This window comes from Miscanthus floridulus, chromosome 15 (genome assembly GCF_019320115.1).
Source record: "Miscanthus floridulus cultivar M001 chromosome 15, ASM1932011v1, whole genome shotgun sequence".
In the NCBI taxonomy this organism is placed as follows: Eukaryota; Viridiplantae; Streptophyta; class Magnoliopsida; order Poales; family Poaceae; genus Miscanthus; species Miscanthus floridulus.
The window spans coordinates 67,081,890-67,142,837 of record NC_089594.1 but is presented as its reverse complement, the minus strand read 5'-3'; the positions used below and the strand labels follow the sequence as shown (position 1 = coordinate 67,142,837).

At 45.5% G+C, this 60,948-nt stretch overlaps 2 protein-coding genes and 1 long non-coding RNA gene across 3 annotated transcripts; 2 read left to right on the top strand and 1 right to left on the bottom strand.

Annotated features, from left to right (window-relative positions):
• Positions 1 to 19,688: 19,688 nt before the first annotated feature.
• LOC136507586 (BTB/POZ and MATH domain-containing protein 1-like) lies at positions 19,689 to 20,855 on the bottom strand. The gene has a single exon (XM_066502260.1). The coding sequence runs from the start codon at positions 20,853 to 20,855 to the stop codon at positions 19,689 to 19,691; it is 1,167 nt and encodes a 388-aa protein (XP_066358357.1).
• A 339-nt stretch (positions 20,856 to 21,194) lies between these two features.
• Positions 21,195 to 22,364, top strand: LOC136507585 (BTB/POZ and MATH domain-containing protein 3-like). The gene has a single exon (XM_066502259.1). The coding sequence runs from the start codon at positions 21,195 to 21,197 to the stop codon at positions 22,362 to 22,364; it is 1,170 nt and encodes a 389-aa protein (XP_066358356.1).
• An 18,076-nt stretch (positions 22,365 to 40,440) lies between these two features.
• Positions 40,441 to 41,435, top strand: LOC136509234 (uncharacterized). Its single transcript, XR_010772281.1, has 3 exons — positions 40,441 to 40,570; positions 40,834 to 40,921; positions 41,358 to 41,435. It is a non-coding gene; the product is annotated as an uncharacterized lncRNA (long non-coding RNA).
• The last annotated feature ends 19,513 nt before the right edge of the window (positions 41,436 to 60,948 follow it).

Sequence of the window (60,948 nt, the reverse complement as noted above, 5' to 3'; positions counted from 1 at the left end):
GCCAAGAGCAACTTCAAGCTATTATAGAGGATGTCCAAAAAAGGATGAATGAGGCCGTCAAGAAGGCCGTCATTGATGCATTCATTAAACTCAATATTGGCAACAGCATGGAGAGATTGGACAAATGAATTTCCACGCTAACCGACAAGGTTACTAAGTTGGAAACTTTGGTGGCGGTCAACAACAATGACGTCTCCGGTAGCAACATCGATAGTCTCTTGCTAGAAGACACGGTGCATGATGTCGTGGGGAACATAGATCGAGCAGCCTTCCGACAAGCAAGATTATGACGACGTCTTCGCCGCAACACGACAGGTATGGGTGGTGTCCACCACCATCAAGGTAATAATCACCGTGTACCCGATGATCCTTATGCTAAGATTAAGTTTACAATACCATCTTTTTTGGGTCATTATGATGTTGAGGGATATCTTGATTGGGAGATGACAGTAGAACAAAAGTTTAGCGCCCACCTTGTGCCTGAGCATCATAGAGTTCGACAAGCTACTAGTGAGTTTAAGAATTTTGCCATTATTTGGTGGAATGGGCTAGCTGCACAGGATGCTTTACCTGGTACATGGGAAGAACTTAAGGTAGCTATGCGTGATCGCTTTGTTTCTCCTTCTTATCATAGAGACTTGCGTAAGAAATTGATGCATTTAGAATAAGGAGATAAATCTATACAGGATTACTATGGTGAGCTCCAAAAGGGATTGATGCGCTGTAGTGTTGTGGAGGGAAACGAAGATGCCATTTGTCATTTTTAGCCGGGTTTGAGGCGTGAGATTCAGGACATTGTTGATTATAAAGAATTTAACATTGTCAACCAGTTGTTTCAGTTTGTTATGCTTGTAGAAAAAGAATTATAAGGGCGTGAACAGCAGAGCAAGAGCAAGGTCAGCACCACCACATACACGCCATGCTTGGCACCATCTTCGGGGCTGACCAAGCCAGCCACTTTTCGAGCGCCTCCACCAGCGAGCAAGCAACCAACAACCTCTAGAGTTTCAGCTACACCTAAGGCACCTCCCACATGACCTTCAGATTCAGGTAAAAATTCTTTGTAGGTGCCTATCAAGAGTGCCTCATCCATTGCATCGACGGGACACACTTTGGTCATTCAGTGCCACCGCTGCCATGGCATTGGCCATGTGTAGAAGGACTGCCCAAGTCAGCAGGCATATATTGCTACAGAGGATGGTTACATCAGCACCTCTAACATTGAGGATGAAGAAGACCAAGATGTAGATGAAGAGAATGGCGAAGTCCTTGGTGACGAGTCCACGACATCCTATAGGAGCATCATTGTACAACGGGTGCTCAGCTCACAAGTCCAGCAACCTGAGAAGCTAAAACGCCATAACTTGTTCTAGATTTTCTTTGTCATCAGCAACCATCGAGCACGTGTCATTATTGATAGAGGTAGCTACAACAATTTGGTGAGTTCTAATTTGGTCAAGAAGCTTGGCTTGACCACACGCCCACACCCACGTCCATACCATATTCAGTGGCTAAATGATTCTGGTAAAGCAAAGGTAACACAAACTTGTAGAGTTTCATTTTCCATTGGTTCTTATGCTGATTCTGTTGATTGTGATGTGGTACCTATGCAAGCTTGTTCACTTTTATTGGGTTGTCCTTGGAAACATGATAATGATGCTACACACCATGGTAGAAGTAATAAATACACTTTTGTGCATAAAGGAAAGAAAATTACTTTGGTACCTTTAACACCTTCTCAAATTGTACAAGCTGATAGAGAATGCACTGCTAGTCTGAATGATGTTCAATCTGAAAATCAGCAAGTTGCTAATTCTATTTTCCCACCTAAAAATGATAAGTCTACATCTATTTCTAAGGCTAAGGGAATTAAATTGAAGGGTGGTGTTATGCTTGCAACAAAATGTGACTTTGCTGAAATTTCTGATGATGATATTTGCTATGCTTTGGTATGCAAACGAGCTATGTTTTTGCTTGATGATATTGTTAGCTCGGTGCCTCCTGCTGTCACTAACCTTTTGTAGGAGTATGAGGACATTTTTCCAGCTGAGATACCCTCGGGGTTGCCACCTATGAGAGGAATAGAGCATCAAATTGATTTGATTCCGGGAGCAACCTTGCCCAATCGTGCTACCTATCGAACCAATCCCGAAGAGACTAAGGAAATTCAGTGACAAGTCCAAGACCTTTTGGACCATAGGCATGTACGTAAAAGCCTTAGTCCTTGTGCTGTTCCTATACTTTTGGTTCCTAAGAAAGATGGAACTTGGCGTATGTGTGTTGATTGTAGAGCCATCAATAATATTACTGTTCGGTATCATCATCCTATTCCTAGGCTAGACAACATGCTTGATGAGTTGTGTGGTTCTATAATTTTCACTAAGATTGACTTGCGAAGTGGCTACCACCATATTAGAATGAAACTTGGAGATGAATGGAAAACTGCGTTTAAAACCAAATTCAAGTTGTATGAGTGGTTAGTTATGCCTTTTGGTTTGACAAATGCACCTAGCACTTTCATGCGCTTAATGAATGAGGTTTTAAGTGCTTTTATTGGTCATTTTGTGGTAGTTTACTTTGATGATATATTAATTTACAGCAAGTCTTTTGATGAACATATGGATCACTTACGTGCTGTTTTTAATGCTTTACGAGATGCACGTTTATTTGGTAACCTTGAGAAGTGCATCTTTTGCACGGATCGAGTTTCTTTTCTTGGCTATGTTGTAACTCCATAGGGAATTGAGGTGGATGAGATGAAAATTGAAGCCATAAAGAGCTGGCCGATTCCCCAAACCGTCACACAGGTGAGGAGTTTTCTTGGTCTTGCAGGATTCTACCGTCATTTCATCAAAGATTTTAGCACCATTGCTGCCCCATTGCATGAGTTGATGAAGAAAGGGGTGGTGTTTCATTGGGGAAAGGCACAACAGAAGTCCTTTGACACTTTGAAGGACAAGCTTACACATGCACCATTGCTGTAACTTCCAAACTTTGATAAGACTTTTGAGCTAGAATGTGATGCTAGTGGAGTTGGCATTAGAGGTGTTTTGATGCAAGATGGTAAACCCATTGCTTACTTTAGTGAAAAATTGCATGGCTCTGTTCTTAATTATTCCATGTATGATAAGGAATTGTATGCACTTGTTCGTTCTTTAGAGACGTGGCATCATTATTTGTGGCCTAAAGAATTTGTTATTCATTCTGATCATGAATCGTGTAAGTATCTTCGTTCTCAAAATAATCTAAATCGTAGGCGTGCTAAATGGGTTGAATTTATTGAATCTTTTCCTTATATTATCAAACACAAGAAAGGGAAGGATAATGTGATTGCTGATGCTTTGTCTAGAAGATATACATTGATGTCCCAACTTGATTGTCGGATTTTTGGTCTTCAATCAACAAAAGAACAATATGTTGATCCTAATTTTAAGGACATGTTGCTTAATTATAGAGAGGGACGTTCATGGAATAAGTTTATGATCAATGATAGGTTTTTGTTTAGAGCTAACCGCCTATGCATTCCAGTTAGTTCCGTTCATCTTTTGTTGTTGCAGGAGGTACATGGAGGCAGATTGATGGAACATTTTGGTGCTAAGAAGACGGAGGAGGTGTTGTCCACACACTTCTTTTGGCCAAGGATAAGACAAGATGTAGAGCGGTACGTGGCTCGGTGTGCCACATGTCAAAAAGCTAAGTTGCGGTTGAACCCACATGGTTTGTATATGCCTCTTCCTGTTCCTTCTACTCCTTGGGCTGATATATCTATGGATTTTGTGTTGGGTTTGCCAAGGACTAAGAGGGGGAGGGATAGTATTTTTGTGGTGGTTGATCGTTTTTCTAAGATGGCATATTTTATTCCTTGTCATAAGAGCGATGATGTTGTTCATATTGCTGACCTTTTCTTTCAAGAAATCGTTCGCTTGCATGGTATGCCTTCTGCTATTGTTTCAGATCGCGACGCAAAATTCTTGAGTTATTTTTTGCGCACGTTGTGGAATAAATTGGGGACAAAGCTGCTGTTTTCTACAACATGTCATCCCCAAACTGATGGGCAAACTGAGGTTGTGAATCGAACATTGTCTACCATGTTGAGAGCAATTTTGAAGCACAATTTGAAGATGTGGGAAGAGTGTTTGCCGCATGTGGAGTTTGCATATAACAGGGCAGAACATTCCACCACCCAGGTAAGTCCTTTTTAGGTAGTGTATGGTTTTAACCCACGTGCTCCTATTGATCTTTTGCCTTTACCTACCACTGAGAGAATACATAGTGATGCTAAAGAGCATGCTGATTTTATTCATAAGTTGCACGAAACAACTAAAGCAAATATTGAAAGAATGAATGAAAAGTATAGAATTGCTGGTAGTAAAGGTAGAAAAGAGATTAAATTTGAACTGAGTGATTTGGTTTGGTTACATTTGAGAAAACATAGATTTCCTGAGCTACGTAAGTCTAAATTAATGCCAAGAGCAGCTGGTCCTTATAAGATAATTGAGAAAATAAATGATAATGCCTACAAACTTGAGTTGCCACCTGAGTTCGGGGTTAGTCCCACCTTTTAACGTTGCAGATTTGAAACCTTATTTGGGAGAAGAAGATGAGCTTGAGTCAAGGACGACTCCATTTCAAGAGGGGGAGGATGATGAGGATATCACTCCTTCGGAAGTACCCACTGATCCTCCAACCATCATGCAAGGTCCAATGACCCGGGCTCGAATGCGTCAACTCAATTTAGAGGTGAGCTCGTTCTTAAGCGATTCTTTTTATACTTTTGAGAATAGACACTACCTAATGATGTTATCTTGCTTAGGAACATTGGAGAGGGTCATGAAGGACTTAGAGGACGTGGTGGAGGCGAAGATGACCAGCAAGGATGTCAAACAGGAACCGGAGGCCCGGTCCAACATGATTTCGAGTCTGCCTCGGCCTCCAGGACCAGTCTGCCTTAAACTGGTCACCTAGGACGCATCCGGACTCCGTTTTCGATGATCCACATATGGATGGAAAGCTAATTTGATAAGGAAGACAATCCAAGTGGTTTCATGTCAAAAACTATTTGGAATCAACGGGAATCATGGTCACAAGTTAGCGTCCAGAATCTACCAGGGTGCTGCGACACCGTCTTTTGGCCCATTGGACCATGTATCGAGTTTGGGCCGATTAGGGGCATGTTCTGGGGTCTTGCACGACCCTAGAATATTCTTAAACAGCCACCGCCCCTCCATTAGGGTTTGGGTTTTGCTTAGATTATTCTGTCAAGTACAGTTTCGCCGTTCATCGGTTTGTGAGACCCCAACTTTGAGAGATTAATCATTCATCTGCAATTTGGTTGTATTCTTTCTTGTTCTTGCTTGTGTTCTTCGTTGCATAGGTAGGGATTAGCCTTCTCGGTGAGGTCAACCTAGTCCAAGACTCAGTTGATAACCAGAGGAGCTGTGGTGCTAAGATTGTAGGGTTCGATCTTTCGATCTGAAGCCAGATCGATGTGTCATTCTCTGCCACAACGATAGTTACCACCACCTGACGGAAGATCAGGATCACCGTTTCCATTATCTAGCTTGGCATTTTCATTTTTAATTTGGAGATCTATAAAAGGTAGCAAAAGTTTATTGTGCCAGAACCTCCTAAATTATAGGGCCCACATGCACCTGTCATTGTCCAATGACTTCTGATGACTATGCATATGTTCCCGGTAACTTAAGAAGCCTATCGGGTGTCCTTGGGAAACCCAAATCATCCCTATCTCTAGTAGCCTATGCTAACTCTGCTGAAAGCCTCTGTACCTTAGCCTGGGGATTAGGCCTCAAGCTGCTATTGCTAGCACCATCACTCCTAGGGGAAAGCTGGTGACGAGGAACTCCTCTAGGTCCAACGGACTTACGGGGCGTTACCTTAGTACGAACCATACTGTAGAAAGCAAGATTTAATAATAGTAAGACAATCTGAGAAAAGTCTAAAGAGTAGTAAGAATGGGACTTATACTACTCAACCCAAACTAAGAGGGAAAGTAATTAACAAGTAGATTAATCATGATGCATGAATCGTCCTTACGAAACTTAAGCATCAAAGCTCATAAGGTACATAAACAATAGTTCTTGTTATATAGGGCATAATTAGATTACCACTCCACCATATAAAGCCTTATTAATCAAACAAGGAATTGTGAGAATGAATTAATATAAGTTGGAAGCAATTTGTACCAAATTAATAGGTTAAATTTATTTGCCCCAAATCATTTTGAAGTTTTTGTAAAACAATACTACAAAAAACTTTGTAATGGTCGCTCTGATACCAGTCTGTGGTAGAACCTCCTAAATTATAGGGCCCACATGCATCTGTCATTGTCCAATGACTTCTGATGACTATGCATATGCTCTCAGTAACTTAAGAAGCCTATCGGGTGTCCTCGGGAAACCCAAATGATCCACGATTTCTTCCGAGCAGGATCCATTACAGAGTCATTGCAGTATTATAATAGTTTATTCATTAATTTACATCAGAGTAAAATAGCGGAAGTCTTACAATAACTTAGTTACAAAACAGTTGTTTCACAAACCAAGTACGATTATTATTACAAACCATGAAGACTCATCACATGATAACTAAGTGGAAAAACAATTTTCATAATTTTTGGATAATTATTTAAGCCTAGAAAAATCATGGAATCCCATTTATTAATTAACTTGAGCAATTTTTATCATATTCAACATGTACTGAAAAGTAATATTTAATATTTTTCCTAAATAGTTAACATCTCAGAGAGGTCACACAAAAATTTTTATAATTTTTGGAGCTCTATTTATTTCTACACAAAATAAACAAATCACAGCACTATTTAACCATTTCTACAAAATAGAGAGATTCATTTTCATTAAAACAGCCACTGACAGGGTGACCCCATCAGTCAGCCCGCGCTGACCACAGCGGCGAGACCCTCTGACCGGTGACTACTCGTCGATGGTGAGGTTTCCGATGGTAAGGATTGCACCAACATGACCCCCTTAGCGCTACGCTTCAATTGAGGGTACTGGTTGAGCATCTAGGCGGCTGTAGTGACCTCGCTGGCGACGATGGCGGCACGGCAGTGTCCCGCCAAGATGGCGACGGCGAACTACGGCCTCGCTGGCAAAACAAAAGTCTCTGCGCATACTCAGCACCTCCTAACGGACCTAACCGAGCAGTTAATTGAGCCAACCGAAATCCTTAACGCAAGCAATGACGCGCGCAGCAGCACGGCGGAGCAAAATTCGCCGGCGACCCGCGGTCCCATGGCTACGGCATGGTAGAAGTAAAATAGAGCACACATGCATGATTAGTGGCTCACCATGAAGCTGATGCGCGTGAGAACGACGGCTAAGTCGAAGCGGAGCTAGGTCGTCGGCGTTGGAGACGACAGCGGCGGTGCGAACTCACGGCAAAGCTCCGTTCTGAGGAAAGTAATTGACCAACTGATCAATGATGAAGCTCTTGAACATCATGAGAGAATGAAGATCAAGAAACAACAAAGGATGAAGCAAGAAGCCCACCCGAACTCCCTATCCACGGTGGAATGGATCACGGTGGCTCCTCGCCGAAGTTAGAGAAGACGAGGTTGCGCCGGGCAAACCAGAGGGAACGAAGCTACGCAAGTGGGTCATATGGAGGTGCTAGGTGATGGTGATCATGGTGACATGCTCGGCTGAGGCTGGGAGAGCTCTGTGACTCCGATGCAAGCTCGTCGGAGCTGGGCGGTGCTGATGGAAAACAGAGGGAAGGGAGAGAGCGACTAGACGGCGCTCCAGAGTTATCAGGCGAGCGGAGGGCTACGGGAGAAGGTGCACTCGACACGTTATGGCAATGTGGACACGTCGAAGCAGGAGGTGGCGCTTGCGAACGCACATGGAAGCCGGTGGAAGCTGGCCGGCGGCGAGAGCTGCCTGCTTGCACTGTTCAAGCAAATTACCAAATTGCCACACGCTTCATTTCTCAAATTACTCTCAAATTTGTATGGAAACTAAAAAATCTCCAAAAATAAAAGTTGCTCCAAATTCAAAGTTCTACAACTTTGCTTTAATAACCATACCCAAATTCTATCTAGATTTGAAAATGCAAGTTTGAAATCAAAAGGGGACACTTTAAGAATTTATCCCCTTTCAAATTACTTCAAATTTTATATAACAACTTCGAAAACTCTAAAAACCAACTTTGTACACATTAACAAGCTCTACACTTTTCCTTTTAGGCTCAACCCCAAAATGTGCTTAGATTTTGAATTAGGTTTTCCAGGGTAGAATTTAAATGCTGGAAATTAGGGCTTTGGAAATTCCAACTTAACACTCAAGTTATGAACTTGATTCATCCCATACAATTCAACACATATAATCATAAAAGTAAACTTGTTTTAGTGAATGCATATAAAAGTTTTCACTAACACAAGGATGATGTGCAATGCATATGATGACATGGCATATTTTAGTGTTTAAAACACCAGAGGTGTTACATTTATCCCTATGGATGTGCTGATAGAATATTACAGGATCACTAGTCATAGATCTAGCATACAAAACTGATATTTGATGAAGTGTAAACCCTAGAACATGTACTAGTATGGGATTAACAGATAAAGTGAGAGAGAGATAGGGGTTGAGGAGGTGCAAACCATCGGCCGCCTTCGTGGAAGACGAGCTGGCCATGGGGTTGCTTGACGGTGGCGCGGTGAAGACCGACGGTGAAGGCGCTGTTGCGGTGGCGGTGGTGCAGAGGTTGCGGTGTCCGATGGTGGTCTTCCCGTCGCTGGCAGCACCCCCTCTTAGATCGGTTAGGGTTTAGGGACTGTAGGTGGGGAGTCTAGTGGCTCAGGTGAACCTCGTGCCTTATGCCCCGACCCCCACCTTCCTTTTTATGGTGTTGTGCGATGGGGGGCACCAACCATGGAACAGTTGGGCGCCTCCGATCATGGCATGGATCCAAGGGCACAATTGGCCGTTGGACCAATTGGTGGAGATTATCTAATATTCTCCCCCTTGATCTCACCTTATGACTTAAACTCAACTTGCTTACTTTATCTCGTTGCCATTCCATCATAGATCAGTGCATGGAGCGTGTCTCATCATCACGGTTAGTTGCCATTAGATTAAACAGCTACAATGCATCTCTCTATTTTGAAATAGATTCTCAACTAGGCCCTTATTATCTAGGAATCATAGGTTTTCCCTTAAACCCATGCCGGCTAAGTGTTCTCTGAACACGCTGGGTGGTAAGCCTTTTGTAAGCAGATCCACGAGCATCTTTTTTGTTCTTATATGCTCAAGACTACTTATATGATCCCGGACTTTGTCTTTCACAACATAATACTTTATGTTACTGTGTTTGGTAGCACCACTTGACTTATTATTGTGAGCATAATATACTGTTGGATTATTATCGCAGTATAACTTGAGTGGTTCATGTATGTCGTCTACTACTTTCAACCCGAGCATGAATTTCTTCAGCCAATTCACCTACCCTGTGGCCTCATAACATGCTACAAACTCGACATACATTGTGGACGATGTAGTGATGGTTTGCTTTGAGCTTTTCCACGATATAACTCCTCCTGTGAGAGTGAATATATATCCTGACATAGACTTTCTGTCATCTCCCGCATAATCAAAATCGATATACCCCTCTATGTGCAGAGAATTAGATCTTCTGTATGTTAGCATGAGACCCTTCGTACCTTGGAGGTAACATAAAACTTTCTTTACTAATTTCCAGTGTTCTATTCCTAAATTACTCTGATACCTACCAAGTAACCCGGTAACAAATGCTAAGTCAGGGCGAGTACACACTTGAGCATACTGTAAACTTCCGACAGTTGAACTATATGGAACCACTTTCATTTGATCGATCTCATATTAGTTCCTGAGACATTGAAATTCCCCATATCTGTCGCCCTTGACTATGGGAGCAGGTGAAGACTTACAATTACGCATATTGTATTTATTTAGAACTTTTTCTATGTATGCCTTTTGTGATAATCCTAAAACCCCCTTTTCTCTATCTCGGTGAATCTCTATTCCTAGGACGAATGAAGCTTCACTGAGATCCTTCATATCAAACTTTGAGGACAAGAACTTCTTTATTTCTAGTAGTAGATTAACATCACTGCTAGCGAGCAAAATGTCATCCACATACAAGACTAGGAAAATGTATTTCACATTCTTGAACTTTGCATAAACGCAATTGTCCTCTACATTTTCTTGAAACCCAAACTTTCTTATTGTACTATCAAACTTCAAATACCACTGTCTTAAAGCTTGTTTTAATACGTAAATAGTTTTCTTCAGGCGGCATCCCATATGTTCTTTTCCTTCCACGACAAAACCTTTCGGTTGTGCCATGTAAACATTTTCCTCTAGATCCCCATTTAGGAACGTCGTCTTTACATCCATCTGATGTAATTCTAAATCATAATGTGCTACAAGAACCATTATGATTCTAAAAGAATCCTTACATGAGACTAGAGAAAATGTCTCATTGTAATCTATGCCTTCTCTTTGTGTGAAACCTTTCGCCACAAGTCATGCTTTAAACCTTTCTATATTCCCTTTTGAGTCATGTTTAGTTTTGTAGACCCATTTATAGCCTACTGTCTTGGCTCCTTTAGGAATTGTTTCTAAGTTTCAAACACCGTTGGTTTTCATTGATATCATTTTATCATCCATGGCTTCAAGCCACTTGGATGAGTGAACGCTTCTCATGGCTTCTTCAAATGAGGTGGGATCACCCTCTATTTGAAATTCCTCACATTCATAAACTTCATAGTCATCAGGAATGGCTGATCTCCTGACTCTTTGAGACCTTCTAGGGGACTTGTTAGATGACACTTGTTCTATATGATGCTGTTGTTGCTCTCCCTCATGTGTGACAACGGGTTCTAGGGGATCCTAAAGGATATGTTCCTCATGTTCATTCATTGTTGCCACAGGAGAACTAACAACATGTGCTGTTACTATAGTGTCTTGCACTATTGGTACAACAACAATAGGTAGCGTGAAGAATGGGTCCTGAACCATAGGAGTGGGCACATATACCTGCTTCTCTTCAAAACTAATTTCTCGCGCTACCATGCTCCCCCTGATCACATTATCCTCTAAGAAGACAGCATATCTTGTTTCTACAAACTTTGTTTGTCTGTCAGGATAGTAGAAGCGATAACCTTTTGAATTTTCTAGATAGCCAATGAAATGGCAACTGGCTGTCTTGGAGTCTAGCTTCTCTATGTTTGGGTTAAAAACTTTTGCCTCAGCTGGACAACCCACACACGTAAATAGTTAAGTGAGGGTTTCTTTCTTATCCACAACTCATACAATGTTTTGGGCACTGACTTGCTTGGCACTTGATTAAGAATATGAGTGGAGTTTTTAATGCCTCCATCCATAAACTTATCGATAAAGAAGAGTAACTTATCATGCTTCTCACCATATCTATTAAGGTACAGTTACATCTTTCAGCTACTCTATTCTGCTGAGGCTCACCCGGTGTAGAATACTGGGCTACTATGCCATTTTTTGTAAGAACCTTGCAAAGGGTCTAGGAACTTGGCCATATGGGGTGTGTTGACCATAGTACTCTCCCCCATGGTCGGACCTTACTACCTTAATCTTTAAGTTGTGCTGATTTTCTACTTTATCCTTAAATATCTTAAATTTATCCAATGCTTCCAATCTCTCCTTAATTGGATAAATATAACCAAAACAAGAATAATCATATGTGAATGTTATAAATGAATCATAACCATCCAAAATCTTCATAGGAAAAGGACCACAGATGTCTATATGAACTATTTCTAAAATTCCTATGCTTCATTTGGCATCTTTCTTTATTTTCTTAACGTACTTTCCTTTTATGCAATCTATGCATTGTTCTAAATCTAAAAATTCTAAAGGCGGAAGAATTGATTTCTTAATCAATCGCTCTATTCTCCCCCCTCAAAATATGGCCTAAATGACAGTGCCATAATTTTGAAGATACATCATGCACTCTCTTCTATTTATTTGTTGCATTCATAGATGAGGAAACATTGTCATTCTCAGTGCTCACATCATTCACATTCTCAGAAAGTGATAATAAATAAAGCTTGTCTTGTCAGATGGCAAGATCAACACACTTATTATTAATCATAATCCGACATTTGCCATTACCAAAATGGCAATCATATCCATCATCATCTAGTCATGAGACACTTATCAAGTTTCTATGCAAAGAGGGTACATAAAGGATATCTGAAAGCTATAGTCTAAAACCATCAACTAATTCCAGAGAGAGATCTCCAATGGCTTCAACTTTAGTTTCAACTCCATTTGCTACTTTAATCCTTCTTTCTCCTCTTTGCATGGTTCTCATCGTATGGAATCCCTGTAATGAATTTGCAACATGAACAGTTGCACCTGAATCAATCCACCAAGTAGATTTTGCATAACTTAAATACAAGGATTCATCTATGAATGTAATGAAATCCTCACCTCTCTTCAGAATGCTCTTCAGGAAGTCTGGACAGTCCCTCTAGTAATGTCCATGCTTCTTGCACTATATACACTAATCCTTCTCAACTTGAGCATTGTTGTTCTTCTGATGGTGGTCATTCTGAGGTGCTTTCCCTTGAGGTTTGACATTCTTATTGAAGTTCTTCTTCTTCTTGTCCTTCACAAGGTTAGCAGAGTCACCCTGTAAGGATTTTAGCCTCTTCTCTTCTTGAACACACATTGCGATGAGCTTCTCTATATCCCACTTATCGGGCTGCATGTTGTAATTAACAACAAAAGTTTCATATTCCTTTGGCAAGGAAGCAAAAAACAAATAAATCAGGAACTCATCCTTGAGCCCCAAATCCATTGGCTTTAGCTTCAAAGCTATGTTGCTCTCTTCAGTATGTGCTCTCTGATACCACCACCAATATATTTCTCATTGAACAATTTCTTGATCAAAGTACTGGAATAAGCCTTTGAAGAGCTAGTGAACTGACTCTCCACCTTCTTAAGATACTCTGTGGTGGTGTCACAATCTAGGATAGACCCTCTTATTGCATCTGAAATTATGGACTTATCCACCATCAAGCACTAGCAGTTTGAAATGTCTCATTTCTTGCGTTCGAGGTCATACTTCATCCGCACTTTTGCATGATCTCACTATCGAGCAGTGAAGTCAGCACCAGTCTCATTATCTTCCCTCACTGGATCCACTAGCTTAGTCGGACACGGGGAGGTAAGCGTTAGGTCATTTTCAGACAGCGCAAGTGCTACTTCATACTTCTCTCACCATACTCTGTAGTTGCCCCCTTCAAGAGGCGGTATGTGTGAGATAAAAGCCATTGGGTTGAGTCCTGAAAAACACCGTCAGAGATAGTGAGAAAATATGACATCATAATTACATGCTTTAATTTAACGTTGGTCAAAATTAAAACATACAACATTCTTATACACTAATTCTACATCACCTTTGGGTAAAAATATAATTAATGCATGGAAAACTTATGAATAAACGTTATAATATTGTTATCATCAACGTTGGTCAGAAAATAACAATACGATAATTTAACTTAAGCAAATATGACTACTCCAATTAAAATTTTTCTGTTGGTTCAAAAATTAATCAGAGGATAAACTGATCGTTGCAGCGGAAAACTCAAGCTTAATTGATGAATTTTACCCATAGGAAAATTCTATTTACTAATTTTATTTGAGCCATTAATCAAATACCAGGAAAAGAATAAATTCTCTGGAATTTAGAAAATGAAAAAAAGGCTCAAAGCATCACTGTTTACTCGGCCCAAACAGCAAAATGGCCTAGCCCTGCGTCTTGCACGCGCCCGCAGCTCCCTCCTAGGCCGCAACCTAGGCCTGGGCCGAGAAAGCGGCCTGCCGCTCGCACCCGCCTAGGCCAAAACTTGGCCCATTCGTTCTGCACTGTCCATCTCAGATCGATGGTTGAGTGCGCTCCTCGGTGGAACAAAAATGGCGCGCGGCGCCTCTCACCCAAACCCTAGGTTCATTCTGTCTCCCTCCCATTCCACTCTCAGCGCAGCGAGCAGCAGCCACCGAATGAGAGCCGAGAGGTGATGGCGCCGTCGCTGGCCCCCTCGTCGGCACGCACGCTACCCAGTGGGTGAGCGCGCCACCATCGAGCAGCCTAGCCACGGTGCCCTGGCTAGAGCTCGCGCAAGCACGACGAGCAGCAGCGGCTCGGCCTTCTTCTCGCACGCCGATGAGATAGCAGTGCGGTGCAGTGGCGAGGTAAGCCATCTCCCAAGCCCTTCCCCTTTCCCCTTCTTCTCTCTGAGTGATCTTGCTCTATTCTTCTTGGATCTTGTTCGATTGGGGTTTAGGGTTAGGGTTAGGTCGAGTTAGGGTTAGGGTTTGAGTACTGTTCTTCTTCCCTGAGCTGCCTACGCGGGTTAGGGTTAGGGTTCGAGTTCCTTTTCAAAACCAAGACCCTTTCTTCCTCTTTTCTTCACCTGATTTGGATTTAGGGTTCGATGAACCCTCTGCTTAGATCCGAATCGGATCTCTCGCCTCCTTCTAATTGCTGCTACTCAGTTTTCTACCCCGATAAGCTAGATCTACGCCTAGTTAGGTGACCGATACCATTGATAGAATATTACAGGATCACTAGCCATAGATCTAGCATACAAAATTGACATTTGATGAAGTGTAAATCCTAGAACATGTACTAGTACGGGATTAACTGATAGAGTGAGAGAGATAGGGGTTGAGGAGGTGCAAACCATCGGCCGCCTTCATGCAAGACGAGCTGGCCATGGGGTTGCTTGACGATGGCACAGTGAGGACCAACGGTGAACGCGCTATCATGGTGGCAACAGTTTCCGGTGGTGGTCTTCCTGTCACTGGCAGCACCCCCTCTTAGATCAGTTAGGGTTTAGGGATTGTATGTGGGGCATCTGGTGGCTTAGGTGAACCTCGTGCCTTGGGCCCCAGCCCCCACCTCCCTTTTTATGGCGCTGTGCAACGAGGGCCCACCAATCATGGAACAGTTGGTTGCCCCCGATCAGGGTGCGGATCCAAGGGCCCAATTGGCCGTTGGGCCAATTGGTGGAGATCATCTAACACTTGCATGTCTTGTAGCATGCACCTCTGGATCCCACTATCTGATCATGAGCAGTCTCCTTGTTGGAGAATGCTCCAGTTTGGCAACAAACATGGACAACATACTAGGTCATAGCTGATTATTAAAATACGTCAATCCATGAACATAAGCTCAAAATAACTAACCAAATCATCAGGAAATAACACTTGCTCATAATTAAAACACCATGCAGGAGACATATGCTTAGAAAAACTTACTAGATAATCAGGAAACAAAACTTGCTCATAGTGAAAACACCACGCAAGAGACATATGCTTAAAAAAAGAAACCAGATCATCAGGAAAGAATACTTGCTCACCATACAAAACACAACATCATTGGCAAGAGACATTGTTGACCCAGCATTGCATTTGTGTTTAGCATTAGTATAATGAGTATAATAATCATCAAAGTTCGTATTTTGGAAAACTAGTTTAGCAAAAAAAACACATACTAGGCTCTAATGTGTTCGAATAGATAGTTCGCCCACCACTAACGCACCATCCACCAGCACTTGCCTAGGTTGACGCAATCAAGCAATGACAGACAATACGTCATCACCCGATTGACAATCCATCAGGAGCACATCCATGCATGGATTTTGAGTTGTCCAGCTCTCCCTTGCCTTGGCCCCCACCTGTAAGTCTATTTGGCATAGTTCCACCACAACCACAACACTAGGAAGTCACTCTTCCCTCTCTTCCTCTCTTGTCTCTCATGACACACACATTCTCACCCCGCCCCCACCTTCACTCTCTAGTTCTTGAGCAAGAATGCAGCTAGAATACTCCAACAAACAAGGAGAAGGAAGGAAGGGGAGATCAAGGAAGCTAAGAAGACCCTAAGAACGACAACAACCATCCCGGTTGCTTGGGATTGAGCTAGGAGAGGTTAATATACCTTGCACAAGGGGGTTAGTTCAAGAAGGATATTTCAAGGAGGAGGTAAGATCGAGGATCAAGGAGGCAATCCAATCCCAAGACCAACGTACTTTCTTGTTCTATGATTTTTAGTTAGTTGAATCTCGACCACAATCTTTCTTTTGATAACTACATACCAATATAGATAGTTCACGGCTTTGAAATCACCTAAATATCCAAAATATTGAGATAGGATAGAATGGCACAATGTGCCATGATAGATACATTCTATGGCACACTTGAAACACCCCCACAAGGCTACATGCACATGCAAGAACCGCACAAGCACTTCGTGTCCATGGAATCACTTAGTGCATAGCTTCTTTACGTAGATGAATAGTTCATGGTGACCTCACAGACAATCCGTCAAGATTTTCCAGAGACAAAATCCTCCATAAGTCTCTTGTCATATCGATGAACAATCTGTTGAATCTCACACTTAGTCATTTTTCACTAGAAGTATAGTCACCTTGATAGATAGCCCATCCATCTATCAAACAGTCCATCAAACACTCTCTCTCTCTAGTCTAGAGAGGCATGTTTTGGTGCTCACCCCGATAGACAGTTCATTTGTTATCACATCTAGCACTTACATAGTTTGGTCATGACCTTACTAGTAGTCCATCATCACTTGACGAATAGTCCCTGGGTCCTAGTGGACACTCTATTGATTCATACTAGAATTCCACTAGGACTAGTCGACACACACTCTTCACCTAGCCTAAGTATAAGAACGCTATGACCCTAGACAAATGTTATATGATTATTATACATGATAATACATCTAGTTTGCATCCTACCTCTATCATAAGCATTGCATTTTCTCATTCATATCATTGCATCATATAGTAGTCAAAATAATCAAGGAGGTGAACCCTGAGAATGAAGTTGAACCCACGAGTGAGCATGAAGCAGTTGACCACCCCATTAAGTACCAAGGTAGGATCCTAAGTATCCTACTCTCATTTACAATTGCATTGAATTGACTTTGTTATCTAGTGCATTATGTTACAATATGACTAGTGACCCGCATTTCCTACTTGAGCTTTTGACCTTGAATTGTTTCCACCACGCTTTGTATTTTTAATTGTTTTACTTTTTAGAACATAATGCATGCTTACTTGCTTAGACAACTATGGATTCTCACAATTCACATCATTAAGGAATTGCTTGTCGACTAATCAACATTAAATTTGAGCAATGGTGTACAATTTGATCCACATGATGAATTTGACTCAAGGACCAACAAGAGGTTGGGCATGGCAAGATCCATGGGTGCTCTTGAATGACATAGCTCATTGGGGCCGATTAAGGACCTTGCATCCAATATAGGGAGTCTTTGAATATAACTTGTACAGACCACTTACCATGTGATGGGTATGGTAAGCCTAGTATGTTATTGTGACTAGATAACCCATGGATTCAGCACGTGGTAGGGCACAGGGTTGCTTGGGGTGCTAGTACCTCTGCTCACCATCACACCATTCATGGGAGACTTCATCGGACTCAAGAATGGTTGAGGCTCAAGTTACTGCTTAAGTAACAATGCGTGTCATTGGTTTTGATCGTGGTCTTTGGAGGGGAAAGTTGTAACCCTTTGCAGAGCTTTTGAATTATGTCTTTGTCGTTCATATCTTCTTGCTTCGGAGTAGAGTTTGTTGGAACGATTCACGGAAGATTGAGCTCAATTTGCTTATTGCTTATAACTTGTTAAACATACTATATACAAATGCATAGAGTATAAAGTACTTTACTCTTTTTGTATGCATGCCTTTATGGAAAACCAACTCTTATTCCTTCCTAATGCCAAAGGCATGATTTCTTGTTTATTATATTGGCTAAGTCCTATTAAGTACACTAGTGTACTCCTGATGCAAACTTTAAGTTTTGTAGGCAAGGACGCCATTGTTCATGGGTACTTCTACGCCCTTGACCCTCTGATAGATTGGGTGTACTAGGAGCCCATAGTTGTGGCTAGGGTTGGACGAAAGCTAACAGCTCGATAGCTCGCTCAACTTAGCTCGTTAGTGGCTTGATTCGACTTAACTCGTTTGTATTTTTTGACGAGCTGAGCTAGCATTTTATCTCATGTAGTTAATGAGCCAACGCGTGAGTTGACTCATGAGCCTAACGAGCCAAAGTTGTTGGCCTTAAATTTATATTAATTAGTTTTGTATGACTTGATGTCTCGCACTTTGCAACTAGTTGATAGTTGGACGTGGACCTTCAAAATGTGTACTTATTATGATGCTATCACTTTGTTTTGAATGGATATATGGATAGTCATTAATAGATGCATCATGCATGATATGGTATGAAGCATGAATCATGGATACATGGTATAGTACTTTACTGTATTGTTGTATTTGTATATGTTAGTATCTGTTAATCTATTTATTTGATTCAAGGCTTAGAGATGAGTTGCTTTTGCATTATTACTATTCCTAAGTTTTAGATAAATGTACAGATTATAATTTCCATAGTTTTTATTGTCTGGCTCAGCTAGCATGAGCTAGTGAACAAGACAAGCGGGCTGGCTAGTTCAGATAGAAGCCGAGCCAAGTTGGCTCGTTATCTGGCCCTAGTTGTGGCATGGACATGAGTTGTGCATCAAAACTATGTTAATACTTCCGCTATAGGACTTTGTTTTCCTGTGAGAATGATAGTGAACTAAGCTTGAAACAGATATAGTTCAGTTGTCTTGGACAGCTTCAAAAGACCAAAAAAGATATATATACACTATTGAGGCTTCTGGCCAGCTCAATCTGGTGCTTGTTGGTTAGTTGGAACAACTAGTACCCAATATATTCCCTTTTTCAAGCAAGCAAACAAATACTCGCTCAATTCCAAATTATCAGTCGCTTTTACTTTTTTGATAAATCCATTTTATTATTTATCTAAACATATATTATATGTAAATGCATAGCAAAATAAATGTACAAAATAAAGTTAAAACGACTTATAATTTGGAATGGAGGGAGTAGAATAGTTGAAACGAATAGACAAGTAGGACAGTGCTATCAGCTAGTTAACTTAGTTCATTCTTTACTTTTAGCTTGTAGTTTTGCTACCCAACCTCGCATTCAAAATTAGTACTTAATTTGGATAGCAGGTAAAGCAGGGACACCTTATATGGTAGTGAGCTTTGAATTGTTCTCTTCCTTAGAATGCCTATTGATTATTTACGAAACAGTAGGCTTGCCATGATTTTGGTTAGGCAAAAATTAAAACTTAACCAAGCAGGCCTTTGAAAACACTAAAATCTATTCGTTCTTAGAAATCATAAAAAAACATTTTAACTTATAAAAATATAAAACCAGTTTCACATTTTTACAAAGATCATGGTCTACGTTTCTGTTCCTGGCATCCTGGAGGGGGAAAAATCACCCAATTTTTTTCCTCGTGGAGCATATATATGTATCCCGGCATCCAGGAGCCTGGAGGTATATAAATTCGCAATCTGCAGAGTTCAATCTAAAGTGTACGGAGAACATAGATGACATCATGACAGTTTTCTCGACATGCAGCAAGAGAGTAAATAAAATGACATGAATTTAAATATCATTATTGGTGTCTGGCAGAAAACTTGATCCATTCATCAACATAAACCAAAACTTTTAGCTTAACAATAATTCAAAACTAACAATATCATAATGGAAGGTATTACGGTTGATGTATGGCCATTCGAGCTGCTACTTGCTTCATGATGAGGTCCAGCATAACAGCTGGGCAGTTGGCCTTTATCTTCTCAAACCCTTTCGTCTCCATGACGGCCTTGAGATTCCCAGGACGTGCCATGAATCCCAGGCACGCAGCCTTGAGAGCACGGCAACCGTGCTGCTCCGCCACCGTCAGGGTGCTCGCCGCCGTGTCCACGTCGATCCGCCTGCACAGTGTCTCCTCGCAAATGAGCTTGAGCCTCTGGAGCTCGTACCTGTGCGCCGCCGCGAGTAAGCCCTGGGACATGGCCACGGTCTCCTCCTGCTTCTCCATCTCCGGCAGCACGTCGGTGTACATGAAGTGAAGCATCGCCTTGAACACCCGTGGCTCCATGCCTTCCACCACCACGCGACGACGGGCGGCGCCACCGCCGCCAGGTGCTTTCTCCTTGGCCGCGGCGAGGAGCTCGGCCTCGAACACCGGTGACCGCGCCGCGAGAAGCCAGCCGTGGGCGTCGAAGGCCTCCCCGGCGACGTCGACCGTGACGTCCGCTCCTTGCTTCTTCCCCAGAAGATCGCCGAGGTGTTCGTGCAGGTTGGACGGCGGCACGGTCACCTGCCGCACCGGAGCCACAGCGTAGCCGCCGTCGCCATCGTTGTCGGCGGTCCAGTAATCTTGGAAGACGGTGATGTCGCAGCGGACGGTGAAGCGGTCGTCCTTGAGGCAGCCGGACCTCTCCAGATCTTTCCACCTGATGAAGTCGTTGAACCCCACGCGCCTGGACTCGGCGCTGAAGACGTGCGCCGCCATGGCGCGGCTGTACTGCGGCACGGGGTTCCCCGCCAGATCGAGCAAGGTGAACTTGAAGTCGACGGGATCGGTGGCTCGGTAGTAGGCGTTGGCGGCGGTGACGAGCTCGAGGTAGAGGGCCATGTAGCCGTGCCTCCAGAAGCAGCACTCGCCCTTGGGGTAGAACCTGATCCGCCAAATGTGGCCGGCCGCCACGAACGACTCCGATGTCGAGAACCAGGTCTTGGGGGTCTTCTTGAACGTCGTGCACCCGTCCATGGTGAGGCTGTGGCAGTCCATCACCTCGCGCCTGCCGATGGTGGACGCCGACCGCGTGCACCGGCGGGCGGCGGCGGACAGCATTGGCGTGGCCACCGCCATGGCTACCTTGCAGATTGGTCGAGGAGACCTGGAGGACGTATGGTATGGTGTGAATGTTTGTTGCATATATATGCAAAAAATGCCACGTCGTGGTTTCCGATATTTCGCAGATGAGATGGGAATCAGTACGTGAATATTCCCAATCTTTTTCAGTATAAATCTAAACAAAGCTTAACAAACTGTTAGCATATATCTGCACAAAATCCATACAAATCATTTGTGCAAACAGATACTCCTCTTTGCTGTTTTTTTGCCGTATATAAAAAAATGAACATATATAGAGCGGCGTCCTCCTCCTGGTCTCCCAGATCGATCTACTAGCTATCTGCTTCGCATGCCATGGCGACCGTCGCCGCTTTGCTGTCCGCCGCGGGGCGCTGCCTCTCGCGCTCGTCGGCCTCCACCATCATATGCCGCGAAGTGAGCGGGCGCCACAGGCTGACCATCGACGGGTGCGCGCCGTCGACGAAGCTGCCGAGGGACTGGTCGGCGACGTCCAAGGCCTTCGAGGCGGCGGGGTACACGTGGCAGATCACGTACGCGCCCTACGGCTACGGCAACAGCTGGAGGGACAAGTACATCTCCCTCCAGCTCGTCTACGGCGGCCACCAGCGGACGGACCCGCTCCACTTCAGCTTCAGCTTCAGCCTGCTGGACCCGGCCGGGGACCCCGTGCCGGCGTACACCCGCTCGGCGGAGGTGTGCTGGTTCAACGGCGAGTCGGCGCGCAAGCTGGGGTTCAGGGACTTCATCCGCTGGGAGGACCTGCAGTACTCCGGGTGCCTCAGGGACGACCGCTTCGTCGTCCAGTGCGACATCACCGTCATCAAAGACTGGGCCTTGAGCGCCGCCGACGACGACGTCGCCGCCGCCGCGGACGCTCCGGCGCGTGTCGCTGTGCCGCCGTCCGACCTGCGCGTGCACCTCGGCAGCCTCCTGTCGAAGAAACAGGGGGCGGACGTGGCGATAACCGTGGGCAGCGGCAGGGAGGCGACGACCTACGATGCGCACGCGTGGCTGCTGGCGGCGCGGTCGCCGGTGTTCGAGGCCGAGCTGCTCGCCACGTCTAAGGACAAATCGCCTGTCGGCGGCGGCGGCGGCGGCAGTGTCCGGCGTCGTCGCATGGAGATCCAGGGCGTGGAGCCCAAGGTGTTCGAGGCGATGCTCCACTTCGTGTACACCGACGCGCTGCCCGAGATGGCGGAACGCGACGTCGTCGCCATGGCCGAGAGCTTGCTCACCGCGGCGCACCGGTACGAGCTCGGGAGGCTGAAGCTCATGTGCGAGGAGATGCTGTGCAAGCGCATCGACGTCAACACCGTGGCCAGCACCTTGGTGGTGGCCGAGCAGCATGGTTGCCGTGCGCTCAAGGATGCGTGCTTGGCGTTCATGGCTGTTCCGGGGAATCTGAAGGCAGTCATGGACACCGAAGGGTATGAGAAGATCAAGGCCAACTTTCCCGCCGTGCTTCTGGAGTTTGCTATGGAAAGGATGCCCGTCACCGTGTGACCATTCATCATGAATAAATATTTATCATTTATTAGGACTACTTCTCTGGACATCGATTAAATTCAGTTTTAGAAGAATATTATGTGTTCGCTCAAAAGCGCAACAATTAATAAAACAAACTATGGTGGAATCTATCATCATTTTTTATTGAACAATCTGTTTGGGTTAAGCTATCAGTCAGTATTGTGATGTTGGTTTTATTTTCAGGGACAGCTGGTTTAATTTTTAGGAACAAGCTATTGGTCAGTATTGTGGTACTGGTTTAATTTTCAGGGACGGCTGGTTTCATTTTTCGCTAATGATACAATTAAGATGTCTGGACCAACAGACGCCTCCCTCCACTCACTCCCGCATGCGCCGATCGCTTAGCGACCCTATCCGCTCGTCCCGTCTGCGCGCCCAAATGCTCGCTGCGCCGTTTCCTCCTGCATTGCCGTGCCCATCCGCCCACCCCCACTTCGCCTCACCGCTGCCGGTCCCCCGCAGCGCGCGTGCCCCATCGCCTGCGGCCTCCTCCGCGCTGCCTCCTCCCACACCGCATTCCCCACCGGGCCCAGTCTACCTCGCCCGCCTCCACCGCACTGCCTCCTCACCGTGACCACCTACACCAAGCTGGCATGAGCCGCGGCCACCTCCACTGAGCCGGCAAGCCTCCACGATGGATGCTCCAGTAAGCAAGCGAGGAGGACTGACGTCGTGCCCGCCGACGAGTTGCCCGTGCCACTGCCACACAGCGAGCTCCATGCGCCATCGTTGACCTCCGCGTCGGCGTGCCTCTATTCGTCCAAGCAAAGCCCATATTGCAAGAATATGTTTCAAGTGTTACAGATGTTTCATCTTGATGTTGCAAAAGTAGATCGGAATGTTGCACATGTTGTTGTGGCTATACACATATGTTTCCAGTGTATGTTACAAATGTTTCATCTTGTTTTCCAGACGTATGTTTGCAAGTGTTTCATCTGGATGTTATATATGTTTTCACATATATGTTGAAAAGAGTTTTATCTGAATGTTGCATATGTTTGCAACTGGTTTTCGAGTGTTTTCATGTATTTTTTGCAAGTGTTTCATACGCATGTTTCGAGTATTTCAGTTGTTTGGTACGTATGTTGCAAGTGTTTCATCTGGATATTTCAAAAGTAGATCTGGTGTTGCAGCTAGTGTTTCAGATGCATGTTTCATGTGTTTCATCTGTCTTCAGACGTATGTTGCAAGTGTTGCATCCGGATGTTTCAAAAGTAGATTGGGTGTTGCATCTCTATCCTCGCTTTTCTGCTGCCTCACCTTCGCCTCGGTGTCTCCTCCTCCTCACGGCACCGGCTGGACATCCGCCGCCCCTCCTCCTCTTCTGGATGCTGGCGTAGCTACCTGCTGCAGTAACCTTGTTGGGTTCATAAACCCGGGGTCCCCAAAGAACCCATTTTCCTATAATACTTGGCCCAGCAGGTGGTGCAACGACAACGCACGTCTGGGTCGGCCCAAATACACAATGATAGGCTGAGTGATGAAGACATCACTTCTTCATCACATACAAGCCAAGGAGAGGAGGAGGATCAGCATGGGTATCCAATTCATCTTTCTCATGGTGGAGGCCCAGTCTAACTGAAGTTGGAGCCTATCTCGGGTTTTAGGACCAGTTTGCCTTAAACTAGTCACCTAGGACGCATCCGGACTCCGTTTTCGATGATCCACATATGGTTGGAAAGATAATTTGATAAGGAAGCCAGTCCAATTGGTCTCACATCAAAATACCTTCAGAATCAATGGGAATCGTTGAAACGAGTCAGCATCCAGAATCTACCAGGGTGCTACGCACCGTCTTTTGGTTCGTTGGACCGTGTATCGTGTTTGGGCCCATAAGGGGGCACGTCCAGGGGGGCGACGCCTAAGACTCTATAAATAGCAGTCGTCGCTCTCCTTAGGGTTTGGGTTTTGTTTAGTTCTTAATTTCCTTATGAAACAGATATCGTTTTACTGCAACTGTACCGCCAAGGCTGCTTGGTGTGAACTAGAGCCCCAGTTCTTGATCTTGTTCGCTTGTGGCGATTAGTCCTTTCGAATAAAGACTTGAACTCCTTCTCCTTATCATAAGCCTCATATTTATTTGCAATTTCAGATTGCGTTCATCTCATTCTTGCTTGTGTTCTTGATTCACTTGTAGAAAAGTCTTCTCGGCGAGGTCAATCGCGTTCGTGTGATTGATAACCAACGGAGCAGTGGTGTAACAGTTGCAGGGGTCCGAATCAGTCTTAGTTCGAAGCCTAGATCGTGAACATCAAGTCTCCATCAATCGACGCTATCATACCTATCGGAAGATAGGGCCTAGTCTACATCAAGTGGTATCAGAGCCCTTGTTGTCTGTTAGGTATAACTTTGTTTTTCCTTTTAAATTGTTAATATTTTTGCATTACCTATAGTTCACAAAAAGCTAAAAAAAATACACCGCCACATATTTCCTGTCCTATAGCCTCGTTGTGCCGTGCAATTTCGTCTGTGTGTCGCGTGGTTGAGTTTGTGCCCTAGGTCAAGCTCTGGTTGCTGGTTTTAGATCATTTTTAGTCCAGTTTATGTTTTTCCCTTTGTTTTTCATCATAATCCATGAACACCTTCAAGTCTTGCTGTGTTTCTTTTATATGCAATAAACCCTAGTCCGCGCCATCTAATTTGTTGTACTTGTCTTCACTGTTTCCATCAAATTCTTGCTGCCATGACTAATTTTGCGCGTATTGTTTCCGTTTTATCCTCTAATTCGGAGTCAGTTTGTAAAATTAGTCAGTTTTCGCAGACGAACTCGGATTTTGATGTTCCATATATCAAATTCGATCAGAATTTTTTTTTGATCCGTCCATCCCCGGTGTTGCCGGAGTCAAAGATTTTTATTTTGGTCAAAAACTAGTCACAAGATTCTCTTTTCGTGGCCATAAGTTTTTTGTCGATTTTGAGCACGTCTTCTGAAATTTCTACAGGCCATGCCTTTCACTGGTTTAAGCTCATATTTTCTGTGGTTACTTCTTTTGTGCTCCTAAGTGAAGAAAAAATATCAAAAAAATAAAAAGAAAAAGTCAAAGAATCCCAAAAAAACAACAACAGCCCAAAAATAGAGAAAAAAGAGAGGGGCAAAAGTGGAACAATATATAGAGGAGCACATAGAGAGCGCCATTTGAGTTGTGTTTGCGTGTGCTAATTTCTGCCTTGTTCCTAATCATATTCCTGCTGTTCACATCACTTGATACATTTGGTACTTAGAACGTGAGTATGCCAGCAACTAAGACAAGTACTTGGGATACTTATTCAGCTTTGCTATTCAGTTGTGAATTTTGCTATTCCTTGCTACTATATTATGCCTATCCAAGCTCCACTTTCTTCTAACCAAGTACATGTTCGTCTTGTAACTGTTACACTTAAGCTATAACGGTATCACAGTCACCGACCGATTGCACTGCCTGTTGCTTTGGTAAGAACACTTGTAATACCGTGATAAGACGCTTGAGAGTTAAGTGCCTTGTTTTTCCTTGTCCATAACCTAAGTAGTTGGTAGGGATAATACTATTTGTGTTGTCTTCTTCTTTCTACTAACCATGTCAGGAAAAACGGAAGGCAGCGACAAAGGAAATGGGGACACACCAATAGATTTCAATGACTGTGTTTCTAAGAATGAGCTTCGTGCCGTTCTTGATGACAAGTTCAATGAGATCCTTCAGAAAAACACCAACTTGGCCAAGAGGATTGAAGATGTTGAACAACGACATCCTGGACCACGTCCTGAAGATGATGATGATGATGATCTCTCTGAGGAGGATTATGGTGACGCAGAGGCTGAAGCCGAAGCTCAACGACGTGCTGAGGATGCACATAACCGTAATCGGTTGAACTTTTACCGATGCGGTATGGGAGGTAATAACCAAGGTAATAATGATTCTTTCTCTAAAACCAAGTTTAAGATACCTTCTTTTTCTGGTTCTGCTGATCCTGAAGCATATTTAGATTGGGAGATGGTTGTAGATCAAAAATTTAGCTCCCATCAAGTCCCTGAAGAATATTGAGTTAGACTTGCTACTAGTGAGTTTACTAGTTTTGCTCTTTTCTAGTGGAATGATATTTGCAATAATGTTAATGCTAATGCTAATGCTAATGCTAATGCTCAAATACCTCAAACCTAGACTGTACTTAAATGACGAATGAAATCGAGATTTGTTCCTCTATACAATCAGCATGATCTACGATTAAAACTGCAATATTTAAGTCAAGGTAGTAAGACTGTTGAGGAATATTATCAGGAGCTTTTAATTGGTCTAGCACATAGTAACATACAAGAGGATGAAATAGGATAAGTGTTCTAGATTTTTTGAGGTTTGTGTCATGAAATACAGGATGTTCTTGACTATAAAGAATGAACTAGATTTTTCCATTTATATCATTATGCTCTTAAAGCTGAAAGGGAAGTACAGGGACAGCAACCTAGGCATTCCACGACTCCGTCCAGTCCTTCACGTCCAACCGAGGTGAATAAATTTTCTGATGTGCAGACACCACCAGTGCTTGTAAAGAAGAGTTCTTCTATCACACCTTCTTCTAGTGGATCTGCCACACCTTTCTCTAGCAGCTCTTCTAAAATTATTTGCCACCGCTGCAAGGGCATGGGACATATTGCTAAAGAATGCCCTAGCAAACACGCATATATTGCTATTGATGATGGTGGGTATGCTAGTGCTAGTGATGAAGAGAATGAATTTGCACTTGCAACTGATCTTTATGCAGATAAATTTGTGGATAGTGTTGAAGATACTGATGAGGTAATTGATAGTGTGACATGCACTACAAACTACAAATCAATCCTTGTTCAGCGTGTTTGAAAGCATCTAGACCTCTAGTTGGGTTTCAGTGATTAATGATAATACAAGATTACTATGACTAACGTGTGTTTTGCAGAGGCAATTAAGTTAGGTTATGGTAATGGGGATCAATTGGGCAATCGAGGTGGTCATGCCCCTACGATGGAAATCATTTTGGTTTTCAAAGGATGGACGACAAGGTTAAGGATGACTAGTTCTAAGTGTCGATTGGAGTTGGAGTGACACTTAGAGTAGTTTAGGACTTTGTTTTTCCTTTGGCCGTACTATTAAGGGGGGTATGGATGGGTAGCTTGACCTAGATGAGTCTAGTGAGTTAGGTGTGGTGCACACTTGTTAAAACCAGTACTAGGTAGCTCCACAACAACCCTATGATCCTTTGGAGCAAACTTCATTCACATATGATCGAAAGTTGGAAGTGAATGGAGGGTCAAATACTGACCGAACGCTGGCTCCGGTGAGACTGGACGCTGGCCGTAGGGTCCAGTCAGTTCATTTGATCAAGGTGATTACGTCTAGCGTGATCGGACGCTAAGTGGTCAAGTGACCGGACGCTGAGAGGCAGCGTCCGGTCGACTCCAGTAAGGGTCCAGAAGAGTGAATCTGCAACCGGACGTGTCTGGTCAATACTGACTGTACCCTGAGGATCCAGCGTCCGGTCGAGTATAGTAAGGTTCCAGTGAGGGTTTAATGCGACCGGACGTGTCTAGTCAGTGGTGATCGAACCCTGCCTGCGTTCGGTCAACACTTACACTGGTGTGCAGGTTGAACTGATCGGAGCATCTGGTCAACATGACCAGATTATCCGGTCACCCCATAGAGGCACATAACGGTTCGTTTTTCAGGCAGCCTTATAAATAGAAGCTCCACTCGTGTGTGGAGTCACTTTTGCTCATTCCAACAGCTGAGAAACATATTTGTGAGTGCTAAGAAGAGCAAGGTCCTAGTGAGGTGATTGAGATTTGAGAATCCAAGAGAGTAGCCTCATTAGTGAATCAAGAGTAGCAAAGTGTGCATCCACCATTCTCATTAGGCTTCGCATGGTCAAGTGAGAGTTCGTGCTTGTTACTCTTAGTGATCGCCATCACCTAGACGGCTTGGTGGTGATTGGGAGCTTGGTGATCACCCGGCGGAGCTTGTGGGTGACCCAACTCAAGTTATGAGCAGTTGTGGGTGATTTACCGCGATGGAGTGTCGAAGAATCAACCCGTAGAGAGGACTTGATCCTTGCGCGGATCAAGGTGGAGCTACACCCTTGCGCGGGTGCTCCAACGAGGACTAGTGGGGAGTGGCGACTCTCCGATACCTTGGCAATACATCGCCGCGTTCCTCTCTCCCTATTTACTTTGAGCATTACTTTAAGCAATTCAATACTTGTTTTTACATCCATAGAATTGCCATGCTAGAGTAAGTTTGGAACATAGGTTGCAAGTCCTTTGTGCGTTAGATTGATAGAAATACTTTTCTAGGCACAAGGGGTTAATTGGGCTAGCCATAGGATTTAATTATTGCAAGAAAATTTAGAATTACCCGAATTCACCCCCCTCTTGGGCATCTTGATCCTTTCAGTATTTTGAGTACACAAGTTGAGCCAGTAGACAAGCTACAACATCACAATTTGTTTCAAATGTTTCTCATTGTCAATAATTTCCATGTTCATGCTATAATTGATGGAGGGAGCAGCAATAACTTGGTAAGTTCTAAGCTTGTCAAGACCCTTGGTTTATCTACACATGCTCTTCCACATTTATACCATGTTCAGTGGTTCAACAATAGTGGTAAGGCAAAGGTAACACAATCTGCTCGTGTGCATTTTTCTATCAGATCATACCATGATTATGCTGATTTTGATGACGTGCCTATGCAAGCTTATTCACTTTTGTTAGGCCACCCTTGGCAATATGATAATAATGCTCTACATCATGGTAGGCAAAATAGATATACTTTTATATTTAAGGGAAAGACCATTGCTTTACTTCCTTTAACTCCTGCTAAAATTGTGCAATATGAAAAGGAACTTGCTGAAAAGAAAAAGAAAGGCCATGATAAAGACTTTAGCAAACCAACAAATGAACCATCAAGTAACATGAAAGAAGTTTTATTTGCTCTTAAATCTGTTCTTGCTGATCATGATGAACCTTGTTATACTTTGACTTGTACATCGCCTATATGTCCACTTGGTCCTGCTTCTAGTGCTATGCCTCTTGTTGGTACTAACCATTTGCAGGAGGAGGATGAATTCCTAGCAGGGAAGCCACCATGGCAGCCGCCTTTGTGAAGGATTGGGCACCAAGATGAACGTCTTCTTCCAGAGCCATCATTGTTGTCATCCAATGGAGGAGACGATCTACTTCAGTCGAGGATGACTTCAATTGATGAAAGAGAGAATGATGAGGACATCACTTCTTCATCACATACAAGCCAAGAAGAGGAGGAGGACCAGCATGGGCGTCCAATTCATCTTTCTCATGGTGGAGGCCCAGTCCAACTGAAGTTGGAGCCCATCTCGGGTACTAGGACCAGTCTGCCTTAAACTGGTCACCCAGGACGCATCTGGACTCCATTTTCGATGATCCACATATGGCTGGAAAGCTAATTTGATAAGGAAGCCAGTACAATTGGTCTCATATGAAAATACCTTCGGAATCAACAAGAATCATTGAAACAAGTCAGCATCCAAAATCTACTAGGGTTCTACGCACCGTCTTTTGGTCCATTGGACCGTGTATCATGTTTGGGCCCATAATGGGGCATGTCCAGGGGGGTAACACCCAAGACTCTATAAATAGCAGCCGTCGCTCTCCTTAGGGTTTGGGTTTTGTTTAGTTCTTGATTTTCTCGTTAAACAGACATCGTTTTACTACAACTATGCTGCCAAGGCTGCTTGCTATGAACCAGGGCCCCAGTTCTTGATCTTGTTTGCCTGTGGTGATTAGTCCTTTTGAATAAAGACTTGAACTCCTTCTTGTTATCATAAGACTCATATTTATTTGCAATTTTAGATTGCGTTTATCCCATTCTTGCTTGTGTTCTCGATTCGCTTGTAGGAAAGCCTTCTCGGTGAGGTCAATGGCGTTAGCATGCTTGATAACCAACGGAGCAGTGGTGTAATGGTTGTGGGGGTCCAAATTAGTCTTGGTTCGAAGCCTAGATCGTGAACGTCGAGTCTCCACCAATCGACGCTATCATACCTATCAGAAGATTGGGCCTACTCTACATCACTAAGACCATGATCCGGTCCCCGACTGGCACCTCTAGCCAAGAGACCTGGTCGGAGCCCCGATCGGAAGGCCTGGCCAAGGTGGGATGGTAGTCCGACTCCAACCCCGTTCCTTTGACCGAGGATATACCAGACCTTTGCTCGCCTCTCTTTTCAGACCGACACGGTCGGGGCCGACTGGGAACGACCGACCATGACACCTGCTCAGTGTGGGCCCGGGGAGCAGGTGGAGTAGATAAGGTAAGGCACTCAAGTCAACCGCAATACCATGGATGGTACCTTGCCATGCCCTGTGCACCTATAGGATGGTGCCATTAGGCCATGTCAGACGGACACTATACTGCCTGCCAGACATGGCAGAGCACAAACAATATTATGGGTGCCGTCGTTTGCCGTCCTATGTGAATATTGTGCAGCCTGCCAGGTCATGAACAGTAAGGTGGATGAACATTGTGTAGCCTGCCAGGTACAGCAGGTCATGACCAGTAAGGTGGGCGATGGTGTGCCATACCCAATGATGTGGGCAACAGGACTAGGTAGCACCCATACACACTTTCTCCCTTTCCGTCTTTGACTTGTAAGGCCATCCCCTTCATCTATAAAAGGGGATGCGCTCTCTCCTCTGGGGACGATAGCTCAATAGCTCTAGAACTCGATAGCTACACAATCTACATGCTCTCAACAACTGATAAGATTGGACACACAAAGCATACGCTATAATACTTAGCGCATGTTTGAGCATCGATCACTCTCTTCCACTTGGTTCTGAGTCCGACCAGGCCTCTAACACCCCCCTTCTCATTCCTTACTCGTTTGTAACCCCACAACAAACTTTGAGCACCTGGGCTCAGGAATAAAGTCACCAACCCACTAAAACTGGATGTAGGGCACATTGCCTGAACCAATATAAATCCTGTGTCATCGTATGCTAGGCCACATCTGATCACAGCACACGGTAAAACTACAAATATTTACTTGTCGGCCACATTTTGCACTGATAGTTGGCTCCGTCCATGGGGAGAGACGCCGTGCATTCACACTTTTGGTCATCTGATGGCCCACCTTTCCACCATCTTTGGCATGGGAGGCTCGAGCGATATGATTTGCTTTGGCTCGCTGGAGTTTCCCACGCTCCCACTTGCTGGGATGTGGGCTCCTCCCATCTTTGTGCCATTCTAGACCTTCCTCTTCAGGAGTCTGGACTTCATCGTCGACCAGCTCGGCGTACTCTGCCTCCAGGAGGAGGCGCTCGTCTCGGTGTCCACTAGAGGAGGAGCGCCCTCCACTAGCCTTGGGCCACTCGATGACCTCAATGTCGAGACAACCGTGCTTCGCCTTGAGCCCATGCTAGGTCAAACCCCATGGTGAGTGATGTATATATTGTTCTTTACTCACTGTTTAACACCTTCCGCCAACTCTCTAGAGGGACCCCATTGTCCCCACCGTGACCATTGTGCAACCGGTCCCCCTATGGCTTCGTGTCCCCCGTGGACGCGTGCGCACAGGGGGCTTTGAAGGATGCTAACGCTGCCTCCTCTCACATCCTAGTTCATGGGGATGGAGGGCTACGCTCTCACCTCCTTCCATGACCTCATCGATGACGAGGTCAAAAGCGATGGCTCTAGCATCAGTGATGTCATGGCACCTAGCCACCCTCTGTCCCAGGAGTGCACTATGGTTGATGCCCTAGGATAGCCACTGGAGGTAGTATAGTCTTTATAGACTCACACCCCTCTAGCCCCTTGTGCGCAGGCCCTGGCACGTGCACAGGTGCATAGCGAGGAGTTATGACAAAGGTAGTAGAGCCAGCCGCCACCTATGCCAGCACGCCCGACGCATCACGCTGTGCCACATGCGCATAACCTAGTGAGTGGCGCTCGAGGTTGTGCCCGTCAGGTCTAGTGTAACATCCTAGATGGAGGGGACGATCCCCCTTAGTTTGCTCAGACTGGCCAGAACATCGCTGCTGCGATGATGCTTCTACGTGGCCTCCCTGAGCCTACCGACTCCCAAGAGCAGGCGATCCATCAAAACCTCCTGGCACTGGTGGAAACTGCTGCCATTCAGCAGGCAAAAAGCTCTGCGTCACGACATCGGCACTTGGCCTCTTGCTTAGCTGAGGGACTAGGGCCACACCAATCGAATCACTCCATCCATTCACCATAGCAGTTGTCAGCATGGAGCAGGAGGTCGCAGCTGCACCACAACCAAACCCAGCACCCGGTCCACATCGAGCACCTATGCACGAATGGCTTAGGCCAAACCATGACGCTCGCAGCATCATCAACAATCGACGCCACGCCTAGCACGATGATGACGTCCATCAAATGGCAGCGAGAGCAGGTGGCGTGAGCCCTGGCCAAACCATCAAGGAGTGCGAGGATACACACCCTAGGCATAGCGGACGATCGAACGACTAGAGCCCTAGCCTAGACAGCCTGAGGCCATGGGCCTTTGGTGGCCACATCCAGAAAGCATTGTTCCCACAGCGGTTCCGATCGCCCACCAACATCGCTAGGTACACTAGGGAGACGAACCCCGGTATATGGCTCGAAGACTACTAGCTCACCTGCTAAGTTAGAGGAGTGGATGATGACTACTTCATCATCTAGTACCTCCCCATCTATATCGGGGGCATGTTCGAGCATGGCTCAAATTCCTTCCGCCCGACAACATCCGCGACTAGGTGGATCTCAAGAGGGTCTTCGTCGGAAATTTCCAGGGGATGTATGTCCATCCTAGGAATTCTTGGGACCTCAAGAACTGCTAGCAGGACCCCAATGAGTCCCTGTGGGATTACATCCGTAGGTTCTCAAAGTAGTGCAACTCCCTTCCTGATGTCGTCGACGCAGACATTGTCAGTGCGTTCCTCTCTGGGACAACCTGTGAGTCCCTGATCCACCGACAAGGAGGTGGTTGGGGTGGTCTTTAATGGTGGTCAGGACACGGTCAAGGCCAAGCATGAGGACCAAGGCGAGTGCCCCTCCACACAAAAAGGGCAAGAAGAATAAGAAGGATCGGTGTCGACCGGCCAACCCAGCTTTGGTCGTCGTGGCCAACCGCATGGGCAAGCAGGCCCAATAGAGCTAGCCTAACCACTTTGACAAGCTCATGGACAGTCCATGCACCAACCATGCCTATCCTATCAAATACCTCTACAAGGACTGCAAGCTCCTCAAGCGCTTCTTGTGGCAAGTCGCCAAGCCAAAGGAAGGGAAAGGCAAGGAGGAGGCCAAGAAAGGAGGCACGGTGGGCAAAAATGAAGATGGCTTCCCTAACCCTGAGGAATGCCTCATGATCTTTGGGGGATCCAATGCCATCCACTCCAAGCGCCTGCACAAGGTACGCTATAGAGAGGCATGCGTTATCGAGTCGGCCATCCCCTTTTTCCTTAGCTGGTCGGACTCCTCGATCACTTTTGATCAGAGAGACCATCCTTCCCACGTCGCCCGATTGGGTTGCTACCCGCTCATCATCGACCCCATCATTCGCAAGAAGTGCCTCACCAAGGTGCTGATGGATGGAGGCAGCGGCCTCAACATTCTCTACATTAACAACAATGCCATGCGCATCCCCCGGTCGGAGCACCATCCAGTGAACTCTCCCTTCCATGGTGTGATCCTAGGGATGCATGCATACCCACTCGAGGTAGCTTGACCTACCCATCATGTTTGGTGATGGCGCCAACTTCCGCTCGAAGGTCCTAACCTTTGAGGTAGTGGACTTTCTAGGGTCCCACCATACCATATTGGGGCAGCCATGCTACGCCAAGTTCATGCTAATCCCCAACTACATCTACCTCAAGCTAAAGATGCTAGGGCCGAACGGCGTCATCACCATAGGTACCACCTTCTTGCACGCCTACATGTGCGACCGCGAGCATTACAAGCTCGCCAGTGCCATCATCAACTCCATCGAGCTCCTAGAGCTTGAGAGTTTAGCGACTCTAGCAGTCCTTGACCACAATGGGTAGACCTCCTCAAGCACCTTCCATCTGATCGAGGAAATCAAGGCGGTGGAGATCGACCCCAGCAACCCAACCAAGACAGTGCAGATCAGGACCAAACTCCCAACCAAATAGGAAAGCAAGCTCGCTGACTTCCTATGCGCAAATCATGATGTCTTTGTGTGGAAGCCTTCTGACATGCTGGGCATACTGACGGAGGTCACCGAGCATGCACTACACATCATCCTAGGTTCAAAGCCCACCAAGCAACGCTTGCGTTGCTTTGACAACGAAAGGTGCAGGGCCATAGGCGAGGAGATCGCCAAACTTCTAGCAGCCAGATTTGTTAAAGAGGTATACCACTCTGACTAGCTAGCTAATCTTGTTCTTGTGAAAAAGAAGAATAGAAAATGGAGAATGTGTGTTTACTATACTGGCCTCAACAAGGCGTACCCAAAACACCACTTCCCTTTACGACACATAGATCAGATAGTCGACTCCACCTCAGGGTGTGAAATCCTCTCCTTCCTGGATGCCTACTCAGGCTACCACCAGATTGTGATGAAAGAGTCCAACCAGGTCACGACTTCATTCATCACCCTGTATGGTTCATACTGTTACATAACCATGCCTTTCGGTCTAAAGAACGCTGGCGCCACCTATCAACGGTGCATGCAGCGATGCTTCATCGACCAAATCGACTCGCCCGACCAACCTGACCAAGTCGAGCGGCCAAAACCAATAATTGATGTCTATGTAGATGACATAGTGGTGAAAACGGCTCAAGCTAGCGACCTGGTCACAAATTTGGCCGCCACATTCGCGAACCTCCAAAGGTTCAGCATCAAATTGAATCCCTAAAAGTATGTTTTTGGGGTTTGAAAGGGGAAGCTACTCGGATACATCGTGTCCGAGAGCGGCATCAAAGTCAACCTCGAAAAAATCACGGCCATCTCCAACATGGGCCCTATACGCAAATTCAAGGGTGTACAGAGGCTCACTAGCTGTTTGGCCACCCTGAGCCAATTCATCTCCTGACTAGCTAAATGGGGGATGCCTCTCTACAAACTTCTCAAGAAGATAGACGCATTCATCTAGACAAAGGAGGCATAGTAGGCTTTGGAAAGCCTCAAAGCATCAATGACATCGGCCCTAATCCTCGTCACTCCTGAACAGGGAGAATCCCTCCTCCTCTACATCACGGCAAGCAACCATGTTGTGAGCACCGCCCTCGTCATTGAGAGAGAGGAGCTGGGACACCCCCTAAAGGTCCAATGACCGATGTACTTCATCAGTGAGGTAGTCACCGATGACAAAATTCGCTACCCCTAGGTTCATAAGCTTTTGTATGTTGTGTTGATGGCGACCTGGAAGCTCCTGCACTACTTCACCGACCACGAGGTCATGGTCATCACCTTGTACCCACTCGAGGAGGTCATCCGTAATCATGATGCCACTGGCTGAATCTCCAAGTGGGCTCTCGAGCTCATGGGCCATGACATCAGGTATGTCTCCTACACTGCTATTAAGTCTTAGGCTCTTGTCGACTTCATCGTCGAATGGATAGAGTCTAGCTCCCAACCCCAGATGTCACCCATGAGTACTGGATAATGTACTTCGACAGGTCAGTCATGGCACTCGACTCAGGGGCTAGAGTAGTTCTAATCTCCCTAGATGGGAGCAGGCTCCGCTACGGGATCCGTCTCCATTTTTTAGCCTCGAACAATGCCACGAAGTACGATGCCCACATCAATGGACTGCGCATCACCGTTGAGCTCGGCACCACGTGGCTGTATGTCCATAGTGACTTAGAGTTGGTCATCGACCAAGTCATAAAGGAGTCCTCCTGTAAGAGCCCTCTCACGTTAGCGTATTGCTAGGAGGTGCGCAAGCTCGAGGACAAGTTTCGAGGGATCAAACTACACCATGTCCCTCGAAAGGACAATGACGCCGCCGACTTCCTCACAAAATTGGCGGCTAGACAAAAACCGCCCGCCGACGGGGTCTTTTTAAACGACCTCCATGAGCCGTCTACCCGCATCCGAGAGGATCCGACCCAAATGCACTCCAACACCAATCTAGCACTCAGGGGCTCTAACCCCCCGACATGCCCCGACCCCGACCGAGTGCTCGGGGCCTCTAACCTTGGTGCCTCCATGGCAACGTCACCTGGTGACATCGTCGTGATGGCACTCGATCCGACCGACTGGAGAGCACCATAGCTCGCCCCACCTCCTCGAGGAGGTTCTCCCACCAGAAAGGACTAAAGCGTGATGAATCGCTCGATGTGCCAAGACATTCGTCGCCATTAGTAATGAACTTTACAAGCGAAGTCCGTCAAGAGTGCTCATGAAGTGCATCCTGATCGACCAAGGGAAACAACTTCTCCTCAAAGTCCATGCCAGAATCTGTGGACATCACGCATCTCGAAGGTCACTAGTCGGGAAAGCCTTTTGCGAAGGTTTTTATTGGCCCACTACGCTATGAGATGCAGAGGAGGTGGCCCACAGGTGTGAAGGATGCCAGTCAATGCTCGACAAACTCACTTGCCAGCGTAGGAGCTTTAGACCATCCCCATCACCTGACCATTCGCGGTCTGGGGCCTCGACATGGTCAGACCCCTCAAAAAGGCCCCGAGTGGCTTCACTCACCTACTCATGGTGGTGGAAAAGTTCATCAAGTGGATAGAGGCGAAGCCCATCACCAATATCCGCTCAGAAGAGATAGTCAAGTTCTTCCTCGACATCATCTATTGGTGCTGTCCCTAACTATATCATCACCAACCACGGAACAAACTTCACCGGGAAGAAGTTCCTAGACTTCTGTGACGAATATGGCATCAAGATAGATTGGGCCTCGGTCGGACACCCGCATACTAACGGTCAAGTCAAGCGGGCCAATGGCATGGTCCTCCAAGGACTCAAGCCCCGCATTTTTGACCGGCTCAAAAAGTATGTCGGGCGATGGGTTGCAGAGGCCCTAGTGATCCTCTGGAGCCTAAGAACGACCCCAAACCGGTCCACGGGGTTCACCCCTTTCTTCCTGGCATATGGAGCCAAAGTAGTGTTGCCATCCGACCTCGATCACGGTGCCCCAAGAGTCAGCCTGGGCACATTTCCACCGAAAACCGAACACCGAACCGAACCGAACCGAAACTAAACCGAACTCTTGGTTTTTCGGTTTTTCGGTTCGATTTTGGTTTCTGCTTTCAGACAATTTGGTGATCGGTGTTGGCTTCGATTCCTGCGTCGAACCGAACCGAACAACCGAGGTTTGCATCGTAGGATGCCTGAATCGCAGAAAGCCAGAAACAATCGCTGACGCCCTCCCTTCTATCCTTCAGCCCAACTAGCGCCCCAAATAAATACTCAGGCTATCCTACCTATCCTGTATCCCATCCCAATCCTAGGCTCCTAGCGGCACAGTGGCGGCGGGAGCTTGCGCAAGGCGTGACCGCGCGCACGACGGCGGTGGGCCACGCACTTCCCAGCGGCGGCCTGCTCGCATCCTAGCTGCGGCGGCTACTGTGGCCGGTCGGTGAGTGCGCATCGGGGCGGTAGCGGCTGCGGGGGGAAACCGCGCATCGGCTCCGGCAGCAGCTGCGGGCGGCGCGCGTGCATCGGCGAGTGGTGGTGGCACGCGGCAGCGGTGGGCCGCTTCCGGTGAATCAGCAGTCGAGGCCGACGGCAGCAGCTCGCTAGGCTAGGCGAATCGGTGGTGGCGTGAGCAGCGGCGCGGCGGGCGGCGGCACCTGGGAGGCGAATCGGAGAGCTCGAAGCTCAAAGCCGAGAGCTGCCGAGCAGGATTTCGCTGATGCGGGCAGCGGAGCGTGCAACATCTGCGACCTTTCCTTGTCGATTTGTTCTTCTCCCGTTCTCCGTTCTCTCTGTTGATTTGTTCCTCTATGCTCGCCTCGGTTGGTTCGGTAGAACCGAAAAACCGAACCGACGAAACCGACACCGAACTCATCGGTTTTTTATTCTATGGCAAACCGATCGGTTGTTGATCTATGGAAACCGAAGTTTACAGCAACCGAACAAACCGAACTGATTCGTCGGTTTAAACCGAATGCCCACTCTGACCCAAGAGTAAAGGCCTTCAACCGAGACTGAGCCATGGAGGCTCAGCAAGACACAGTCGACCTGCTCGAGGAGGCTCGTGAGATGACCGTCATCCACTCCGCTCGTTACCAGCAAACTCTCCGTAGGTACCATGAAAGAAAAATCAAGGGGAGGATCCTCGAGGTCGGTGATCTCATACTCCAAAGGACCCAGTTAACCAAGGACAAACATAAGCTCTCTCCACCATGAGAAGGACCATACGCAGTGGCCGAGGTGATCCAACTAGGCGCCTACCGGGTGAAGGATGACAACGGCAATGTTCTCACCAAACATATGGAACATCAAACAGTTACGTCGTTTCTTTCCCTAAAGCTCGGTCTTACCATTTATTTGCATTCAATGCTTGCTCCTACAGCGTCCCAGCCCGAGCACTCTCGGCCTAGGTCACTCAGGGGCTCCACAGGGGTGGATACCAACCCCTTTTTTAGTATCATTTTTTACTATCATGTAGTAACACTTTTCGCCCAAACAAAAGGGCATCGCCCAAACGAAAAGGCATCCCGTTCTTTTGATTACCCTACGTAACTTGCGCTTTAGCCTCTCAACCGACCACACCCCACCACGACCTACGGTTACGAGCAACTGAGCCTCGCGGGCCACGCCCGGGTTCTTAAGGTTGCATCCTATGGGTCAATGGGCAGGTGTGAAAAAGAAAGGACAAAAAACAAAGCTATGCAAGGATAAAAATAAGGGTGGACGGGACAAGCTTTCTCTCACGAGTGATTTCATAAAAAACAAACTTAAAATATTCATGAATGTAAAACTGTTCACATGGGGCTCCCCCATGAATTCATCTTTTACATAAACTGACTATTTCTACTCTAACTCTATTGTGGCCCCTGGCTGTGTTAGTTGACGGTGCGGTTGGTGAGGACGAAGGCAGCTCGGTTGTGGTTGGGACAACGATGCTCGGCTCGGCTATGGTCGGGACGACGTTCGACTCGGTTGGGGGCGGGACGACGCTCGCCTCTGACCCGGCCTCCGCTGCCTCCGCAGGCTGGACGACGTCTTCCCGGCACACATCTGCGGCCACGGTCGAACGGCAAGCCTCCATCACCCACTGCACGATGACCTGCTCAGCGACCACCTGTACATGCGGCACCAAACTTTCCCATAGCGCATGGATCTCGTCTGCGCTCCACGCATCGACATATCCTCTGCAGATGGCCGCGAAGTCCAGATCAAGGTAGTGGGTGGCCACTGAGGTCAGCACCCCCGATGTCCCGTAGAACATGCCATTGGAGATGAGCGCCTGAACTTCATTCGGGACCTCCGCCAGTTGGACAGCGGGCATACTGGTGCTCGGTCTCGACCTGAACACCTTCGAGACCACCACCTGCGCAATGTTGCGAAGCTGGTCGAGCTCTCCCTCGAGAGCGCGTCGCTCCTCAAGGGATTGGGCTAGCGCCTCCGCGTCGTAACTGACCGCTGCTTTGACCGTCTCCAGCTCTTGCTCTAGAGAGCCGATCTTTCCACCCAGTTCTGGAAACGGACAATAAATTCAGGAGCAAGGAAAAGAAAAATTCAAGGCATCAGCTGAGGGCAGAACAGGTACGTACCAAGGCGGACGCTTTCGAAAATGGAAAGCCCTTCCTCTTGACTGGTCACCCTCTCGAGACTCCTCTACCTCGAGCATCTGCCCTCGGAGCGCGATGACCTCTCGCTCGGTGTCCGACCGGGCCTTCCACTCCGCTTTCAGAGCCTCTAGAGACTTCCTAAGCGCCACCTCAGTCTCTGCCAGGTGGGCCTTCGCCGCGTTGAGTTTCTGCTCGGCAGCAGTCGCCCGCTCGACCGCACGCAGCTCCTGCAAAATTTCTGGAAAATCATCGTCACATGCTTGGGGCAGGAGGTGTGCTATCACAGTTCTTAGGTGGGCAGAGGCATCTAGGTAGATGAGGCAGACCTTAAGAGCAGGTTGCTGCTGCTTAGAGAGGATGGTGGTGCTTGTTCCTTGATTGTACGAGCTAGCCAGCTAGGCATGTTGGATTGTACTTGAATCTGTATTTGCTCGACCGGAGCCGATTAAGGATATGTTTTATGCACTAGCCTGCTCAACTCACGGTCTGCAGGTAAGGCGTTCGACTAAAAGGCCCTTAAACTCACCCTAAGAAGTTCTGTAGTGGTGGTTGTGTTGCTGCTCGTTGATGAGATGAATCAGTGCTCCAGTGTCCAAAATATCTCATCTGGGCTAGCATTTATATGAAAGAACCGTTAACATGATGCTCCGTATCTGCTCCTTTCCTTTTGAACCTGTCATCATTTTATTAGTCTGTTTCATGTTGCAGAAAAAAAAATTCTTATATGGGTTGTGCATTCTCTTCTATTAATGCAGCATTTTGGGCACTCCAAATGAAGAAACTTGGCCAGGCATTGCTTCGCTACCTGATTACAAGTCAAATTTCCCAAAGTGGCCACCTGTGGTAAGTAATAAACAAGTTCTTTTTATTATTGAAATAGTGAGATGGGGTTTTGAGTCGTGTGTGTGGATGAAAACTTTCACCGTGCACTGCTCCGGGACTCATGCTGTAGGATCTAAACAATTGCAAACAATTGTACTGTAACCAATTTGTTTTCCTGATTTATCAACTGAATGCCTGCTGCAACTCTAACTAAAACTCAACTTTAAGATAGGGTGTCATATTAACATCCATGGTGCAAGAGAGGATTTTTCATGTTTATAGATGAGTTTTGGTGCAGGGAATCATTTGTTATACATCCATGGCCTACATCACTGGAGCACAAAATATAGGGTGTCCAGTTGGCTTATCATGATATTTCTCTTATTTCAAACTAAACATTCTTGCTCAACAATATGGCATTTAACATATGCATTGCTTACTTGCTTCTTCTTTGCAGTAATTACAGAGTTTTCGATCCAAACAACTACAGCTCCCTGTATTCCATAGGCGATAAGGACATTCAGGACAGAAAAAAAAGGCTGCCTCACACTAATCGCTGACAGTTCACATGGGGTTGTTCAGCGATTTGTTGTGAACCACAGTCAATAAACCTTCTGCTCCTTTGGATAGCTTTGGTAAGTACAATCTTCATGCCCAGCAATGAACTGACTGATCCCGCTCTCGAGCTATTTGATATGATCATGGATATCTGTACACATCTTTCAGGTAGTAAGTTGTGTGCTATTTATCAGACTAGAATATGCTTCTGTTTCCTTTTCTTTTCCTTTGGATTTCCACGCACCTCGCAGTCCACCTGACCTTCTAGACATTTGTACTGCTACAAATCTGGGAATGATTGAGTTTTATTAGCAGCCCTGGAGCAGCACTATATAAATTTATAATGCCTCTAACCTACCCCCATATATTCTTAAAACTGTTTACACTTTGTTTCATTTAAATGTGTAATCAAGAATTATGTAACAATTCTCATGCATTGCTGCGATTGCAAGAATATGTTAGAAAGGTGTGCTTCATTCCTCTGTTTTGGTAATCAGGAATAACTCCGCATAAAAAAGGTCTTGGTTGCCATTTGAATTAATGAATCTGCTAGACTTAACATTACTCTCCCCAGTTGATTCTGCCTAATGGTCCACTTTGTTTCTCTACAACTAAAAAATTCATAACAGAATCGTTGATAGGCGTGCGAAACAAATATCGCTCGTCCCCGCTCCCTGGTGCGAAACAAAACCTTCCGCACGCGAGACAGCCCTAATCTCACCGCCGGGGGTGCACGCGGTTTCCCCGGTCTCCCTCCCTTGCTCCCCCACGTCTGGCTCCACAATCAGTCCTCCGCTCCAAATCCCACGCCGGCGCCGCAGCATGGACATCTCGGCGGTGGTGCGCCCGGTGGCGCAGTCGACGCGGAGGTCGACCTCCCGCATCTGGAGCGGAACCGACTTGCTGCCCTGTCCCGACTGACCCCGCGCCGGCGCCGTGGCCGCGCTGCCGCTGCCCCGCTCTTCCCCGTCTCGCGCTGCAGGGCGTCCTCGGCGTGGAATGATCTCGGCGATGCCGCACCCGGCGGCGCAGTCAACCCGGAGGTCGACCTCCTGCATCTGGATTCGGTCGCCGTGACTCCATGCCAAAGGTTCGTGTGCTCCTTTTCTGCAGGTTGATTTTTTTTTCTCTCTATATATCTCGTTGATTGATGCTGCTGTTGCGCTGGCCTCCACTGGTGCAGGCTGGGGAAGGCATCGCTGAGTGCGAGCTGCTGCGTTGGTACATTCAGGAAGAATTTTGATTCCACAAATTTGAATTCATATGCTTGTTTGAGAGCACATTTTGATTGTAACCAGACAACAAGACATATCAATTGGGCTCAATAGCAGTACAGCTTGTCATTTTTCCTCATAATATCCATTGACGTGATAAGTATAGTAACGGCTCTCTTATTAGCTAACCAAAATACTGTTGGAAAGTCAAACAGTACATCCTATACTATCTATTTACTGAACCTTTTAATTTCTCATTCAGTCATCCTTAGTCTCTTAGGTTGCTCGAATTATCTTATGGTGACATGTCCAATGTATTAAAAATATGTCTTTAGCAAAACATACTGTCGTTGTTTTGATCTCTTCCCTGCATGTTAGATTTGGTTCAGTAAATAGATTCTACGTGATCGCTGGTGGGCGACGACGGGCGCACGGGCACGGTGCTGCTCAACTGATTGGGGAGTTTCTCAAGGTAGTTATCCTCAATGCATTGTCATCTCAAGTTTTCAACGGTTAAATTTCCATTTTGGATGAATGTTTACGTGTGTCTAATTGGCTGTTGCAATCATCATCTGTTGCCATATGGTTACTTCTCAAAAGAAGCTTTGGTTGCTGGTCAATGTGGTTACTTCTCAGTCATGTGTTTGGGAGATATGACTACTCATAATGATGAAAACTGTGTAAGAAGATTATTCAGTGCCATTGGAAAAGTTTTGATCTCCTAAAGATAAATATTTTGATGCTAAACTGGCTTGAGGTATGCGCCTCTTTTTGTATGTGAAACTGAAAATAGAGGCCATGACTGATGGTGGAATTGCTGCTGGGCTTCCTCGGGACCTTGCCCTTGGTCTTGCATCTCAAACAGATTGTGTTCATTCCGTTAAGATATGTTGTGATCCATTCTTTGCATATGCTGTATGATTGTTTTAAGTCATCATCTCCTGGCAGAGGTTTGTATCTTGGTTCAGAAAATTCATCGATGCAGGTGAAGGAAGACAATAACTCCTCAAACAATGCACCCCGCATTTCTTGATTTCTCTCCTCGCCGCTGTTTCTTTTATCATGTGCTAAATTTTCTGAAACTGATGATCTCCTTTGTGTGAAATAAGTGATAAACCTGTGCCAAATTTCTTTCATGAAACTTTAAGTGCAAAGGTTGTTAACTCCAATTCCAATCCAGAAATCTTAACTGCACGCAGAACATTTCTTGTATTACTCCAGAGAATTGTTACTGCCGCTGTTCATTTCTTTAGCTTCATTGGCTTGTACTTGGCAACCTATCTGTATTGTTGAGAGCTGAATGCTAAGGAGCGAGAGGTGGAAGTGTCCAGCGTGACCTGCACTGGTGCCAAGGTGGTGGTGCGCGTGACCTGCAGGTGTGGCCGTCTGATGGACAAGCTCCCCTGCCCATCTTCACCTTCAGACTCACTCGGATGGCGGATCAGATCGCGCCTGTTTCTTTCTGCAGTGTGTTCTTATGGCAATCTACTGAAGTATGAGCTGATGAGTGCCGAACTGTGTGTGCACTCATGTAGAAATAGCTTTGCCCTGACGAGCTGTAGGAATGTAGTTTCATGGGACACTTTTCTTTTGATATGTACATGTAGTTTCATGTTTTTTTATGTAACTAGGTGGTTCGTGCCGTGCGTGGTTACGGGATAGTTAACATTTTATACTGAAAAAATACAGATCGCACGATAAGATAACGATACTATAAAATTAAATACCAACGTTAAAGTGACATTTAATCATCGCTCGTGCTCGCTCCCTTCGTGCGAAACAAAACCTTGACCGCCCGCTTTAATGTTGGTATTTAATTTCACAAATTTTGCTTTTTAGATTAAATGTCACTTTAACGTTGGTATTTAATTTTACAGTATTGTTATCTTATCGTACGATCCGTGTGCTTTTAGTATAAAATGTTAATTATCCCGTAGCAACGCACGGGCACGAACCTAGTCTAATATATTAAAAAGACAAAATTTCTCTCCACCCTAATTTTCGTCCGGTCCATTCTCTTGGCCCAACGGCCCAATCACTATTTTCCACAGCCGCTCCCCGTCTCCCTGCACGGGCACGCCTCCAGTCTGACCCATTTTTTTGTGGCCCAACCGTGAGCCCACTCATCTCGCCTCCACTCCCCTTGTATAGCCCAAGCACCCGTTCCGTCTCCCTGCGTCGCCGTTGCTCCCGACTCCCGTACGGCAGGCAGCAGCGCCTCCAGCGCGGCAACGCCGCCGTCGCTCAGCTCTGCCAGCGCCACCGCCGCTCCTACGTACGACCTTGCCGCCGATCCCCTGTATGCAGCGCCGCCGGTGCTCAGATGTAGCAGTTCGTCGCCGTCTTTCCTCTGTACCGCGTATACCAGTCCGACGCCAAGACGAACGAGGTGTGGCTCCCCTCCGCCACGGCCTCTTAAAGAGTTGGAGACAGAGTCTACGGCGATGAAGAAGCCAAGGACGGACACTGCCGATGATATCAGACCAAATCGAATCAAACTTGCTGCAGTCCGTTGCTCTGTTGTTTGATCTGGTGTCCCCGTGTGCAACCGAATCCATGCACCATAAATCCATGATAGTAATCCCCATCCTCAGACCAAAAGAACATCAACATGCACAACGCAGAAAAAGAGAGAACACAAGGAGAAATCGACTAAAGCTGTGAATCGAATCAAAAAATTGCGGATTTTACTGTCTCCTATACAAAACGTGGCTACTGCTTGCATCCCGCATAAATCACAAAAAATCATAGAGATGGCAGGTCCTTCTCCAAGGAAAACCCCATGCCGCCCTCACTCTGTTCACGAGGCGGATAAATCGCGGATGCATACGGGAACCGATATAAAGATCTGTCTCCTCGCCGACATGGATCGGGCCCAACTCAGGCCGTCGCTTGCTGCGACGCTGCCCCTCTCCAGCAGCTCTCATCGACGCTCGATGAGATCTCCAAGTGAGAGATTTACCAGATAGAAGAAAGAAGGGAGAGAGTTGGAAACAACTGTAAGACTGGGCTAGCGGCTGAACACAGGGAAAGGGGAAGACCAGAAAATATAGACGAAGACAAGTCTGAAACAGACGGCTGGGATCACCTGCAATGTGGCGTTGTGATTGGTTGCGTGACGATGTGTTAGGATCCGTTCCTCCACTGGCGTATGTAGCCGTGACGAGGTGCCATGGGGTCGGGTGTGGGCAGCGCAGCCGATTGAACACTTTTCCGTGCTGAGCAGTGAGCGGGAGGAGTATACTCCTACAGTACGTTGCTTTTCAAGCGTTCATACGGAATTATTTACATATTTATCATCATTACAACGTGAGTGATATAAAAAGTATCATGTCAGTGACTCATGTATTGAGCAGAGTTGCTTTTCAAGCGTTCATCCGGGATTATTTACATATTTACCATCATTATGATGTGAGTGGTATAAAAAATACTATATCAGTGACTCATGTGTTAATGACACAGTGTAAGATGTCATCCGTAATAATGATAAATATATAAATGCCCCGTTCATCCGTGGAAGGATGGTGACTACATTACCATCATTAACTTGGCCGCGCTGAGCAGTGAGCGGGAGGAGTATACTCCTATAGTACGTTGCTTTTCAAACGTTTATTCGGGATTATTTACATATTTACCGTTATTATGATGTGAGTGGTATAAAAAGTACCATGTCAGTGACTCATGTGTCAATAACATAGTGTAAGATGTCATCCATAATAATAGTAAATATATAAATGCCCCGTTCATCCATGGAAGGATGGTGACTACATTAGCTTCTTGAACATTTAAAACGTTGGGATTACCATGGAAATTTGGAACGCATGATATCATTAGTTCAATCTCTAATCCTCCTATGTCCATATGAGTTAGAGCAATGCATGTCTACGTACTATATAATATTCAATTGTAAGAGGATTTGGAACACTTAACATGATCGGGTTGCAAGCCGTCCAGAAAGGCAGAAACCAGAGTAGTCTGTCTTGTACAATAAACTATACTTCCCGTTGTAACGTATGGAAATGTTTCGTGCAACTAAGACAATGACTCGGTTACAGTTTACGTTTTTTCGTTTCCATGTTTTAGTCCTTTTTCTTTTCATGGATTTTTTCTTTTTTCCGGGCCTCCCCTAACTAGACGGTGGTTTGACGATGAGTTAGACACGAAAACGGATCAACTTCAGCCGTCAAAGATTTTTCCAAATCGAATCCATCACGGACAACTCTCCCGATGCGTGGACAGGTCTCCCGATGCGGCACATCGATGGATTGATGATGGGGACGCAAGTTGGGATGATGTTCCAAAGCACACCGGATCATCAAGAGGATGCATACGGCAATCGCGACGCAGTGGAGCTGCAGAGATTCGCGGCGCGGCGTTGAGCGCAGGTTCCTCTGAAGCTTCACATCTGTGCGGCACTGGTTTCTGCTGCACGCCGTCGTGCTCGGGTGGCTGCGCGACGCGGCGCTAGGGCCAGGGGCGGCGGCGGGCGGCGCTGGAGCCGGACATTGGTGGTGGAGCGGTGCAGTGCTGGCGAAGGGCAGCGACGCTCTGGTTTCTCCTATATGATAGCTCCATACTTTATGCGTCGGATGAATGAGTAGAGTCGATAGGAGAGGAGAGAAATGGGCCTACAATTGACAATCAAATGGGCCTAGAGTCCGATGAGCCATGTCCTAATAGTGAGATAGTCAATGCAAATAGACCTGCAACCCAAACGCTAGAATGCATTCGTATTTTCTTATCAAATCTATAAACGATTAGCATTAGTATTCTCGATGCAATCTACTTTTTAGGGAGCCCGTGCAATCTAAAATTATAGTACTAATAAATATTTTTGTAAATAAATATATCGAAATCATGTTCTCATTTTATAGCTACGTTCTAGGTATATTGTCCAAATTATCTAGGGACCATTTCCCACTCTTCGAATCAATCCTCCCGAAGAGATAAACTCTCACGAATTGGGGACTTAAAATTTTCGATTCACCTACTTGTTTCTCGTACCCTTCGTATCGGGAACTTTGGGACACTGGTACGAACCAATCCTAAATAAATTGAAAGCAGCAACGTGTTCGACCTGCTGTCCCTTGAAATTATGTGAACAAATTGTAACATTATATTTACACAAATAAATGATTTTTCCTTTTTTAACATAACTCTCACGTACAAGCATTTATTTCTTTCCCATTGCAACGCACGGACATAATTACTAATTCTAAAAAAAAATCGCACGGACATATTTACTAATTCAAAAAAAAAAAAAAATCGAAGCCCACGTATGTCCGGAGCCCTCCATCCGGCAAACATGAGCTCTTGTCAATTCGTTACTAAGCAAGCAACTCGTAACCTCACGCGAACAGTGAGAAACTCATCACATGCTCAACTTCTACTTGTCTAAGCAAGCTAAGTATATATTATGGTCTAGAAACATAAACAACGAATATATAGTTGAATGTTGGGATTAGAGGTAGAACTTGGGTTGTGCTGGCATGGCTTGTGTTTTGTGACCCGTAGGCATGTAAGGCATGTCGGGTCATGCCGACAAGTTTTTACTTCGGCACAAAGCACGACACATGGCACTGGCACACATTTGTGTCATGTTGGCCTAGCTCTGAAAATATCTTTGTTTATTTTCTTTGTCCACTTGTAACATAGAAAAAATATATTTTACATACATTTATATGAAAACTTTGAGGGATTTTTATAATCCAGCTAAGAATTAGATAAAAGGTAATATAGTAAATACTAAAACATTGCATCATAGCATTGTAGATATGCTTACATGTTATTTTTGTACCATGCCGGCCTTGCACATACCAAAATACGGGTCGTACTATGCCGCCAAACATGGCTTGTGTTTTGTGACCTATAGGCACGTAAGGCATGTCGGGTCGTGCCGACAAGTTTTTACTTCGGGACAAAGCACGACACATGGCACTGGCACACATTCCTGTCATGTTGTCCCAGATCTGAAAATATCTTTGTTTGTTTTCTTTGTCCACTTGTAACAGAGAAAAAATATATTTTACATACATTTATATGAAAACTTTGACGGATTTTTATAATCCAGCTAAGAATTAGATAAAAGGTAATATAGTAAATACTAAAACATTGCATCATAGCATTGTAGATATGCTTACATGTTATTTTTGTACTGTGCCGGCCTTGCACATACCAAAATACGGGTCGTACTATGCTGCCAAACATACCAAGATCCTAGACACGACTCGAATTTTTTATGCCAAGCTGTGCATTTGGTGATTTGGGCGAGCTAAAAGATCATGCTAGGGCCTGCTCTCAAATGGCATGGCCCGAGTCCCAGCTCTAGTTGGGATTGAACAAGAAGTAAAGCAACAAGTTACATCATGAGATTTAGACCCTTGTGGCCTCACTGATCGTCAGCCTCATGCCTCACCGTCGTCCCTTGCTTTCATGGCCTCGTCGTAGCCAATTCATCGCGCCGTAATCTCTCCTCCCCTACGCCGCCCCTCCGCAATGCCACGCCGCCGACAGCAGGCCGCCGCTCCCCAGACAGGACACCAGCCCTCCTCAGTCTCCATAGAGAAAAGCACTCCTTTTGTCTGCACTCGTCTCCCGTCACTCTCGCCTAGTGCCACGTCGCCGCCCAACTGTCGTCGTGAGCGCCCGAGGAGATAAGGCATGCGGCAACGGTGGCTTGGAGGGTTCTACCGAAGGTGGTGGTGGGAGGAGGAGCCCTTGTTGCCAAGACGCCGACATCAGCAAGCGACAGAGGTCTTCAGAGGCAGTGACGCCAGATCCGGTTGCCAACGCTGGCGACTAGCACCCACCGGGTATGCACGCCCCTTCTCTTCCTTGCTGTTTGTTAGCAGTAGATTGGGAAGAACAGAGGAAACAAAATTGGAGAAGGGAAGCCAGCAGTTGGGCAGGAACATATGAGTTGTTAGTAGTAGGATAGCTTGTTCATTACAATCATCAATGATGACGCCTTCCACAAGAAGGTGCTAGCCTATATAGCAAAACACACCACACACCTTCAGAAGCAGCGGCACACATGCCCTCTGTTGCTGGGTCACATGGATATCCATTTTGGCCCGATGTAGCGTGGGTTGCCAGTCCTGGACCTCTTCGGCCGGTCTTCCTATGGCCCATCTGAAGCCAGTGCTCCAGCTGTCGGACAATGGTCAGGTTTTGCTAAAGCCGAGCTCTATGCCTGATCAGTGTCAGCTGGTGTAGTGCTGACATTCCCCCTCCCTTGCGGGCCATGTTGCAGCCACAAAATGGTGCGAGGAAACTACTGATGCAGATACTCTAGGTCTTCCCAAGTGGCTAAAGAAACTGGCATGTTAGACCACTGAATAAGACCCTGCTGAATGAACTTCTTACCATGTGCCACCAGATGGCGTAGGAGGATGTGCTTAGGGATGCTCCATTGAGCAGACGTCGGAGGTAGAGTTGTAGTGACAGTGTGGTGAGCACCCACCGCCTTTTTTAGCTGCGAAACATGGAAGACTGGATGCACCATAGATGACGGTGGGAGCTCAAGCGTGTAAGCGACCGAGCCAACACATTCCAGCACCTTGTAAGGTCCAAAGAACTTGAAAGCTAGCTTCTGACTGCTTCTATCAGTAACTGATGTTTGCACATAGAGTTGAAGCTTGAGGAAGACCCAATCATCAACTTGAAACTAGCATTCTGAATGATGACTATCAGCAGCATGTTTCATACACTGTTTGGCGCAGAGCAAATGCTGGTGTATAATTGCAGACATCAGCTCGATCATGCAGCCAACTAGCAATGTTAGTAATAGGCTGCTCATCCATGGAACTAATGCCAAAATGGGTAGGAGCATATCCATAAAGCACCTCAAAAGGAGATTGCCCCAGTGCCGAATGCCAACTCGTGTTGTACCAAAACTTGGCTAAGTCAAGCCACTGATGCCATTGTTTGGGACAAGCATGAACATAGCAACGCAAGAAGGTCTCCAAACATTAATTTACCTGCTCGGTCTGCTCGTTTGATTGAGGGTGGTAGGCAGTACTCATGTGAAGCTCTACCTTGGCCAACTTGAACAATTCACGCCATAGAGCACTGGTGAAAATCTTATCGCGATTAGAGACCAGGGTAGTAGGCATACCATGAAGGCGATAGACCTGAGAAATGAAAAGCTTGGCAACTGTAGCAGCGGTGAAGGGGTGATGCAGACTCAAAAAATGGGCATACTTGTTGAAGAGATCCACGATCACTAGAATGCAGTTGCACCCTTCAGACATAGGCAATCCCTCCACAAAATCCAAAGATAACACCTTCCAGTCATGTTTGGGCACTGGTTGAAGAAGTCCCAGAAGCTTGCTGAGGTCGGGCTTCATCTGCTAGCATATTTGGCACTCAGCAACAAAGGCACACACTACGGCCTTCAAACCAGGCCAATAAAAATGCTGCTTAATGCATCGGTAAGTGACTGGTACCCCACTGTGTCCTCCAACCACGCTAGCATGCAATGCTTGCAATAATTTTAGACGTAAGGCAACATCATTCCCAACCCATATACGGCCCTTGTAACAAATAAGAACATCTTGTAGAGTCTAATTAGGTGTAGACACAGAGGTATCTGAGAGCTTTGCCAACAATTCTTGAGTCATAGGGTCACTGTCATAAGACTGCAGTACTTCAAGCAACCATGCTAGTTGACAGACAGACATGGCAGCACATTGCACTACTAGAACTCATGACAAAGCATCGGCCGCTCCATTATCAATGCCTTTCTTGTACACAATGCGATATTGTAGGCCAAGGAGCCGAGTATAAACCTTTTGCTGCCATGGAGTATGAAGACGTTGTTCTTCCAACTGTACTAAGCTCTTGTGATCAGTCAGGATCTGAAATTCAGCCAGCTGTAGGTAACTGTGCCATTGCTCAATGGCCATTAGAATTGCCAGATACTCTTTTTCATAAGTGGACAGGCCCTATAAACGAGGACTCAGAGATTTACTCAGGAATGCCAGAGGATGGCCCTGTTGCATCAATACTGCACCGACACCAGTTCCACTAGCATTAGTCTCGATGATGAAGGGCTTGGAAAAGTTGGGCATGGCCAAAACCGGAGCTGAGGTCAGAGCTTTCTTGAGGGTAAAAATGATTGCTCCTGAACCTTAGTCCACACGAATCGTGCCCCTCACTGATTTTCGGCCCTCAAGAAAGCTTTGACCTTAGCTCCGATTTCGTGCATACCAAAATGGCTCACGAAGCAACGGTAATAGCCCACCAATCCCAAGAAGCTTGTCAATTCCTTGATAGAGGTAGGAGTTGGCCATTGCAACACTGCCTACACTTTGTTCAGATCAGTGGCAACTCCTTGTGCAGAGATAATATGTCCTAGATAATGCAACTATCGCTGAGTGAAGACACACTTGGAGAATTTAACTTGCCATCTATCCCGTTGCAGCAGTAGGCATACATGTTTAATATGTTCTTCCAAAGTCCGACTGAATATCAAGATATCATCAAAGAATACTAGCATGCACTTGCGCAGTAATGGCCCCAATGTGATGTTCATGGCCTTCAGGAACATAGCTGGTGCTCTAGTCAATCCAAACGCCATCACGCAGAATTCATACTGTCCTGTATGAGTTTGGAATGCCATTTTAGGTTCTTCACCCAGCTTTAGGCGAATTTGATGATATCCTACTGTCAAGTCCAAGCTTGAAAACCAGGATGCCCCATGCAGCTCATCCAAAAGTTCCTCGATCACCAGCACTAGGTACTTTGCCTTTACTGTGATGGCGTCGAGATGCCTGAAATCCATGCAAAACTGGTATGTCCCGTCCTTGTTCTTGATAAGGAGTATAGAAGAGGAGAAGGGGCTTTGACTAGGTTTCACAATGCTGGAGTTGAGCATTGTAGTGATTTAGTGCTCAATCTCATCCTTCATAGCAATACACCCGTGAAAGCATCTAGGCCCCTAGTTGGGTTTTGGTGATTAATGACAATACATGATTACTATGACTAACGTGTGTTTTGCAGAGGCAATTAAGTTAGGTCATGGTAATGGAGATCGATTAGGCTATCATGGTGGTCATGCCCCTACGATGGAAATTGTTTCAGTTTTCAAAGGATGGACGACAAGGTTAAGGATGGACTAGTTCTAAGTGTCATTTGGTGTTGAAGAGACACTTAGAGTAGTTTAGGACTTTGTTTTTCCTTTGGCCATACTATTAAGGGGGGTATGGACGGGTAGCTTGACCTAGGTGAGGTCTAGTGGGTTAGGTGTGGTGCACACTTGCTAAACCTAGCACTAGGTAGCTCCTAAAAAGCCCTTAGATCCATTGGAGCAAACTTCATTCATGTACGTTCGAAAGTTGAAAGTGAATGGAGGGTCAAATACTGATCGGACGCTAGCTTCGGTGTGACCAGACACTGGCGCAGAGTCCGGTCAGTTCATTTGATCAAAGTGAAGTCATCTAGAAGTGACCAGACGCTGAGGGCCAGCGTTCGGTTGACTCCAGTAAGATTCCAGAGAGGGAAAATCTCGACCGGACATGTCCGGTCAGTGCTGACCGAACATTGGCCAGTGTCCGATCACACTTTAAACACTAGAGTTTGGGGTGAACTGACCGACGCGTCTGGTCAACATGACCGGAGCGTCCGGTCACCCTATAGAGGCACATAACGGTTTGTTTTTTAGCCCATATTATAAATACTTCCTCCATTCGTGTGTGGGGGTACTTTTGCTTATTTCATCAGCTAAGAAACACCTTTGAGAGTGCCAAGAAGAGCAAGGTCCTAGTGAGGTGATTAAGATTTGAGAATCCCAAAGAGAGCCCTCATTAGTGAGATCAAGAGTAGCAAAGTGTGTATCCACCCTTCTCATTAGGATTGTCGTGGTCAAGTGAGAGTTCGTGCTTGTTACTCTTGGTGATCGCCATCACCTAGATGGCTTGGTGGTGATTGCGAGCTTGGTGATCATCCAGCGGAGCTTGTGGATGACCCAACTCAAGTTGTGAGCGGTTATGGGTGATTCACCGCGATAGAGTGTTGAATAATCAACCCGTAGAGAGCACTTAATCCTTGCGAGGATCAAGGGGGAGCTACACCCTTGTGCGGGTGCTCCAACGAAGAATAGTGGGGAGTGGCGACTCTCCGATACCTTGGCAAAACATCACCACGTTGCTCCTTCTCTCATTACTTTGAGCATTTACTTTGAGCATTTACTTTCAGCAATTCAATACTTGTCTTTACATTCATAGAATTGCCATGCTAGAGTAGGATTGGAACTTAGGTTGTAAGACTTTTTGTGCGATAGAACTTTAGAAATACTTTCTAGGCACAAGGGGTTAATTGGGCAAACAATAGGATTTAATTATTGCAAAGAAATTTAGAATTCGCCCAATTCACCCGGCCTCTTGGGCATCTTGATCCTTTCAATTGGTATCAGAGCCTCGTGCTCATGTATTTAGGCTTAACCGCCTAGAGAAAGATGTCTCATAGGGATGGACCTCCTTCTATCTTTAAGGGGGATGATTTTCCATATTGGAAAATTCGCATGGAGGCGTACTTAGAAGTTCTAGATGTTGGAATACTTAGAGCCTCCTCACAAGGCTTCCCAAAACCTCGGGATGGTACTAACCTACAAGGTGATGAGGTGAATTATGAGAAATGAAATGCAAAGGCTTGAAACACCATCTTTAGAGGTCTTTGCAAAGATGTGTTTAACTGGGTGAGGAACCACAAAGACGCCCATGCACTATGGTCAGACGTTTGTGCACTCCATGAGGGAACAAAGAGTGAGCATGAGGAACCCTATCATCTTGTCATGAAAAAGCTTAACTCTTTTGAGATGCTTCCTAAAGAATGTGCTAATGAAATATATTCACGCTTGAATGTTCTTGCAGAGGAAGTCAATGGGCTTGGACTCACTCAAATGCAACCATTCGATGTTGTAAGAAAGATCTTGAGTGTCCTCCCCATTAACAAATATGGGTATATTGTAACCATGCTTCATCAAGGTGATCTTTCCACCGCTACACCAACACAAATCTTGGGAAAGATCAATGCTCATGAGATGTACATGCACATCACACCTCAAGATGGCTCATCCTCTATAAAGAAGAAAGAAAAGGACTTAGCATTCAAATCTAGCCAAGAGAAGGGCAAAGCAAGACTTGAGTATGAGAGCTCAAGTGATGATGAAGTTGATGATGCAAGTCTTGCTCTCATGGTGAGAAAAACCACCAAGATGCTAAAGAAGCTCAATGTGGCAGAACCTCCTGAGGAATCGGGCCCACATGCACCTATCATTGTCTTAGCAGACCTTTGATAGCGTACACGAGTTCCCAACAACTCAACAGGTCTATCGGGTGTCCTCGGGAAACCCGAATCATCCACGATTCTCTTTTCAAACAGGATCCCAATCACAGACATTGCAGATTACAACAGTTTATTCAAATATAAACATCAGAGTAAAAGATAGCGAAAGTCTTAAGATAACATAGTTTACAAACCAGTTGTTTTCAAACTTACAATACCATAAGTGTCATACAACCATAGTAGCAGGATAATATTACATTAACTTTATTTATCATACAAACTAGTGCCTTGTCCAAAGGCCATTCATCACCCCTCATCGTCATTGACTTCAAACACAGACATGCAGCAGGGACCAAAACAAGCCTACGCATGCGACTCACCTGCAACAAGGTTTAACAAAACCTGAGTACAAAAGTACTCAACAAGACTAACCCGACGTAACAGGGGGTGAAAGACTTTAAAGATGCAGGTGTTGGGACAAGGTAAGGATGTAGCAAGATTCAAAAGTTCTTTGCCAAAAGCTTACTATTTTTTATCCTATTTTCAAATTTTACCCCTAAGTCCTTTTTGTTCATTATCTCAAACTAAATGTACATTTCCCATATTCCAATCCTTCTCATTCCATTCTTTTTCTCATGTTTTAGTAATTCACCAGTCATGCATTGCTTCTGTAATGAATCGAGTTTCCATGTCCGTGGAGCATCGGCAATTCGAATTGATTCAAGTCCCAGCTGGGGATTCCTTATCACACGACATATGTAGAACTAAATCTTGCATATATCAACCTCGCTACCGGATCCTCCTATACTAAGCCGTCTCCACGCCACCCGAGAGCACAGCACACCTCAAATCCGGCCACATTCCAGCCATGAGGGTACACGCTACTACCGCCATCTCTCCACTCCCAGTGCGTGGGCATTCGTCTTAGTATCAGATTAGCCGAAGTAGGCTTACCGGAGTATGTGACCAGTACTACAAAGTGTCTCGTTCAGAAGATCCACAATGAGTGGCCTTCATCAAGTAGGTAACATTTAAATAAATCAACTTAATGCAATAGGTAACATTGGTGATAAACTTCTCAAAGTAAACAAGGTAAGGGTTTAATGCATAAACCGGGGCTTGCCTTCTTTGACGATCTCAGGTTCCAGATCAGTACCACAATTATCGAATCCCGTGACAACCGGGGATTCGTCCAGAACTTGCTCAACTAGAATCGTTTCACTCTCGGGTTCTACACAAAATGATAACATATGCTTTTAAGATGATGATGATGTAAACATGATGACCAAAAAATGATTCAACACTAATCAAACACTTAGGGTTTGCTTTTATTTATTTTTGAATTAATTTGGAAATAAGCCCAAACATGAACTTGTTCCAAATGACCTCAAAATTTTATGTAAGCTTCCTCATGTCAAATTAGTGTACCAAAACAAATTTCATAATTTTTGGAATTATACAGTGGCCTACAAAAATCATGGAAATTGCATTTATTAATTAATGGACTGAATATTTGAACATTAAACATTTATTCAAATTTCAAGTTTCAAATTTTTGAACCATACTAGAACATGTACAGAAGCTACACACAAATTTTCAGAATTTTTGGAGCTATGATTATTTTCCTATAAATTTCCAAAGATTTAGCACTATTCAAAATCAGAAAATAACAAAACCTTACTGTTCTTCTCATTCTCTCTCACTGACAATCTGACCCCACTCGTCAGTGACACATCAAAGGACACGGCAGCGCTGCCATCACTGGCCAGCCCAAAACGTGCCGACGGCGACGCTCTGGCAAGGCAGACCGCACCTAAATGATCTACACCATCCTATGAATCCATCCCGATCCTCAGAACGGCAGCAGGTGCAACGGAGAGAGCTCCACGCCTGCCATGGTGGCTTGGGCACAATGGCGCACGGCATAACTCCGTCAACGGTGTAGTAGAGTCAAAAGCGAAGTGAGCATCACGTTCAGTAGCTCACCACGATCACGCCGGTGCATTTGGTGAAGACGGAGACGGTCTGGAGCAGCCTAGCCACGTCGAGTCGATGGTGGCGGAGCTTCGGCCGGTCTCGGGGAAGAAGACGTTGCGCCGGGCGATTCCGGCCAACCCAAGCAACGTGAGCAAGCCGAAGAGGAGCACAAGACCGAGGCGGTCGCGTTGGCATAGCTGGACATGACGGACGCTGCTCGACGGTGGCTACGGTGAGCAGCGGAGCTGACTGGCGGTGGAGCAGAGCAGAGGGGAAAAACAGGGACGATGGCGGCGGTTGCTGCTATTTATAGACGGGAAGGGGTTGCCCGGCGTCGACAGCGCATGAACGAACTCACCACGGTGCCGGCTGCGTGTCAACGCGCGAGGAAGCGATGCAAATCGATCGGCGGCGACGATCGCGTGGCGCCGGCGGCAAGCAGAGAGGTGGCGCTCGGCTGATTTTAAATTTTGAAGTATTTACAGAATTGCCACTGCATTAATTTTGCAAATTACTCCCAAATTTTCTAAAGAAGTTGAATCTCCAAAAATAAAAGTTGCTCAACTTTTCAAACTCTACAACTTTGCTTCAAGGAACATTTTCAAATTCTGCCTCCATTTTGAAATTTGAATTTGGGGTGCATTTGAGTATTTGAATTATTTCAAAATTACTCCAAATTTTATATGTAAACTTTAAAAACTTTGAATACCAAAGTTGATCCTTATAAAATAATCTTCAACTTTGCTTTTTGCCACAACCCCAAATTCCAAGTGGATTTTGAATTAGTCAAAAGGGGCAAAAAGGACTTTTATGATTTGAATTTGAATTCAAATTTGGTTTGTTTTCCTTTTACTTTAACTTTGATTTTTGACCAGTAACATGGCCCATTAGGGTTGTTTGAGTCAAATGACAGATGGCCTCACATGATCACATGAAATTTGACCCTTGTGGTCATGATCTTTATTTAGGGTTTTGAATCACATCACATAATATAACAACATTATGAAATAAAGCTTATTTAGTGAATGCATTCAAAATTTTCTACTTCATGAATGCTTTGCAATGCATATGATGGCATGTCAAGTTTTAGTGCTAGGTCAAAACACCAGAGGTGTTATACTCAACAAGAGTGGCATCAAGTTCGATGGCAAGAAGAAGAAGTTCTTCACTAGCTCTAGAAGAAGAAGTTCTTCAGCCAATCTTCGAGATGGATTGCTACAATTGTGGAGAACTTGGTCATCTAGCACACCAATGCACCAAGCCCAAGAAAGATAAGTTCAAGAACAAGTACAAGGGCAAGAAAGATGACTCAAGTAATGAAGAAGAAGATGAGAAGAAGAAAAACAAGCCATACAAGAAGAGAGATGGCAAGAAGAAAGACTTCCACAAGAAGAAGAAGAGTGAAAAGGCATACATCGTCGGTGATTGGCTCACGAACATTGATTCTTCTAGTGGCTCATCTGATGATGATAGTGACAACGAGAAGGTGGCCGCAATTGTTAATGACTCTTCATCATCTTCACCGCCACCACCGCCATCATCCTCTACACACCTATGCCTCATGGCCAAGGGTGAACGCAAGGTATCAAATGATGATGATAGTAGTGGTGATGAATGTAACACCTCTGGTGTTTTGACCTAGCACTAAAATTTGGCATGTCATCATATGCATTGCAAGACATTCATAAAGTAGAAAATTTTGAATGCATTCACTAAATAAGCTTTATTTCATAATGTTGTTATTTTATGTGATGTGATTCAAAACCCTAAATAAAGATCATGACCACAAAGGTCAAATTTCATGTGATCATGTGAGGTCATGTGTCATTTGACTCAAATAACCCTAATGGGCCATGTTACTGGTCAAAAATCAAAGTTAAAGTAAAAGGAAAACAAATCAAATTTGAATTCAAATTCAAATCACAAAAGTCCTTTTTGCCCCTTTTATCTAATTCAAAATCCATTTGGAATTTGGGGTTGAGGCAAAAAGCAAAGTTGAAGATTATTTCATAAGGATTAACTTTGGTATTCAAAGTTTTTCAAGTTTACATATAAAATTTGGAGTAATTTTGAAATGATTCAAATGCTTAAATGCACCCCAAATTCAAATTTCAAAATGTAGGCAGAATTTGAAAATGTTCCTTGAAGCAAAGTTGTAGAGTTTGAAAAGTTGAGCAACTTTCATTTTTGGAGATTTTCAACTTCTTTAGAAAATTTGGGAGTAATTTGAGAAATAGACGCAGTGGCAAATCTATAATTATTTCAAAAATTCAGATAACTACAGGGCGTCACCGCCTCACCGCCGACGTCCTTTCTCCAGCCTTCCAGGCGCGCCTGTGACTGCCTTTGGCTTCACACTGGCGCAGGGAGCACGCTGCGTGTCGAGTCCGCGTGCTCTTGGCCGAGCTATAAGAACCAGATGACGCCGTTTATTTCTCTTCCTTCACTCTGTTTTCCCGACGCTGCCGTCTCAACTCCGGCGAGCTTCTCTTGTCCCCTCAGCGCAAGTTGGCCCTGGAAAAGCCGTGTTCTAGTTTCGCCTACTCCTTGCACATCTGACTGAGCTGTTGCTACCACCTGATTTCGCCGAGAGCTCGCTGTACACATTCATCTTCCTCGCGGCCGGCGATCTCAACAGAAGCTCCGATTCACCATGGCCAGCCTCGTCCGGTGAGCCGTTGCCCTTGCTGGTTGACTCTATGGATTTGTCTCGATGCTGTAGTGCTCATTCCACTCTTGCATGTTCATTTTGCCCACTACAGTCGTCGAAACGCTATCGTCAACGAGGTCCGCTCCGCCGTGATCTCGGTCACCGTAGAAACGAGTCACCGTAGCTTCTCCAGTCTCGCCTGTTGCTTCAACACGATCGGGGTGAGCCACTGATGCTTCCTGTACTCTCTATTTCACCATTACTGGCCTTGTTTCGCCGGGGTAATGTTGCCGTGCCACCACGTCCGCCATGGCCGGTGTTAGCTTTGTTCCATGTCGTAATCGACCTCCAAAGTGCCACTGATCGATGCGCCTAGCTCTTGTGAGCATGTTCGTGCTTTGGCCGTCGCTGTTAGACTCACCGACGGCGAGTTTGCGCCGATCAGCGCCGTCGCAGCCATAGTCAATGCCCGAGGTTGGGGATGACAGGTGGGGGCCAGCTGTCAGTGAGAGCAAGAGAGAGAATAGTGTGTTTTGTTATTTTTTGATTTTGAATAGTGCTAAAACTTTGGGAATTTGTAGAAAAATAATCATAGCTCCAAAAATTCTGAAATTTTGTGTGTAGCTTTTGTACATGTTCTAGTATGGTTTAAAAATATGAAACTTGATATTTGAATAAATTTTTAATGTTCAAATATTCAGTCCATTAATTGATAAATGCAATTTCCATAATTTTTTAGGCCACTGGATAATTCCAAAAATTATGAAATTTGTTTTGGTACACTAATTTGACATAAGGAAGCTTACATAAAATTTTGAGGTCATTTGGAACAAGTTCATTTTTGGGCTTATTTCCAAATTAATTCAAAAATAAATAAACGCAAACCCTAAGTGTTTGATTAGGGTTGAATCTTGTTTTGGTCATGTTTTGTGACTATTAGGGTTTCAAGATTCATTTGGTCAATTCACATGTGTGGTTCTTGACGGTAGAATTGCCAGTTGGTTTTGTTGGCTTGCAACTGTACCGTGAAGGAAAATCATTTTCGAGGTGTTTTTACATTTCATATACCATGAAAGCATCATGTTTACATTATCATCATGTTAAAGCATATGTTATCATTTCATGTAGAATCCGAGAGTGAAACAATTCTAGTTGAGCAAGTTCTGGAAGAATCCCCGGTTGTCATGGGATTCGATAATTGTGGTACTAATCCGGAACCTGAGATCGTCAACGAAGGCAAGCCCCAGTTTATGCATTAAACCATTACCTTGCTTACTTTGAAAAGTTTAACACCTATGTTACTTATTGCATTAAGTTGATTAATTCAAATGTTACCTACTTGATGCATTACCTACCTTGATAAT

What these genes read in the sequence shown, in the direction of transcription:
- LOC136507586 (XM_066502260.1), bottom strand. Translation starts at nt 20,855, where the DNA reads ATGGCGGTGGCCACGCCAATGCTGTCCGCCGCCGCCCGCCGGTGCACG.
- LOC136507585 (XM_066502259.1), top strand. Translation starts at nt 21,195, where the DNA reads ATGGCGACCGTCGCCGCTTTGCTGTCCGCCGCGGGGCGCTGCCTCTCG.